This window comes from Microcebus murinus, chromosome 7 (genome assembly GCF_040939455.1).
Source record: "Microcebus murinus isolate Inina chromosome 7, M.murinus_Inina_mat1.0, whole genome shotgun sequence".
Lineage (NCBI taxonomy): Eukaryota > Metazoa > Chordata > Mammalia > Primates > Cheirogaleidae > Microcebus > Microcebus murinus.
The window spans coordinates 12,251,286-12,323,374 of record NC_134110.1 but is presented as its reverse complement, the minus strand read 5'-3'; positions in this window follow the sequence as shown (position 1 = coordinate 12,323,374).

The following is a 72,089-nucleotide window of genomic DNA, read 5'->3' as shown; positions in this document are numbered from 1 at the left end:
GATATAATCTCTTTATTTTAAAAACCAGATGATTAGCCATTGTAATTCCATCTGCAACTTTAATTTCTTTTTTTTTTTTTTTTTTTTTGAGACAAGGTCTTGCTCTGTCACCTGGGCTAGAGTGCAGTGGTGTCATCATAGCTCACTGCAACCTCAAACTCCTGGCCTCATGCAATCCTCCCACCTTGGCCCCCCAGAGTGGTAGGATTACTGAGCCACTGTGCCCAGTTCCTTAATTCCCTTTTGCCACATAAGCTAATGCATTCACTGGTTCCAGGGATTAGGACAGACACATATATTGGGAGGTCATTATTCTGCCTACAACAATGATACTTTTGCACTGTGCAAATAACTTATTCTGTTTCCTGACTACATTTCACTTAGTAGCTTTGACTTCACTTGATAAACATTAGTTGCATTAGTAATTGGGTGATGCAAGCACTGGGGATGTACATTGGTGATTCTAATCATATTATTCCTTCTACAGTTATTAGGTAGCATTGTTCTCTAATGAAAACCTCTACATTATCTCCTCTCCCTTACATATTTTTCAGTATCACTATGGGCTCTTGTGTTTTTGAAATATTACAATAAATTATAATATATTATCACCATTTTTGGATTTGAGATACCACATTTGGCCAGTGGGAGTCCTTTAAATCTGGATCTTATGTCCATTTAACATATATCATTGTTTTCTGTCACAAGCACATGCTATAGGCTCACCTTGTACTGTCTCTGAACACAATCTGAAATCACCTATTTCTCTAGGAAGACTCTCCTTTACCCCTTTGTTCAAAGACAGAAGAAGTACTAAGAAATCAAGATCTGAGTATTAGGTATGCTCGCTGCTACTGGGTATCATTGCTTCTCAACTAGGAATAGATAGGTAGATAAAAACATGGTCATGTGTAAATCATGAGTTTATATGGATATTTCCAATTAAAATTTAATATTGTAGGCTTTTACTTAATCTAAAACAAATTTCTAACTTTTTCCTGACAGTGAAAATCTGTTCCTAGTTCCATAATATATAGAGAAAAAAAGAGATTCAAAATTACTACTGACAATAATAATCCTGTGTAAATTTAAGATTTATTTTCAGTTCTTTCTGTTCTCAGAACACATTCCACTAAAAATCTAGTGGATAGTCAGAATAACATTCAAAAGTTACTTGAAATAAGCATTGCTTCTGTGTTGTTATGTTATCAGTTTTAAAATGCTAGTTTCATTTCTTTCTGTTTTATTAAATGTTAGGGTGAATTTTTTCATTTCAATTTGATGTCATTCTTTGATGATGTAAAATAGTTACATCATTCAGAAATCAAACCTACAGAAAGGTGTCCTCAGTAAACTTTCTCCCCATCCCTTTTCCCTCCAATCTGTTCCCCTTAAGCTCTCAGTTGAGAACCTTCCTATTTAGTTGCTGATTATCTTTTAAATGTTTTTCTTTAGAAAAATAAGTACACACATGTCCTTCTATTTTTTACATTAGAGGAGTGTGCTACTCTTATATCCTTTATTATTTTTACCGAGAAATATATCATAGAAATCATAGAGTAGATTCTGTGTCATGACCCGACACAGATGGTATAATTTCTGTGGGGTAGATACTATCACTATCAGCATTTTGCACATGAGAAAACTGAGGCACATAGGAAATGAGTAACTTGCTGAAAGCCATTCAGTTTGTAGGTGGGTAGGATGTGAATTTAAGTAGTCTGCTTTCTTAATCTTTCAACCACACTCTGCAAGCATCCATGTACACACATATATCCTTTTATCTTCCCCTGCAGCAACATTACTGATGCTGACAAGGTTTCTTCTTTTTCTCTTTTTCTTTCCTTCCCCTTCCTTTCCTTTGCCTTCAGTTTCTTCCTTCCTTTTTTATTTTGTGTTGTTCTAACATTGACTTTTAACAGCAATTGGGTCTAGACTGCCTAATTATTATTAGAAGTTTATGAAAATAGGTCAATTATTTTACTTCATTAACACATATATCAGAGTGATAATACATTGATTGTCAGAGCTAGAGAGGATATTTGAAATGACCTAATCCACCATCTCCCTTTTATAGGTTCAGAGTGCTGAACATAGAGGTAAAAAAAATTGATCCAAGGTCAGATATTTAGAGGTAGAATAACACCTAGAGCTCTTGAGCTCCTAAGTACTCATCTGAAGTTATTTTTCACTATAATACAAGTTTCAATGGGTAATACATGAGCAGGAACAGATATCGAAAGTCTATAATAATGCAGAGCTCAAGAAAAATGGGCACCATCACTATTTGTTTAAAGCCTTTGACTAATGAATCCGATAATCCAAAATGTCAGCTCAATCTTCTCTCATTCTTAGCTCAACAGTAAACAGTTGACAGCCTTCCACTGAGTACAGTGAAACCTCCTCGTGTCATATCTACTCATCACATATAAAGAATTAAAGAACACTGAGTTGTTAGAAAGCACAGCACAAACCTGAATGGCAGTTTAGCAGTTACATTGCAAACATAGTCAAGCTAGGGATACACTCCCAAGAGCATGCCTCTGAAGTGCTAGCCTGTGATGATTTGGAAGGAAACACATTTTTTCACTACCATGGAATGTGTACATCGTGTTATCTGTGGGTGCGTTAGTAGGTCTCTCTCACCAACGTCCCAAGAGCAGAGTGTTCACAGTGCATAAAAATGTCTGGGGCAGCTGATATGGTGTCTCACATCTCCAGAATGGAACCAGAGCAGTTCCTGGGAGATTAGAATCAAGAATTTGACAGCTGTTGTAAGATTGCACTTTACTCTTACCACTGTGAGTTAAAACAAATATCAGGTCAAGCATTATTGTGAGATGAAACCACTGGCTCAGTTCTGGATTATTAACCCAGCAGGCAGTTCTCTTTTGGAAGGCTTTCCTGCTCCGGTGGAAAGTCTGGATTCTAATAGGGCTTTGTTTGTTTGTGCTTTTCCTATAATCAATTGTCTCCTTTTTCCCTCAATTTTTCGTCAAAAACAAAAACAAAAATAAAAAATACAATAGGGCAGGCAGGTTCACAGTGGTCGATGTTTGAATTTGCTGTTGGTTTATTTTTTTTTAGTTGTGTCTGTTGATTCACTTTTCTAAATGTTTAAAATAGCATGACAATGTTCTGGGAGTGGGATCACATGCCTGCTATCAGAGGTCTTAGGTTCAGGAGGTGCTCTGATGGGCCACAGAACAGTCGCAAGGATGGCGAAATTGAGTGTTTTCTCTGCCCCTGTTCCTTCTTTCTCTCATTTCTAGCCCTTCCTCTGACTTGTACCAACCAAGGTGGGCTGCTAGTGGCTGCTGGTTGAAATCAGGTGCCTGTAAGGTTCTCCTGGGCTCTGTTTCTGGTATTCGTGCAGATGGAGTCATTAGTGCTGTTAACACAATGTAACTATGATAAACAAGACTAGGAAATAGCTCTTGGGTCCCACAGAGGAATTGTCCAAGTAACAGGAACTGAGGAAAGGAGTTGAGACTGGCCTTGGTTCCTTGATTGATTGATTTTTTCTGATAAGTTTTTTTGATAAGAAATAAAATTAAAATTTCCTGTCATTCTGGGTTTAGGAAACTCCACAAACCCAAGTTCTGAAGAAGCTAAGAGTCAACGAGATGAAGCTCACCCTCCCTAATTAAACAGGGGCCATAACCAATCACGTCATGGAACATAATGCCAACGTAAAGTATGCCTGCCTTCGTATGATAGTAAAGATAATTAATGTTATATACATTAATGAACAGGAATCATAACCAATCACATCACAGTAACCTCAACAGATAAAGCAATAGTCTACATAATACTAAAGGTTGCTACCATCAAAGACCATTAGAATTCTAGAGGCCCAGAGAGCTTCAAACACAAATAAACTGAATTTAGAGAGGAGATACAATATTCTTAGGATTCTAAAGAGAAATCTGGAAATGTTTGCTAATCTCAGTGTATTGAAACATTTAAATCTGAATTTTAAAAATATCAGTTAAGTTATGGTTTAGATTTCTGACTAAAATATCAATTCACTCCTTTTTAAATGCATATTTCTTTGGTATCCTCTAGTGTGTGTGTGTGTGTGTGTGTGTGTGTGTGTGTGTGTTTATGTACAGTTGTCCCCTGGTATCCATGGGGTGTTGATTTCAGGACCTCCCTTGTATACCATAATCTGTGGAAGTTCAAGTAGCTTTTATAAACTGGTGTATTATTTGCATATAACTTATGTACATACTCTCAGATACTTTAAATCATCTCTAGATTACTTATAGTACAATGTAAATGTTATGTAGATAGTTGTTATACTATATTGTTAAGGAAATAATGATAAGTAAAAATGTCTGTACATGTTTGGTACAGATGCAATGATTTTTTCTGGTATTTTGCAGGTATGGCTGGACAAGTCCACAGATGTAGAACTGATGGATATGAAGAACCTACTGGATATATTTTTGCAAGAAGAAAAGCAGTAACACATAAAACAATTCTATTCTCCCATTTTATTGATTAAAAAATGCTTATCTAGTTTTTACTTGGTGCCAGGCACTGTCCTAAGTGCTTTACAAAAATTGACTCAATTGACTTTCACACCTTAATAAGTTAGATACTATTATTATCCCTAGGTTAGACAGGAGGAACCTGAGTCACAAGAAAGCTAGGTAACCTACCCAAGTTCACAGTGCTAGTTATATATTTTTCCAAGAGAGTTTTGACATAGAGGAAAATTCCTCGAGTTCTTCTCTTGACCTCATCATATCTAGCAACAAGAGTTGTCGTGTCAGTTCCCTCTATTTAGGCCTGGGGAAGAAGGTCGCACTTCCTGTCAGGCTGCCTTCATTCTGCTCAATGGTAGTTTCTAAAAGCTTGTGTTTCCTGTGTAGCCCCAGTTCCTCATTGTGGAGATAGTCTCATGAGTTTTTCAGGTTTGCTAACATGCAAACAATCATACATATAAGAAAGGAGACTCAGTTACAGAACATCTGATAAAAACATGATTGTGGCAGAGAGAGAAAAGGAAAACAGAAATTATAAACAATTATCTCAGGGAGTAACAAGTTCTTAGAATAACTCATTCCTCTCTCTTTCTGACTCGTTAAATTTTATGGAATCTCTGGATGCAATAATGCATTGGCTTTGAATTCAGAGGCCTCAACTTCTATCACAAGTGTAACTGAGCCATGAAGAGTGCAGAACTCTGGTCTCAGATCTGGCCAGCACACGCTCACACCCTCACATGCCATTAGATGTAGCGTTAAGTCCATTTGGTCACCTCTACACAAGAAAACTCCAGGCTATTCAGTGTGGAATATTCATGGAAGAATCAGCAGTTTCACTTCATACTAATAACGATGACATCAGAATGGTAATAATAACGCCAAGTTACTGAGTGTTTACCATGTTCCAGGCACTGTGATGTGATTGGTTATGTTACTGTTGATGTGATTGTTACTGTGATGTGATTGGTTATGATTCCTGTTCATTAATGTATATAACATTAATTATCTTTACTATCATACGAAGGCAGGCATACTTTATGTTGGCATTATCTTCCATGACGTGATTGGTTATGGCCCCTGTTTAATTAGGGAGGGTGAGCTTCATCTCGTTGACTCTTAGCTTCTTTATAGTTGCATAGATTACCTCATTTAATTCCTACCCTAATTGCACCTGAAGTATTGTTGCGGCAAGCGTATAGGTTAGTGTTACAGCTCTTGACCGGGAACGAACCCAGCAGGAGACAAAGAGTCAGAGAACAGTCTTTATTCTGGCAGGCTCAACCCAGCAAGTGTTACAGCTCTCTTCGCCTCTTCCAATCTCCTGACTCCCCCTTCCTTGTTCTCCTCCTGCTTTTATACCCTTGGTAGGACTCCAAAAGCATCCAATCAACAACCAGATTTAACATCCAATCAGCATCAAGCTTTAACATCCAATCAGCAACAGTGGGATTCAAAAATTATCCAATCAGGATCATGCAAGCAGCGCAGCCCAAGGACAGGAGGCTGCCCAGCACCAAGCGCAGCCCGGATAGTGGACGTCAGTGCGCAGGGCCCAGAAGTTCGTGGCCCTGGGGGCATTCCAGCAGGCAGGAAACCGGGTGGCTCTACCTCCAGGGCCGGCCCCAGCAGCGTGTTTTCCAACCGGCAGGCACAGCGCAGGCCTGTGGGTGTGCGGGAGCAGCAGGGAGGAGGCAAGGTGGTGTCCTGGTGCCTAACATTTTCCGCGTCAGTATCACAATTACATTTAACTGCATTTATGATTTCAGGAAATCAAAGCCCAAAGAGTTAAATGAACTCGCCAAGTCACACAGCTATGTAAGTGGTAGAGCTGTATACAGTTCTCTCAGGCACCAAGCTCATATGCACTAGATATTCTTAGATATTGCCTAATAAAATGCGTACCTCTAAGGAAGTATACACACGCCATCTGAAGACCTCACTTTAACAATCAATGGATCATCATTTGTTTGTGCTCTGTTGGACACCTTTTGATTCTTACTTTCATATCAGTAAATTACTACTCACCAGAAAATGCAAATCCAAGGGAAAGAAATTAGATTTTCATGCTCCCCCAATTTGTGCCTGATTTGTTGTATATACTCACCTCATCCCAACTAAGAGCCACATATTAAAGCCCAGTGGTAAAAACAATTAAATTCTGACTTAGAAATGTAATGTAAAATCTTTTGTTTCTGAATATTTTGTGTTCCACACATTGGTTTGTCCAAGTCATTTGTTGGTATGAACCAACAGTGGAATAATGCAAAAGAAGGATGTGGTTATTACAAAATAAGTACTCCCCTGGTAATTTGAAACACTTGGGGATCTGTTGTTCCTTATGTTCTCCCAGGGGATGATTATATGTCTCTGATGGGATTGGAAATTCACTGAGAAAACTCACACATCCCTTTGCAAACTGGAACCACATTCTACTAGAGGAAGCTAATCTGCACGGCTTTCCAGCTAATCACCCTGGCATCTGCCTGCTTGTGTGGTACCTGGCACTTCTGGTGGAATAGGTGAAGCTGTGCAAATACACTGGGTCTCTCAGAAATAGATAAGTCTGCTAAGCAGGGACTGCAAAACTCAGAGCTCCTAAAAAAGATCAAAACATGCCCTTTGCTTTATTCACTTGGAACTGATTTGAACGGGCAACAGGAAAACAACACAAACCGGTATCCAGTATATTTGGCAGGGTTTATTGCCAACTGGAATTAACGGAACACTATCTGATATCCTGTTATTCACACCACCACCACCATTAGTAACATTTACCAAGCACAAATTTTACCTGGCACTTGGTTGTCACATACAAATTAGCCATTATCTTCTGAGAATTTATTCACTTTCTTGTCCAAAGCTTAACACAACCGTTACTGATAATTTAATATATGAATGCAAATTATTATTTATGTTCATAATTCGAGCCCATTCCATCTCATAAGAGATAAGTGCTACAAAATGCTGATGTGCAACAATTGTTTTCTCAGAAACTCTTCTTAGCAGGTTGACTATATCCAGAGGCCTGAATCTACACTGATTCAGCATTTTACATGATGACCCATATATAATATTCAGAAAGCAGTATTCACTTCAGGAGCTAATGAGAAAACTCACCTTGAAAGAGTACAGTTTAAACCAGGGATCCTCAAACTATGGCTCGCAGGCCACATGCAGGCTACCTAGCACATTTATCCTGCCCTCCTGGTGTTTTTGTCGCTGCTGCCTGTCCTGCTTAGCAGCCAACTCGTCCCGGGCCCACAGTGTGCACTCTCCAATGGTCTGAGGGACAGTGAACTGGCCCTCTGTTTAAAAAGTTTGAGGACCCCTGGTTTAAACTGTGTATCATTGGGTAGGATATATACAGAATCAATATCATTCTGAAAATGTTATATATAACACTACACAAGGATATGGCTGAGGGAAGCCAAAAATTACAAGTCTGAAGGCCAGTAATGCCTAATCAAAGCCAATAACAGAGGCATCTGGAACTTTGGTCAAGATTAAAATGAAATGATGATTTGTGATTCTCTATGTTTAAAAGGCTACATGCTCTATCAAAGCTATCTTCCTTCACTGCAAAATTGCAGCATTACCAAAAAAATGTCTGCTGTAGGAATATTTGGTGTGATCAGTTTAATATCATAGAAACAATGGCCATAAATTCATAAGACCCCAAAACTGGGGTCTGACCTGAAGGCCGAGTTCTTGACTTTATGCAGGAAAGAATTCAAGAGAGAGCCAACAGAGTAAAATCAAAAGCAAGTTTATTGAAGTGACAAAGACACAGAAGGAAGGCTTGCTCCATAGGCATAGTGGTGGCCATCTCTCAGAGCAACAGAAAGTAGTACCTTGTGTATAAGCAGGGTATAATGAGCATTGAAAGTAACTTGAAGTCATTTTTCATGGCCATCTGGGTTCTAGCTGATTTGGGCTATCTCTGCTATTTGGGTTTCTCTGCTATCTCTTGTTTTATCAGAGACATTGATTTGGGTCCTGTGAGTCCTTATTGAGCAAGACTTGCTGGTTCCCTATCTCAGCAGTCCCCAACCTTTTTGGCACCAAGGACTGGTTTCACAGAGACAATTTTTCCAAGGATGGAGGGTGGGGCCGGGGGAGGGATGGTTTAGGAATGATTCAAGCGCATTACATTTATCGCTCAGTCAAATGTCTCTGCTAATGATAATCTGTATTTGCAGATTATCATTAATCTGTATTTGCACTCCCCAGCACAAGCATCACTGCCTCAGCTCCACCTCAGATCATCAGGCATTAGATTCTCATAAAGAGCACGCAACCTAGACCCCTCACATGCACAGTTCACAGCAGGGTTCATGCTCTTGTGAGAATCTAATGCCGCAGCTGATCTGACAGGAGGCGAAGCCCAGGCAGTGATGTCAACGGTGGGAGTGGCTGTAAATACAGGTGAAGCTTCCTTGCTTGCCTGCTGCTCACCTCCTGCTGTGCAGCCCAGATCCCAACAGGCCATAGACTGGTACCAGTATGAGCCCTGTGGTTTGGGGACTGCAGCCCTATCTCACTAATAATGAGGCAAATTTCTGGCCCTCATGCCCAGGCATCAGTGCTGTTTGCATAGTCACAGCCAAGTGTCTGGAACACTGGACTCATGATTCCTTATTTGCACCATGCTACAGAGGTCACTGTCAATTTTGGAAATAATTAAAGAAGGATTGTTTGCAAGCTACTCTTGAAAGAGAAAAAGAAAGCCTGAAATAATGTTTGTTAGGATGGTGGGACTGATATGTGGTTGAGGGGGTCACAGAGCAGGATGGTGGTTGGTGGAGAGTGGATGGTGGTTTTGCAGTACTCTGGGAAGGAGTTACTGGGAACAGAATTAAAAGTATATAATCCTGTGTTGCAGAAGAGTTTGAGAGAAAACCCTGCAATCGATGGAGAATTCTCCTTAAATATGCCTGTCCAGTTATAGATCAAACATTATTATTTTTTTTAATTATTGTTTTCCTTATCTAAATCACTAAGAAGATTCTGTCTCCAGAGCCACAACTCTTTATAAAGGAAGACATCAACAATATCCTTCTCCTCCCCTGATACCCTGCCCAACAGTCTTGAGCTTCTTCAGGAATGTGTTGGGACTTCTAGAATGATGGCACCAAAATGAACAGATCCGGACCTCGATTATTCTCTCTGCCTCAGGCTTTGGAATGATGCCACCTTACTGCCCACCTGGGCACAGTGCTCTGATCGGGACCACAGACCCTGTCACTGATGTTTATAGTCTACAAGGAGAGATTAAACGTCATTATCTTCCCCAAATGCAACGTCCAAATAAAGATGACTTTCATTTGGGACCAAACCTTAAGAAAATCCAGAACTGCTCAGAGCCATCACTAATTGTTTCTATTTTTCATCAAGAGAGCTTGGCAGGTCCGTGACATTATAGCAAAAGTCTTCCCACCAGGACCTTGCCAATTTCAGCTTTAATTCCATCAGTAAACAACTTTGACTGTGTTGGGGAAATTCCATTAATCATTCATGTTCTGCAAAGAATGATACACAAAGGAGCTGTCAGCACCAGGCTGCAACTTTCCATTTGTTTGGTAATTAAGAACTCCAGGCCGTCTAATGGTCCTGAGATGCAGATTCATTGCCTGATTGGAGCCACTGAAGGAGCTGAAAAGGATTTGCTTGCACTTAAACCTGGAATGTCAGATGATTTGATGGATTTTTCCTGCTCCTCTTAAGTGAATAGCAAGCACATCGCTTCAAGCTAAAATGGTAAACACTGAAAAAGCCTGTGCTTCTCTTAAGAACATAGCAACTGTTTAGGACACGTGCTTTTTACACCTGAATTATGTTTTGGTGATACAAATATATAAATGCACATTTTCATTGAGTCCAACTTTTACATCACCCAAATATAATGAATTATATTTTGATTTAAAAATGTGAATGGAATTTTATTTTTCTCCATATGAACACTATCATTCAGGGAAACAGAGACCCAGAAAACTTTAGCACTGAGAATCTTCCATGCAGCAGGTCAACAGGTAGCATTTTTCAGTCTGAGTTGTGCACTACTGCTTCTATTTTGAAATCCCAGAGACAATTCCATGTTTAGAACTTACCAGGAATTTAGCCCCAGCATTAGGAGAGGCTGTGAAACTAATCCTCTGGTAGGCCAGAGATTGCTAGCTGGTTCCCCTACTGGTTTCTTATATCATTAGAAAAGTTTAACCACCGTGTTAGGAATCCAGATGGCATTCAAGTGCTCTGGGGCCTGTCACCATTTTCTCTTCTTCACTCCCTTCTACACCAATCGTCAAAATGTCTCGGTGAAAAGTTTATGTTCCACAGGAAGCTACTGGGAGAGTCCAGCCAGGTGCAACTGACATATTTATGCAATAAAAAAGGACATTTTTCAGTGACCCTTTCTCAACTACACACTGTGCTCTTGCCTCTCGGTTCCTTGTTCTTCAAAAAGCCTCTCCTCCGGCTGAGAAAAAATGCACTGCGACAGAATTCCAGGAGTTTTATTTTTATAAATGCTTTCAACTTTAAGCTTCTATATATTTGGATTCCAAGTGAGACTTCTGGTGTCTCTTTAAGTAAAATGTTTTTGTCTACAGATGAATGTGTACTGTAAAATGTAAATTGTAATTGTGGCCTGACAGGAGGCATTGCTTTTTAAAAATGTAAAAGTGTAAGGAAATTTTAGTTCCTTAATATTGATTTTTTTTCTTATAGTTATGCAGTAAGCAGTCTGCCTTGTATTTAATCCTCTTTTTCAGATACTTCTTCCCGGCATCTTGTTTCCCTGTCCACAAGAAAATATCCTGAAAGAGTCATGCTAAAATAACTTCTTCTCAGTGGACTATTCTCTAGTTAGAGACACTGTTATTATGTGATACTAATCAATTATGCCTAAAACAAATTTAATACAAAACATAACCAGAGAAAATAATATTGCCCTATACTCTCACCTCCTTTTCCACACAAAAGGTGTTTATCTGAATGCATGATATTCCATTAGACAGTTTAAATAATTTAAAAGCATTTTTCTGTCTTCTTAAATGCACAGGCTACATTGACTATGCATGTTTAAATTTCCATTTTGCCTTTAGAGATTAAAAAAAAAAGGTCACACAAACAACAAATTGTTGCATTGATGGGTCTCTAATACACATTTGTGATTTCTTTTAAAAAATGCATATATATATATATAGCAGTTCTGTGATGTTTTAGCTCCAGGGGAAGTTTTCACATGTTCAACTCACACAAATTGATCACGTGCGTACGTACATTTTGGGAGCTGTGTGAGATTGTTGGGAATAGTGATGCTATTAAGTTAAAACACAGTGATTCCATCTTTCCCTGGACTCCACAGTGATCTGGGTGAGAGCTGTGTGGGGTCCAGGAGGAGAGTAAAGAAGGTGTGAGGAAGCCAAGCCTCCAGGGAGCCCCTACTTCACTGCCCTAAACATAGAATTATTTGCCTTTTATTCCACTTCAGCCTCTTGTACCACAGCCACAAAAAATGTCAGACATTACAATCTTAGATCACAACGTCTATCTTTTCAGCCTTTTCCCCTCCCATGCTCTGTCACCCGTTTTCCAACTTCACTGAGACTTCAAGTGTGTGATTCCTGCAATCCTATTAGAACATTCCTGGCATCTCTTTCTTTCTGTGCTCAATCTAGAACCCAATGGATATATCCCAAATATCATCCAACCAGCACTATCCACTGCTTTAGTCCCTCCACAGGTTCATGGTTCTGGGACCAGTACATTCACAAGAGCCACATGTTCAGAAGGTGGCCCCCTATTTGGGGATTATTGTTCTTCAATTGCCATCTTGAAATATTTTATAACTACCTTTGCATTTACATTTTATAGTTGAAGTCCTGTGGGTCAGTGAAGCATGTGTCAGTGGCTTAGAGCACCTGCTCATGCATGGACCTACCTGCTACCTACTGCCTGTGTCTTGGGATAGCCCCTACCTGTTTCCTCACCCCTGCCTAGCAACCACTACTGCCCTCCACCCCCATTTGGGTCCTAGGGCACAGAAGGGGCAGGGTTGGGTATTTGCACCCAAGTCATGGGGTAGGGACCTGGGGGACTGTGAATGTCAACACCAACCCCATAAGTGCCTGGGAGCCATAAGGAGCATCACACCATTAAATAGCCAATAAAAGAATACCATGACAGGTCAAGAGGCTCAAATTAAAAAGCTTCTGCACAGCCAGAGAAACTGTCAAGAGAGCAAACAGACAACTCACAGAATGGGAGAAAATTTTTGCAAGCTACACATCTGATAAAGGGCTGATAACAAGAATCTATTTAGAACTCAGGAAAATCAGCAAGAAAAAATCAAATAACCCTATCAAAAAATGGGAAAAAGGACATGAATAGACACTTTTCAAAAGAAGACAGAATAATGGCCAACAAACATATGAAAAAATGTTCAACATCTCTAATCATCAGGGAAATGCAAATCAAAACCACAATGAGATATCACTTAACTCCAGTGAGAATGGCCTTTATCAAAAAGTCCCCAAACAACAAATGCTGGCGTGGATGCAGAGAGAGGAGCACTCCTATACTGCTGGTGGGACTGCAAACTAGTTCAACCTCTGTGGAAAGCAATATGGAGATACCTTAAAGTGATACAAGTAGATCTACCATTTGATCCAGCAATTCCACTACTGGGCATCTATCCAAAAGATCAAAAGTCACTTTATGAAAAAGATACATGCACTCGAATGTTTATAGCAGCAACAATTCACAATTGCAAAGCTGTGGAAACAACCCAAGTGCCCATCAATTCATGAGTGGATTAATAAAATGTGGTAAATGTATATCATATAATACTACTCAGCTTTAAGAAACAACGGTGATATAGCACCTCTTGTATATTCCTGGATAGAGCTGGAATCCATTCCACTAAGTGAAGTATCTCAAGAATGGAAGAACAAACACCACATGTACTCACCAGCAAATTGGTATTAACAGATCAACACCTAAGTGGACATATAGGAGTAACATTTATCGGCTGTCGGGAGGGTGGGGGGGGAGGAACGAGTAAGATGTGCAACGTTTGGGGGATGGTCACTCTTGGAGCTCTTACTCGAGGGGGGAGGGGGGCATGGGCAAAATATGTAACCTTAATACTTGTACCCCCATAATATGCTAAAATAAAAAAAAGGACTATCAAAGAAAGAAAAGGGCTATTTTCCTGCTTTTTGAACAAGGAGCTCCATATATTCCTTTGTACCAGGTCCTGCAAATTAGGTGGTCAGCCCTGGCCTCAGCCTTCCAGCAGGAGGCCAGTGTGGTTTAATCTCAGTCTTTACACGGAGCTTCCCCTGCTGCTGATGTCCACGGTGAACACGTCACACATTGTTTCATCCGGGCCTCAGTGTCATTTGTTAGTTCTCTTTCATGTTAACCTCAGCAAATATTTAAAAACAACCCTACCTTCTTCAAAAGCCTCTACCTATTTTCTCTTTCTCAGTCTCATGCAGAATATTAAGGCCATGAACATTGAGTTACTGCAATCCCTAGGCTTTCCCAGACTACCTGTGGCTATTTCTATACCCATCTTGCTCTGTTTCCCTTCCATTGAAAAATTGTCAGCCCCAATCTTGACCCCAGACATGATTCCTCACACACTGTCCTTGCCTTCCACGTCTGTATGTCTGTACCACCCATTCCCCGACCAACCACCACAATCTGGCCTCTGACCTCACCTCTCAGGCACAGTTTGCCACTGAGTCCTCTTAGGTAAAGCCAGAGGTCACCTTTCCATTTTTACCTTTCTGCTACTGTCTATTTGTCCTTGATTGCTGTTAGCAGTGAAATTGTGCCCCTTCCCCCAAAGCATACATTAAAGTCCTCCCATCCGGAACCTGTGAATATGACCTAATTTGGAAAGAGGGTTTTTGCAGAGGTGATTAAGTTAAAATGAGTTCACACTGGATTAGAGCAAACCCTGATCCAGTGCCTGGTGTCTTTATGAGAAAAGGGGAATGTGGACACAGACACACAGGGGAGAAGACCAGGTGAAGACAGGCATAGAGCACAGTGATGTCACTGCAAGCCAAGGAAAGCCAAAGATTCCAGGCAACTACTAGAAGCTAAGAAGAGGCAAGGAAAGAAAGAATACTCCCCTAGAAACTTCATGGAGAATATGGCCATGGCAACACCTTGATTTCAGATTTCTAGTCTCCAGAACAGTAATAGAAGACACTTCTGTTGTTTAAATCATCCTGTTTATAGTACTTCGTTATAGTTGCCTTGGAAAACTGACAATCATCCACTCCTTCTTACCATTCTTGATCTTGTGGGCTTATGTACTACAATGTGCTCTTTATCCCCCTCTTGCATCTTGGATCATTCTCACTCTCTTTCTCTGCTTGCCCATTGGGAGCCGTGTTTCTCCAGGGCTCTCCCCCAGGCCCACTGCTGCTCTTGCTGTCTCTCCAATCTCTTCCATGCTCATCTGAGCCAACCTCAACCTTCGTGCCCCACGTTTGCCTTGCTTCACTTCTGAGACCCCAGTGACCTCATACTCTCCAGGATGTCTCATGTCCTCAGACTCTGCCAAGAGCCCATCCTCTGCACCTCATGGCAGCCTGTGCATATAGCTCCCAGCACTTACCATTTTGAAATGGGACCTTGTCTGTGTAGATAACTCTGTCCCCGAATAGACGGTGTGGTAGGCAGGATTCTAAGATGGTCCCCAAGATGCCCAGCCCCTTCTGGTCATGCTTCATCTTGTTTTCTCTCCTTGAGTGTGAATGAAACCATTGCCTTTGATGGGACATCACTGTGATTATATGACCTTACCTAGCAAAAGGGATGTAGCAAATATAATTTAGGTCACTAATCAATTGGCTTTGACTTCATCAGCAGGGAGATCGTCTGCTGGGCCTGACTAATCAGAGGAGCCCTGAAAAGGGGAAGGGCCTTTCTGAAACAAGAGAGATTGCACAGGAGTGATGGTGATTCTCCTTCGTTGTTTCTGGCTTTGAAAACGGAGGCATCTGCATGGCAAGAACTTGGGAGCAGCCTGCCGGAGCTGAGATCAGTCCCTGGTCAAAAAATCAGGACCTCAGGCCTATAGGCTCAAGGAGATGAATTCTGTTAACGACAAGTGAGCCTGGAGGAGGCCCCTGAGCCAGGATTAGAACCACAGCTCTAGCCCACACCTTTGTAAGACACTGAGCAGAGGACCTAGTTGATTTCTGCCTAAAACTTTGAGTGATACAACTGTGAGATAATAAATTTGTGTTGCTGCTGTATATGCGGTGATTTATTACACAGCAATATAAAACTAATGCAGATGGGAAGCTCTTCAATGTCAGAAACTGTTTTTCCTCATGTTATACCCCAGCCTCATTCACAGCTCCCAATACATAACAAGTGTTCAGTGCTTGCTTGTTTGCACACTCTTTGAACCTTTAATTTATTCAAGGATGGTAATAATTTTTAAATGCCATTATAAATAGCATTAGTATTATTATATAATTTTTATAAACTCCATCTCAAGAGGCCAAAGGAAAGCTTTCCTTTCTGCTCGTCTTTCCCTCACACCTCACCCACACAACCAATGCCTACACACAGATAAGGTTTCATTTTGACTTTCCCTCACACCTTTTGAGATGAAGCTAATGCTCTCTTCTTAGAAAAAGCAATTTTGGCTTCCAGAAGCTTACATCTCAGGAAATTGTTATTCATAAAGTGCTTTGAAATCTTCAGCACACACAAAAAAATACAAAGAGTAAAGTGTGTGCTGATGTACACATATTAAAAACATATGCTGTAATATAAACCCAAATATCTCAGACCCACAAATAATGTAGGAGGCAGCATTTAATTTCCTGGTGAAAAGGCTTCCTATTATTTTCTTTCTCTAACTCCGAGTTCCATTAAAGTGAAGAATAAACACAATTGTCCTACACAAGCAAAATATAGGGAGCTAAAGCCATTATACTAGACTATTTGGAGTCTAAATGTAGATAAATGTATAAATGTATAGGAACTTTGGAATAATGATTGACTGTGGTTAAGAATTGATGTGGCTGATTGTTAGAAAAGTGCTTAGAGTAGTAAAGAGACAAGCTCATGGCAGATCCCTCCAATAAATCTGGTCAACAATGTTTAAAATACTTTTTTAAAATTTTAGTAAAATATACATAACATAAAAGTACCATTTTAACCATTTATAAGTGTGCAGTTCAGCAATGTTAAGTATGTTACATTGTAGTACAATCAATTTCCAGAACTTTTTCATCTTGGAAAATCGAAACTCTACACTCATTAAACAGTGAATTCCATTTCTGTTTCCTCCCCTGTTCCCCCAACTGTCATTCTCCTTTCTGTCTATATGAATTCAACTACTATAGATACCTCATAAAAATGGAATCATATAGTATTTATCTTTTTGTGACTTAGCATAATGTCCTCAAGTTTCATCCATGTAGCATGTGTCAGAATTTTCTTCCTAAGGCTGCATAATATTTCAATTTATATTTACGTACCAAATTTTGTTTATCCATTCCTCTGTCAATGGATATTTGGGTTGTTTCCATCTTCTGGCTATTGTGAATAATACTGCTACGAACATGAGTGTACTGATAACCTCTTTGGGACCCTGCTTTTAATTCTTTTGGGTGTATACCCAGCAGTAGAAATGCTGGATCCTATGGTAACTCTAGTCTTGATTTTTTGAGGAACTGCTGTCCTGCCTTCCATAGTGACTGCGCCATTTTATATTCCTGCTGTATCAGTTGAGTCAGTCTGCCATGACGAGTAACAGAAACTGGGTGGATTAAACAACCAGAAATGTATTTTCTCACAGTTCTAGAGGCTGAGAAGTCCAACATCAAGACACTCACTGGCTCTTTTTCTGGTGAGAGCTCTCTTCCTGGCTTGGACATAGCCATCTGCTCACTGTGTCATCACATGGTGCAGAGAAAGAGAGAGAGAGAGTTCAGTCTCTCTTCTTCTACTTCATAATCACCAATCCTATATGGAATTAGGGCCCCACCCTATGATTTTATTTAGCATTAATAATCTCCTAAAATCCTTACCTCCAAATCAGAATACAGTCACATTTGGGGTTAAGGCTTATACATATAAATTTGAGGGGCAACACGATTCAGTCCATAGCACCCACCAACAGTGCCCAGGAGTTCCAATTTCTCTACACCCACACTAACAATTCCCGTTTTCTGGTTTCCTTGATAGTAGACTTTCTAATGAGTGGGACCATTCTAAATCTGGTCAAATTCTAAAATGTACTCAATAACTTCCTACTGCTGCATTTACTTGATAATAATTATAAATATATATGCCCATATACATTTATAGAGATTAATTGTTCTTTTTTGTGAATTATGAGGAATTGATATTTGATATCCCAGACTGTACTCCTCTTTAAAATTACAGGTTAATTTAACATAGTTCTTTTTTAAAAAACAAAAAGGAGAAGGAAAGCTTATTAACATGATTGACAATAAGCTCAAATTCTTAAAAAATGAAGGTAATATTTTAAAATGGGTTAGATTGTTGTACTTTATTGCATTTCTTGCCATAATACACACTTGCCATAATACACATAATCTGTTTAGTAAGAACAGTGAAATATTTAAAACATTACTCCTACATATAACAAAGTAAGGGAAATAAAAGAATCATCTCATAGCTATAAAAAGATTTTGCTTTATAAACTATAGCTGGTTCGACTATCCTTTGTTTATCACTTTATCTTCCTTTCTCTTTCTTTGTACCAAATTAGAAAATATTTTAAGTCACAATTATAGATTCTCAGTAATGGCAGCAACAATTTGGTGGCATCTGTCAAATAATTCTGGATATCTGGATTTAATACATGCCCTGAATTATGAAAACATTACTCACTGCAGACTCATTTTAGTACATCAACAGACGCCAGGTCCAGTCTTACCTGACATTCAAAAGCTGGAATTTGAGATGGCTGCATTGGTTCTTAATTCTCTCTTGGTTGCACTCAGCCCTGGAAAATGTTTCTTCATGTGTAGTACAGATTTGAAAAGTATTTTCTTTTAATAGCTTCAATAATATCCCATCAGTTCATTTTTGTCAAAACTGAAAAATATCAAGTTCCTTTAAGAAATTCTAATATTTTATTTTTATTTTCAAAATTATTAATCATGATATTAACATCTCATAATTAGGTTCAGGCTATTCAAAATAATGAATAACTAAGATTTATCATTTGAACATATTTAAAATCATACAAAGTCTTTTCTGGCTTTATCAGCATCATGAAAAAAGTATTTTTTATATAATTTCTCAACTAATAAATCCAAGTAGAAAAGCTTCATTTGCACAGATAGAATATTGTTTTCTTTGGAAAATTAGATTCTTGGCCTGGCTAATAATTTCTTCCTTCAGGATGTTGAAGAGACTAGCCTCAATATTGCCACTGTAACAACTGTCTGTAGCACTCTTCAACACTGTATCCAGATTGGGGGTAAAATCATTGACCAACTTTCTCTGGTTTTCTCCTCCAATCTATTGTATTCTCATAGCAATGATCTTTATTGATGCACATTTAGAGGGTGGTCTGTTGTTCTTGGATTCAATGTGACTTTTCTAATCTTACTTCACCTCTTGCAAAATGATCAATAATTAATTAAATAGCCATATCTTCTGTGGCACAAGTTCTCAATGGCAAACATAATTTCATCAAGCACTCTTCATTCACATGAGTACTATATGTAACAGGTTATTAAAATGAAGTTATTTCTGTCTCAGTTTTTGCTAAGCCTCACCTCCCCTGCACCAAGAATAGCACTGAACAAATCTACATTCCAAAAAATGACATTAGGCTATCTTTTCAGGATTTGCAAAGGGAATGTGTAAAAACTGGTTTTGCAACCTTCTCACATCCCTCCAGACTATAAAATGCAAGATTGAAATTGAAGAATTTCTTGGAGAAATTTTTTAAATACTATATATAGTCTTGTATTTTTACTCCTCTTCCTATAAAGGACAAAGGGATGGAATGTGTTCCTCTTTATCTTATGCCCAGTGAGATAGCCTTCAAAGAGATCACTGAAAGAGTTTGGTATATGATTCTCAGAATTTGGGGTTTGAGGTGGGACACAGTGTACTAAATTTAAAAATAGGTAGAATGTTAACCAAGTGGAAAATCTAAAGGGGAGAGTATATCATTACTGGCCAAAGAAGAAAGAAGGGAAAATGGCTCACATTAGGAGCCTGTTGTACTTAAACTCCTGAAGGTGCAGGGGTGAGAGAGCATTTTCTTGTAGAATAGACAGGGCAGGGTTAGAGAGACAGAGCCAGACTGGAGATGCTAATTTTTCTCAGATGAACTGCCTGGAGGAAATATTGGACCAACATAAGATGAAACACAGAATGGCTGATAGACACCTAAGTCACTATTTGGGTGAAACCAACATGTCCCCATGATGAAAAGTAGAGTCTAACATCTAGTTTGGTTTTGAAGTAGAATCCTAATTCAGCCCCTAAACAAGTAGTTGGCTTTAACTACCATCAAAAACAACAAAAAAAAGTTAGCTCAAAATATCCACCATGGCCAGAGGAAACCAATGCCAAATCACATTGCACTAGTTAAGAGAAAGATACAACTTTGGCTTGCAATTATGAGAGAGATACAAGGAAATAAATATGGTGGTGGCCACTTATATCATCTGTTCTAATGACACTCCCAAAGCTGGCTCCAATGGAGGCAGAAAAGAAGCTTACATGAAATGTACTTTTGTTCATTGACTAGACCAGGCTCATTAATTCTTGAACAAAGATTATTTGAATCTTAGAGATTATAGGATGTTTTTCAAGTATGAAAATGGCAAGACCCAAATGACCTTTCAATTCAGAGGCTGGGAAATAGCAAGCCCCACTGAGTGGGTTTGGACAGGTGATGAGTGGTTAGGAGAAGGTGTGAGAGAATAAAGTTATTTTGTTCTTATTGGCTGCCTGTAAATTCATGTCCATGCCAGAGTTGCAAGAACACCCATGACATAGAACTGCATCTCTCATATTGCAATCAATGTTGCCTGACACACAACAATATTCAAAGAATTTTTGTCAATTGATAGTATTGTTTATCCTCCAAGAATAATTTTTTTTACACGTGACTGATTTCACAAGTCTCCCGTATGACCAGTAGCTATTTAAGGTGAAAGTTGTATAACTTTGAAAGACCCCTCAGTAATTCCAGTCTGTTCTCTATTTTTACTAAAAAGCAATACAGGAATTTTGTGCTTGTTTGGAGGGAAAAAACAAAGCAAAACAGATCCATTGGCTTATCAGAAAGATGATAGATTATGTTTTTTACAAGAACACAAAGATTGTCATTCTTTGATTGACCCTGATAACTAGTCAAATCACTGGAGACTGATATAAGTTTAGTTTGTGCAATAAAATTCAATTTTCAGATATTCATTATCATACTTCTAAGTACACTTTTCTTTTTGACCACCAGACCAAATTCACCTGTAACAGCACATGTAGATTGACAATATGTATCCACACTGGAGATCTTATAATGATACTCTAGATTGTAACCTTTTACTAATTTTTACATCTCAATGAACTAGCCAATTAGATGAACTATTTTGGTGAGTTGAAGACATAAGGCAACATAGTAGTGATGAAAAAAACATAAAAACAACCACGTGTAAAAAATAAAACTCTAAATGATCTGAAAAATATTAGCAGGGATGAATTGTACTCTTTTAAATCAATATTAGTAAAAATCTTCTGACTGATTCAGTTCTTGTTTGATAACTATAATCTTTAAGAAATTGCTGATTATTAATAAGGCAACACAATTTCTATATAATAACAACAAAGCTTACACTTTAAACTTTAAAACATATGTTAACAGAATTATCTTATTGATATATTTTTTTTTTTATCCTTTGAAACATTCAAATTGCCTGTGGACCACTCTCAAGCCCTGGTACCATTGTGGCATATCAACCTCATCTTCTGCAGCATAACATGATAACCTGCAGGACGCTCTCTTGTAGACTACCCTTTCTGAGACAGGCATTGACCTAGGCACTTGGGACACCATGAAGAGGACAATTGTGAAGTGTACCCCCCATGAGATTACACTCTAGCAGAGGAGTCAGATAATGAAGCCAATAATTAAAATAGTATCAGGAATACTTAGTCTAATAGAGAAGGAGTAGATGTTCTGAAAGGCATAACCTGAGCCCTGAGATATAAGTGAGGGGTAATTACTTAAAGGAGGCATGGTAGAATGTCAAGGGTGTGTCTATCTCTGTGTGTGTGTGTGTGTGTGTGTGTGTGTGTGTGTGTGTTCACGCGCGTTGATTGAAAGTGTGGAGTGAGGTTCTAAGCAAAGCAAACTAAGCAGGGGAGTACAATACCATAGAGAATCAAAAGTAATTCATCAAAGATAAGAGACTTTTTTAAAAAAGTATCTAAGACTTGAAAGACCAACCAGCAAAATGGGAAATGTCTCTACCAGAGACAAGTGGAGGTACTCAGAGGAACGAGAATAAAGCTAATCATTGAACGTACATACACAGGAATTCCTCAACAAGATTATGGGATCTTCATGCATATTTTGTATTTTTGCCTCCTTTAAGAAACTCCTGATAATCAAAGAATAACAATAATAATACTCCTTTAAAAAGAAAAAAAAAAAAAACAACTTTTACTCTGGACCAGGCATGATAACTAACACTTAACATATACAGAGGATCATATATTTAAAAACTGCAAAATCAATCAGTTCTATATGCCAAGCTCTGCCTCAGAGCAACAGCTTTCCATGCCTGGCAACCACTCACATGTAGCACGAGCAACTTTATTTGGAGCAACTGTGCTCTCTAGTTATACCATGTGCATTGTATTTGTGCTTAGATTTGAAGCATTTCATCAGCATTATTAAGCTTATCACGTGGGATAAGTACAAAAGCCCTGAGAATGATGAAACTGCTGGTAAGAGAAACCATACTCTTATATTGGGAAAAAAGACTTTTTAATTAAACTCCTAAAAATGTTTTTCAAATACAAGTAGACTTAAGTGCAGTTTTAAGATGTAAGAAGGAATAAGGAGAAATCTCTTGCACCCTTTACACTTTCCCTCCAATAATAACATTGGAAAATATAGTGTCATATCACAACCAGGATAATATTGAAACAGTAAAAATATAGAAAGCATTCCTGTCAACACAAGGGTCTACACATGTAGTTGCCTCCTCTTAACCTCCTCTTTAATCCCTGCCAACCACTCATCTGTTTTACATTTCTATAATTTTGTCCTTTCAAGAATGTTGTGTAAATGAAATCATACACTATGTAACTTTTTAGGATTGTTTTGTTTTTTTCACTCCACATAATTCTCTGAAGATTCAACCACATTGTTGAGTGTATCAATAATTCATTTCTTTTATTGCTCAGTAATATTCCATTGTATGTATGTACCACAATTAGGTTAAAACAATCTGGGCATTTTCAGTTTGGGGCTCTTGCAAATCAAGCTGCCACAAACACTCATGCATAGGTTTTGTGTCAACTTAAGCCTCCCTATGTCTGGTATAAATACCTAGACAGGCTGGACCACATGTCAATAGCATGTTTAGTTTTTAAAGACACTTCCAAACTGTTTTCCAGAATGGCTGTAACATTTGACACTCTCACTGGCAATGTATGAGTGATCCAGTTTCTCTGTGTCATTGCCAGTATTTGTTTTTGACAACATACAGGGTGTACACATATATGTATACTGTGTGTATATATACTTTTTATTTTAGCCATTCGTTAAGTGTGTAGTGACAATCTTGTGATTTTAATTTTCACTTTCCCAAAGAATAATGATGTTGAGCATTTTTTATGTGCTTATTTGCCATCTGTCCTCTTGGGTGAAATGTCTCTTTTTGTATTTTTTTCCCATTTTCTAAATGAATTATTATTATATACTGTTGAATTTTGAAAGTAGTTATATTTTAAATATATTTGTCAGTTTGCAAATATTTTCTCCTATTTTGAAGCTTGTTTTTCCATTCCCTTAACAAAGTGCTTTATAGACCAAAAGTTTTTAATTTTGGTGAGGTCCAATTTATTAATTTTTTTCTTCTATGAAACTTGCTTTCAGTGTCAAGTCTAAGAACTCTTTCCCTAGCCTTAGATCTCAAAGGTCTTCTGGGTTTTTTTCCATAAATTTTTATAGTTTTGCATTTTACATTTAAATCCTTGATACATTTTGAGCTAATTTTTATGTAAGGTGTGAGAATTATATATAAATTCAATTTTTGCTTTGCTTTTGTCTGCTATTTGCCCCAGCATTTATTGAATTCCTTCTGCACCTTTGCCAAAAATCAACCGGGCATATTTGTGTGAGTCTATTTCTGGTTCTCTGCTTTGTACCCTTGATCTAAGTATCTATCCTTTCATCAATACCACACATTCTCAACTTCTGTAGCTATAAAATATATCTTGAAATTGGGTAGATTGATTTCTTCCACTTTATTTTTATTTTTCAAAATTCTTTTGGCTCTACTAGTTCCATTGATTTTGATATAAATTTAGAACACTTTTATCCTTGTTTCCAAAAATCTTGCTGTGGTTTTGATATAAATTATGATCAACTGTATATCAATTTGGGAGAATTGACATCTTTGCTAAGTTTTCTAATCCATGCATATGGTATGTTTCTTCATTTGTTCAGCTCTTGACTTATTTCTACAGCCTCTGCAGTTTTTAGCATGTAAGTCTTGCACATGTTTTCTTAGATTTTCATTGAATTATTTCATTTTTGAGGCATTATAAATGGTATTTTACTTTTAACTTACATGACTATATACCCATTGCTAGTGCATATAAATACAATGGATTTTTGTATGCTTATATTGAGTTCTGCAATCATGCTGAACACACTTAATAATTTTAGGAGGGTTTTGTTGTTCTTGATGTTGTTTTTGGTAGAGTCCTTGAGATTTTCTACATAGATAATCATGCCATCTGCAAATATGGGCCATTTCATTTTTCCTTCACAATCTGTATGCCTTTTATATATGTTTTTTGCCTTAATGAACTGGCTAGAACTTCCATCATGTTTATTCAGTGTGATGAGAGTTAATCTGATCTTAGGGAAAAAGCACTGGTCTTTATCATGAAGTATAATGTTAGCTGTAGATTTCATTGTGTAGATGATGTTGACTAAGTTTAGGGATCTCCCCTTTATTTCTATCTATCTGAGAGTTGTCTGTTTGTTTTAATCATGAGAGGGTGCTAAATTTTGTAAAATGTTTATTTTTGCATCTATTGACATGATTGTGTACTATTTTCTTCTTTAGATTGTAAATATGGTGGCTCACATTGATTGCTATATACCCAAATATTGAACCATTCTGCATTTCTGGATGCAGCTTTGCCACTTGGTACATATTGTTATATCTTCTTGTACTACTTCCTTCTGGTATCCATGGTTTCTGATGAGAAATTCAATATCATTTGAGTTCTTTTCCCCTATAGGTAAGATATTGTTTTTCACTCACTGCTTTCAAATTCTTTTCTTTTTATTTACTTTCAGAAGTTTAATTATGATCAGTCTTGCCATGGATTTCTTTAGGTTTATACTGTTTGTGGTTCTCTCAATTTTTTGAATCTGTAGGTTTGTATCTGTTGATGAATTTGGGAAATTTGGGTTTGTTTTTGTTTTTCCTTTTTAACATTTAATGCTGTTTTTATTCATTGTTTTAATTGATAGAATAAGATTGAAAGAGTTAGAATAGCTCTCATAGGATGGTCTCCCTCAAGAGAGCAGAGAACCACTTTTCTTTTGCCAAAGGGATCAGACCTGAGTCTCATCGAGCCTCCAGATCCATCTGACAATTTTCAGAAAATTCAGCGGACATAGGGACATGACCAACTGTACTGTATGTAATCTGCAAAACAAGACTGTGGGAAACTATAAGTCTTCAGTAGTTTACTACAAGAATAAGAAAGGGGTAGACCCCCATAATATGCCAAAATAAAAATAAAAAAGAAAGAAAGGGATAGAGAATCTGTAGACCAAATGAAGTGTAAAAGACATCATATTTAAAAAGGGATTAAACTGTAGTATATAGGAATGCCCACATGGATGATAGAACTATAAAAAATGCAAAGAAGTGACCGTTATCCATCAGAACGATGACGTTGCAGTACATGGGAGGAAGGCTGTGGTTGGGAGTGGATACGTGGAAGGAGTTTTGGTGTGGTTGACAACAGTTTTATCTCTTGACCAGGATGATAAATACAAGGCTGTTGATCTTATGACTATTTATTAAGCTATACATTTGTTTTGTGTAGTTTCCCTTCTTTGTATTTGTTTGAATTATTATAATAGTAATAATTATTTTTATTTTATTTTATAATACAAGGGAGATAATATACTAATTTCAGAAGTTATGTAACAGAGTGGAACTCTCCAAGCATATATACGGTCATGTGGTCATGGGTGCAACTCAGGCTATGTTTTGGGACCATGGGCATGTCATTTAACTCCCCTCAAGTCTCTATTTCCTCATCTTCACAATAAAGATACTTTGCAGCACTGCACTTATGATTAAATGAGATAAATTGTGTCAAATGGCATGGTGTCTGGCATGGTGTTTTGCATTTGGGAAATACCTATTGCATGGTAAATATAACTATCCACTCAGTGGTAAAATTCAAGGGCAAGGTGGAGACTCTGTTCAGAAGGAAGCACATAACATGAGAGTAAATGAGAATTGAGAGTAATAGAAAAATTGAGCAAAAAGAGTAAAGTATCAGTGATAAAAAGGAATATAGAAATGTCCTAAGAGCAGAATGGGAGAGACAATGAAGACAGGTGGAGTGTTGGAGTCTGTTATCCCACATGATGATACAGTATAGAATTTTCTTTGGAATATTCATGGGAGTCGGAGTGTTGCAAATGGATGGATCTTGAGTGTTCCCAAGAGAGACTTTGTCTACATAACCATGCCGCTTGCAGCTGACCCTCATCTGTATTCTTCAGGTCCCTAAGGCTGCACAGGTGGCAGCGACAAAGTAAGGTCTAGTGATCTGGTATTTTTCAAGTGAAGAGATGTTACATGCCACTAGCTCTTAGCCAAATTAATCTCTGCCCTTCCTTAGACATTTGCAGTGGCTCTTTCTGGTACTATTATTTTCTGTTTGGGTTGACTCCCCTTCAATTAGTTGGATTAATTATGCATTTAAATATAAAAAGCATGCATTCCAGGGAAGGTTGACAGATTCTCCACTTTTCTCATTCTTATTAGTCATGTTGTCACTATCTAAAAATTCATTATTCTGGGGCTTTAGTCTTACTATTGCAAAAAATGACATTCAATAGCTTTTGTGAGTATCACAGAATCAGATAAGAACACTTTCTGAAATGAAACTTAGTAAAGTTTAAGCTGTCTTTAAACACTTTACCTAGTGGATTTCTGTAGAAAGATAGTTGAACTGTATGCTTCAGATACCCTTTTCTCAAAAGCACAATGCTCAAGGTCAAATAAGCCATTTGCTCTAGTTTAACACGGGTGACTATGGAGATGAACAGATTTGACATATTTAAATAAAACATTCTAATAGCATGTTCTGGTCTTGGAGGCCTCAGGCAGCATGCGATGTATTTGTTAGACACCATGGCTTAATTACTCTCATAAATGAATTATACCAATTTCAATTTAAAACCATAAGTGTTACAGTTGAACTAGGGTCAAATTAAACTTTCTGTCAATTATGCAGATTACTTAAGCAATTATGTAAATTGTTAATAAATTCTTAAGTGATGTGGAATTTTTCTTGAGAAAATATCTGTTTTATGCTATTGGACTCAAATAGTTGGAGAGCATGTATACTCAGGAAAAATGAAATGTCGCTCTAAATGTCTGTCTTGGGAGTTCTCCTGGGAGCACTTGTTGTGACAAAGTTAGCCCGTCGGATCACTCAAGGCTGGAAAGTAACAAGTTTTCTTCTACTCAAAAACCTAACGATTTTGTATTATGAAGACTCACATTCTTTAGTGTACAAGATAGCGATGGAGTTTTGACAGTTGGGGATGGGGAGGGAACAGTGTTGATAATATAATGCAGATCTGCTTTAGTCAGTTTTATTATTGCCCTGCAATTCTTTACAGACAATGCTCCCCCTTTCTCCCTATTCCTCAGGCAGAGCTTGCTCATTGCTCACCAGCAAGATCAGGGACTAAAAACATCACTGGCCTGCCTCCCATATTCAGTGTTCATTACAATTGTCATGAATCTGCTTCTATTTTCTTGTACCTCAATAGCCTTCCGTCTTAACTTGTGGGGCTACACCCTCCATCAAACCTGCTCGTCCAAACAAGGAAAGTGATTCTGCTTTTACTAAAGAAAAAAATAAATAAATAAATAAACTTTAGGTAAAAAGCCAACTTCCTTAAATAATTTTTGATTTCCAGGTTATAAAAAAAATAATAATCATTTGAAATAGTTCACAGTTGACATCTCTTCCAGTGAGCATATATACCCTATTCTCTTTAAAGCCTTTAAAGACAAGTATTTGTCTATTTCCCTTTGATTTCTGGGTTGCTTTTAAAGTTGAAAAATACTCTTTCATATTAATATATGAAATATATTAATATATATGAATGTGTGCTGTTGTACAAGGTTGGCTTGCTCAGGCTGCAAAGAGAAAACAGCTGAGGACTTGACAGATCATGGGGTTTTATATCTGCCAGGGAAGTCAGGCTGAGCAGTCAGTCAGTCAGGTCTTGGGGAATTGTGGACTGTGCTCTGATGCCACAGCCTTTTTGGTGCCCAGCAACAATCTCAGTAGTCTCTGCTTCCCTGTGGTTCAGTGTCTTCCTGTCTCTCCTCTTTGCTCTGCTTTTTCGTGTTGACAGACAACTCTTTCTAGATATCTAACATTCACCTTCCTTCAAGAGAGTGGATTCAGTTGAGTGGCTCAGTGGCTCCACGAAACAGTTTTAACATGGGGCAAAATTCTTAGGTCATGGCATTTCATGGGCTGTTGATCAGTATGGGCCAGAATAGAGGGATCACAGGGTGCAAAGCATAGTGAACCATGAGAAGAAAGTCGACTTGGGCCAACTTTCTTCAGAATGAGGCTAAAAAGTTGCCTGACATGGATAGACATCTTCAGGAGGAAGAGGGAAAGTAATGTCATACTAGTGTCTATGAGTGAAAAATTCAGTTCCCTCCCTCTCTCTTCAGAACTATCTATGCGCCTAATATTTGTTATAACTGGAGCATGGAAATCATCGTATTTTACCTACTTTTTCCCCTTTCCAAGTGTGTTAATGGAGGACATTTACAAGTCCCAGAAAAGAAATGGCAATGTACACTTGGGTTCGGAAGGGGGTGTTCCACTGTTGTATTGACTCACCCGTGAAGAAGCCAGTGTTTGAATCCAGTGGAGACATTCTAGAATTCACCTGTGACTAATTGAAACCCTAATAAAGGCAAAACCTGTGACCTTGGTTCTCTGGGTTCCCTACCTTGTGTAAATTAACATTTGAACATAAGTTATGAAACGTGTGACATATCAAAAAGGAACGCACCTGATACTGTGCAATATGCATATTGATGAGAGGAATAAGAATTCAATGAATGCAAAATTACGGGTCTACAGAGGGCTACCTCTGTTAAAAATCGACACGTCCCTCTCTGTAAATTCAAAAGCACAGGGGCAACTGTACCTGGAAAACCTTCCTTTTTTTTTGGTAATTCTTTGTGAGATGGAGGAAAGACTTTCTAAAATATTAGATGAAAAGACCCTTTTCAAAGTGCCTTTACTTTGTAGTGACTCCCTTTCTGGCTCTTCTACATACTTAAAAGTCATCACTACCTGGAGTAGATTGCTTGCTTTTAAAAAGACATTGCACCTTCCCCAGTTCTGACACAGAGCTACCGGGCCTGCATTTTGAAATGTCGTATTGTCATCACCGTAAGCATTTCTGTGAAGGCAAGCAAAGCCAAACAAAGCCAAAAAAACATTTCTTTTTTCTAATCTGCCCAACAACAATGCATTGTGGGCACTCTCCACGGCCCCGGATTCAGGGATACATATGACTGTAGACAGAAAGCTATTTCAAGCATTGAAAACAGCCTTATTACCCTGCCATTTTTGCACAGGTTTTTTTTTTTTTTTTTTTTTTTTCCCTTCCCCGTGACATTAGAGAGTCCGAAGTGACATACATTTTTTATAGCTTCATAAAGTCGTCTCCTGACCGGGTCACCCTTCTCATAACTAGGGAGCAGAACGCTTGAAAAAACCCATTCATCAACGTGAAAGCAGCCTCTGTCTGCGGGTTCCAATATGCACAGTCTGGCGAGATCCAGCTCAGTGCAAATGCTAACTTACTCCTTTGCTAATGCCAAATGACCCACTCACTTCTATCAGCACACCGAGGACAAGAAGGGCACGGTGGCTGTCCGCATCTGCAGAAGTGCTTCTCAAGACACGGCCCAGCACCGAGCCTTCCTGCTAAATGTACTGAACACATTCAAAAATTAGTTTTATGTTTACACTAATTAAATATTCAATTAAACAAAGATAAAATTATGGAGGGAAATTTGTTCTTGGCTAATGGACTATAGCCCATTTATTATTTTTCCCACAGATGATACCATTAAAGTTCTCGTGAAAAACTGCTGGAATTGTTACCCTTATTTCTGTATCGTCAAATGTTTTTTCCTCTGTGCTTTGTTCAGACATTCAGACTTAGAATGGCCTATCCTGGCATGACAGGTAGGTGAAAGAAGGTAGGGAAGGTGAAGAAGCAGGAGAAATGGTTACCCCTTCAGCTTCTTGCAATAGAAATTCCCTCCATTATAGCAGAAGCCCATTCAAGAGGATCTTTTCTGTGAAATTTAATGGTGTGATTCAGGCTTTGGGATTTGAAAGCTACATGCTTGTCATGGATGTTAGCTCTGTTAAAATTGAGGGCTTCTGACAGGTGCAACCAGCCTCCAGGTCAGAATGAAAAGAACATTCCACACCTACCCCTGCACGTGACACACTGGGTTCCTGTACTGAGCCTTTTGGTTTTAGAAACCTGGATTCAAAGTTGAATTAATATATCACCAATGAATAAAAAATGACAAGTCATACTCCGGGAATGTTTTTTTATTTGAAATTATAGCTTTCATGGAATTGAATAGATTGTATGCATATGTACATAATACAAAGATATATAGTATGTATACACATGCATAACTTTATAAATAAAAACTATATGCACACATATATGTATAATTTCACAAACAGCTCAGAAGTAATTGAAGTACAACTCAGAGGACAAAGCAAAAAGATTGCTATAAAATTATTTGTTGTACATTGAAGATCACAAAGCTTAAAACACCCTTGCTTCTATAGTCTCCATTTTTAGACAGGTGTCAGATTGGCAGATCTGGAAAATGAGACTGTATACATTTTTCTAGATATGCCACCAACAACACAGTGCCTATCTGATGTGAATCTCTTCCCTCATCCCCTACTGCATGGGTCGGGGCTAGCACATAGAAGGGGTCGCCTCTGTGAACAAAATGGCGCCCTCTCTCCACCATGGTGTCCTTTCTAGGCTGGGCCTGCCTGTGGAAGACTATAGCCCTTCTGCCTTTGAAAAGCTCAACCCATATTAATATCACAACAGAGGTTCTGAGTGGGTGAGGAAGAACACTATGAAATAAAACATATCTTGCATTTAATTACTCTGAGGAGTAGCTACAAGACTACTGGGAACTTTTCCACCTACATCCATAATTTTTCTTTCTATTAAAGTGGACAATATTCTGAAAATGCTTCAAAAACAGCTTTGGAAAACTAAAAGGATTCATCTTTTTAAAGTGGCCATTGAAAATATCCGAGTGTACCTCTTATTTTTGAAACAACAGATGGTAATGCAATGACATCTCATTTGATTTTAAGACCCAATTATAAATTCAGGTATAAAATAAAATATTGGGATTAATAAAGATCACATCTGTGAGCTTCCTCAGAACCTTCAGCTGTAAATATGAACTATTCAGTCCCTAAGGCCCAGCTCCCTCTCCTCAACCTTCCCTAGAACTGATTATTTGCACATCATTTCATTCACCCAGAAAACCCTACGTCACCAATCAAGTTGCCTAATTGTTTGCTGTTAACAGACTTAGCAATTTTAATTTATTTTCAAGAAAGTTTAGTATCTTTTTTTTTTAAGTCATGTTAAGAAAATAAATGGTAAATGTCTTTAGGGGAAAAATTAAGATTTAGACTCATTCTTATTCAGCTTAATACAATGAAATGCAGGTCAATAATCCCCTGATAATGTAATATACTTCTTTAATAATTAAAAGATATCATTTCACCGTCTGTATTTTCAAAATCCATGGTGTATTTGACATAAGAAATTAGATAACAACAAAATATTTCATAAGGTACTTGAATACGGCTATGTTCATTAAAGAGTAGATAGAATGAATTTGCTTTTACTGTTTTATTAATGTTTGTTAGTTTTCAGATTTTGTTCAAACTGATTTTGAATATCATACCAGTTTTGGATGATGACCTTACTGTTAAGAAACCATTTATTTGATGGAATCTTGTAAAATGAAAACTTCCAGCAATACCATACCTAGAAATACAATGTCAACCAACATTTGTTTTGTCTATTTGTAATTTTATAAAGTTAAGACTTAATTTTTTTGTCTGTTATTCTAAGTACTTTAATAAAGTCACAACAGTGAGTAAATGCTTACAAGGTATGCTATGACCTTAAATTAGTATTCCCTGTTCAATCCTATTCCAAATATAATCTGTGATTACATTTGATTTCTCCAAAGTTCCCTTGCAGTTTTCAGGACAGATGGTACATGTAGCTCGCCTTCCCTTTCCTGACTGCTGATCATTCGGCTATGTCAATTACAGAACAAACCGTACTTTCGGACTCTTTAGGAAGGCTGGACTAGAAATTCCATTTCTAGGGAGCGGAGGCAGGGGACCACATTATTAAATCCCCAGCACTAGTTCAGTTGCTTCCTGGCACATAGTAGGTGCTCAATAAATTTTTGTTGAATAAATGAGTTATTACGACTATATAAATAAACGGGAGCCTTCCTGCTAATAAAAGCTTGATAAAACACTGGAGGAATTAAGAATAGTTAGAATGGAGAAAGAGTGACACTTTTCTCCATTACTTTACAAGTGAATGAGATCAAAGAGAATGTGCTGGGAGAAAATATTGGGGAAAAGAGGATATATGAGTTTTTAATAAATAACCAAGACACCCTGGAGACTACTGCCCTAATACCTAATGTAAATGAGTTCAACTGGTAAATTGACAGCTTTGCCCTGTCTCTAAATTAAAGAAAACTTTGTGGAAATACACATGATCCAAGATCTGCTTTTAGATCTTGTTTCTTTGAACAATTGTTCTTTATATGTCTTACAGAATGAAATACACCTATGATACCTTTGCGACCCTCAAGAAAAATTAAGTTTTTCTAATTAAAATTCTAATTTTCTAATTAAAATCCAGATAGAGTAACCAAATTCCAGCCACCCGAAATTGCGAGCAGACTGGAGTCAACAGTGAAGTACATAAAGTAGATTTTCCCTTTAATTTAATTTAGGAGTGTGGATTCTAAAGCTGCAAACAATCTGCTAACCCTAAATCCAAGGATAGTTGGAAAGCTAATGGCTTAAGGACATTTTTTATTTAAGTTTTTTCTTTTTTTCTGAATAAGAAGGATGAAGTCTAGAAATGACATTGGACAGTCTTTATTTCACCAATAAGAAATCTGAATCCTTCAGAAATATATTTCCTCAAGATCACTCACCCTATAAAGTTTTATTTGAATTTAAGTTTCCTACAAACTTTTGGCTTATCACACCAAAACAGACTACTGACAAAGTAAAAATTATCAGCACAATAGTTGCCTCCCACTCTCTTCTTCGCCTCTGTTCTCTCAAAGAAGAACTTATTCATAGCCAACTATGGGAAACACAAATAGAAATTGGTGGCATGTATTTGTACTCAATTACCTTTTTTCTAGGAAAGATCAAACTTTTGTGCTTCTAGAATCCCATATCCAGCCCACTGTTTCATGGGCTTTCACTCCTTCTGTGTTGGACATACATCTCAAACTTAAAATGACCCAACTTACTTTTATCATCTCTTCAACTTCCCAACATCCTCATCCATAATCTGTGTTAGAGAAGAGCACCTGGGACGGAAACTCTCCGTTCCTCCCTCTCCCTTACACTCCCTTGAGATCCAACATCCAATTTGTTCCCTCTTCTGCATCCTTTCTTACAATTGTTGTGGTCCACACTCTCATCACATTGCATCTCACCCTTGCATTAGTGCAAGGGTGAACCTCTCTCTGCTCTTGTCCTACATTTGAACGGCTTACTTTCCCATTTGTCCCTTCACTTAGATTGGCAATTCCTTCAGGGCAAAGACTGTCTTTAGATCACAGCACAGCTCGGTTCTCATAGCTGGGAGTTCCCAGTAAAAGCAGAGTGTCTGACATGTAGTTGGCACTCAGCAAATGTTTACTATTATAGGTTATCAAGTGAGTGGAACTAGGACAATCTCAGGGTACATCGTGAGCATTCAGTAAATGTTAAGTAATAAATATCTCTATCATTGGTATCTTAATATACCAATAGAAATAGATGAAAAGGTATAGAAAAAAAATGGCAATATCCAACTCTAAATATCTTTTGAGAGTAATTTAATTGAAAGAATAGAAAGGTTCTCTGTGCTTTTATTCCATGTATGAGTAGAACAAATGCTGCAAAAATTGAATTTGTTTAAATTACCCATTCTATGTCAAATCTGCATTCACCAAAAACCTCTAAAATTCCTAGATAAGGTCAAGGCCCAAAGACACTGTCATTCCATTTGTGAATAATACTTGTCCTAATGGAGAACTTAATTTGTTTTTTTTTTGTTTCTCGAGCTTATTTATTTATATTTGTTAATATAATATGAACTTTTCTTACTTGCACTTAACTACTGAGTCAAGCTCTGGTTATGTGTCTCATTTTTTCAAGAGGATTTACAGGCCAAAAAGACTTCAAATGATTCACTCAAGGTCACACAGAGTGTCAACAATTCCACCAAGATTGGCCTCTCTGCCCGAGGACAGGCTGTTCTGCCCTATGGCTGCCATACAGGTATTTATTTACCTGCTGTCCTAATGGAAATAGCAGGCAATTCAGCTGAAGCCTGTTGATGAAAAGAAATTAGCTTTGAAGATAAAAAAATAATAGTGTTTGGACTCTGATATTTACTGAGCAGAAAGAAGAAAAAAAATAAGTCACATATTTCTAAAATTGAGAATTATTCATTCTGCTTGTTTTGCTGAAAACTTCTGCAAGAGCTTGTAATGTAAGAAAATGCCATGAGTCAGATGTGCTAATGAATGACCAATATAGATTGTGTTTGTTGTGTTCTGCTGGGCAAAAACTACTGTGATGGATATATTTGGTATATTAGTTCAGTAATTTACTTTTCTTATATTATAAAAGCATGTTCACTATAGGAAATATCATTAAAAATAAACAAAAGTGAAAAGAAATAAAGAAAGAAAATATAATTTTACCTACCCAGCGACAGCTACTTTTAACCCTTCCAACTCTCTGACTCATACACACGGACACAAATGGAATCATATCATACATATTTTCTAACCTGCTTTTTGATGGAACAATGCACCAAGAACATCTTTTCATATCATCAAAGATAAACTAGATTATTCTGTGGCCACAATCGAAATCATATTATTAGAAACAAAAACCAACAAAACTTTACTTCTGGTTCATGCTTCATGATTATAATGGGAGAAAAATTTCATTGTAGCTACCCAAATACACAAATTTGTACCATACAGAAAATAAAGTTCTACAGGTTCTTTTTGTTCATTGGCACATTATAATTATACATATTTATGGGGTAAAAGTTGACATTTCATATATATGTATTGTGGAATGACATATCATTGTATAATGAACAAATCAGGGTAGTTAGCATATCCATTGCCTCATGCATTTATTATTTCTGGGTAGTGAGAATATTCAAAAGCCCCTTTTCTAGCTGCTTTGTAATATACAATACCTTATTGTTAAGCATCACCACCTTACTGAGTGATAGAACACCAGAAAATTCCTCTTATTAATTAATTAAGTTAATTTTAACTTAGTACCCATCAACCAACCTGTTTCAATACTTCCACCCTCCTCCACAAACAGTCTCTAGTAACCACTGTTCTACTATAGGCTTCTATGATAGCAACTAATTTATTTTAGATTCCACATCAGAGTGAGATCATGTGGTATTTATCTTTCAGTGTCTGGCTTATTTCACTTAACATGATGTCCTCCAGGTTCATCTACGTTTCTGCAAATGATAGATTTCATTCTTTGTTTATGATCGAGTAGATTTTCATTCTGTATATATAACACATTTTCTTTATCCATTCATTTGTTGTTATGCATAGGTTGAGTACCTGTCTTGGCTATTGTAAATAGTGCTACAATAAACATGGGAGTGATGTTATCTCTTCAAAATACTGATTTCCTTTGGACATATATCCAATAGTGGGATTGCTAGATCACATGGTTATTCTATATTTAATTTTTTGAGGAAATTCTATATTGCTTTTCATCATGCATATACTGGTTTACAATCTCATCAACAGCATATAAGTGTTTCCTTTTCGCTACACTTTCACCAACATTTGTTTTCTTTTTCCTTTTTTCTTTTTTTTTTTCTTTTTGATAGTAGCCATTCTAACCAGAGTAAGGCTATATCTCATTCTGGCTTTGATTCGCATTTCCCTGATTATTAGTGATATTGATCAACTATTATATACTCATTGGGCATTTATACGTATTCTTATTAGAAATGTCTAGTAGGAACTTTTGCTCGTTTTTTAATCAGGTTATTTGGTTTGTTTGCTATTGAGATGTTTAAGTTCCTTATATGTTCTGGATATTAACCATTTGTCAGACTATAGTTTACAAATATTTTTTTTTCCATTCTGTAGACTGTGTCTTCACTCTGTTAATTATTTTGTTGTGCAAAAGGCTTTTAGTTTCTAGTAATCTCATTTGTCTGTTATTGCTTTTGTTACCTGTGCTTATTTTTAAAAACCTTGCCTAGCCCAGTCTCATAAAACATTTTCTCTATTTAATTTATTTATTCTATTAATATTTTATGATATCTATATTTTTGTTGAACTTCTCATTCAGATCATGAATGGTCTTTCTGATTTCATTGAATTCTTTGTTGTAATCTTTTATGCTTTTGTTAAGTTTCCATAATATTCTTATTTTGAATGCCTTTCTAAGGCACTTTATAAATATCCTTTTCTTTGGGGTCTATTGCTAGAGATTTATTGAGCTCCTTCGAGAATGTCATGTTTCCTTGCTTTCCATGTTTCTTATATTCCTACAATGATATCTGTGCACATTTGGTGGAACAGTTATTTTTCCCAACTTATGGAATAACTTATAGGTAGAGACTTTTTCCTCTATATGGGTCCTGGCATGTTACTTGAATTTGGCGTATTGACTTTGGTTCTGTTGGATCCAATAGTGTGGTCTTTGTGTAGTTTCTTCAGCTTGCACCTGCTCCCCTATATTTGAGTTTAGAAACTGCAGTGGTTCCGGCTAGTAGCATGAGAAGAAATGGTGGCTATCACTTATGGCCCAGAGCATAGCAAAGTGGGAAGAAGTTCTCCATGTCCCTCTTTTCCTGCCAGTTGGCAGTGATGTTCCAGATGATGAAACCTCTGGCAATATGGGAACTCTAGCAGCCTTCTCTTAGATAAACTAGTATAAGCTTTTGCTATGTTAAAGCACTGAGATGTGAGAGTTAATCAACTATTTTGGAATAATGTAGCCAATGCTCAGTAAAGATACCATCTATGTAAAGTGTAAAACATATAAAATTTAGCACTATATCATTTAGCAATAAATATATATGTGAAAAAGTATTTCAACAAAGGGACTTTGGGGCCAAGGTTGAATAACAGGGACTGACCTACCCTCTTGCCTGAACCTGCTAAAACTGGAAAATAGATCTAAACCAACAGTTTTTTAGGACATTGAATAGGAGATCATAAAGGACAGCATCTCTGTAAGAAGGAAAACAAACACTGAGCCCTACAAAAGCTCCCACTTACAGCCCATGGAGAGCCTCTAGGCTGTGGCACAGGTAAGAGGAACACAGAGGCAGTCATCCTAAGTTGAAAAATAAATCTAGGAGTCCACTGAGACTACATCAGATATAATTCACAGTATAGAGTACTAGGTAGATGATATATAGTCAAGTAAAAACTTCCGATATCAGATGCAGAGAGTCTTTCTTGAAACCTCAACTGAGTACTAATAAGAAAATGTATGCGAGAAAATGACTCAAAGCCAAGGAAAAATACTACCTAAAAGAGATACAAGAAACAACTCCCAGAACTCACAAAGGTCCAGCAACAGTGTCCAGTCCTAGCAGCCAGAGTGGAGAAATTCCTAATCCACAGGGCACTGAGAAGAGTACTCAGTAGGGTTTTGCATTAGTAGTGGAGAAAAATTAGCCATAGACTAACTGATACTCTAGTACCTCTCAATAAAAGTTAAAAGCGGAACTCAGAAGTATCAAACTGTTTCCAGAACGAAGCTCACTAACATTTATACAAATAGAAAAGACCTAACACAATTTATTTAACTATTTAAGACGTGACATAATTATTTTCAGATTAAAAATTATTTGTCAATTAAAAATTAGCAGGCATATGAATGAATAAGCAGAGAAATATAACCATGATAAGAAAACATATCCATCAATTGAAACTGTCCCAGAAAATGACAGAAAATAGAATTACATTATTGAATTATAGATCCTATCACCTCTCTTAAAATAATTGGTAAAACAAGTAGATAGAAAATTACCTATCATATGGAAAACTTAAACAAAAATAACAAATAATTTGATCTAAATGACTTTTATAGAACACTCTAACCAAAAGAAACAGAATGTGTTACTCCTTTAAAGTATATGAAGAATATTTATCAAAATAGACCATATCTGTGGTCATAAAACAAGTCAATAATCTAAAATGATTCAAATCATGCACAAATTATATTTTTTGACCATAAAGTAATTAAATTATAAATCGAAAGCAGAAAGATATCAGGAAAATCTGCAAATATTTGAAAATTAAATAAAACATTTACCAGTGGCGCATGGATAAAAATAAAAGAAAGTATTTAGAATTGTATAAAAATAAAAACACAACATATAAAAATTTGTGGAATATAGCTAAAGCAGTACTTAGAGGGTAATTCACAGGACTAAATGAATATATTAGAAAAGAAATGTCTCAAACCAATGACTTCTTTTTCCATCTTAAGGAAATAGAAAATGAAAAGTAAATTTACACGCTGTAAGAAGAAAGGAGATAATAGAGTTCAGAGTGGAAGCCAAGAAAAGAGAAATCAGGGAAAAGAAAATAGAGAAAACCAAGGAAACCAAAAAGTTATTCTTGGAGAAGAATCCATGCAAGCGATAATTGTCTTTCCAGACCAATGAGGGGAAAAAAATAGATAAGATAGACTTATTCCTCCTAACTTGAATCTGAGCAAATTTCCCCTTTACCCAGGGTGGCAGCCACTGCCACCCTCCTCAGCTTCTGATAGTTAAAATTAATAATAATATATTGTATATTTCTAAATTATGAGAATAGATTTTAAATATTTTCATCACAAAAAAATGATAAGTATGTGAGGTGAAAGTGATGTTAATTTACCCTGATTTGATCATTCCACAATGTATACATGTATTGAAACATCACATTGTACCCTACAAATATGTACATAATTATTTGTCAATTAAAAATAAAATAAAGTAAAAAAATAAAATAAAAGTGGAAAAAGAGAGATGATAGAATAACCAATGTTAAAATAAGAGAAGCAATATTACTATACATTCTACCAATAATAAAAGAATAAAAAGTGAATATCATGACTCACCCTAGTCCAATAATTTGGCAACTTAAAATGAATGGAAAAAAATCCATAATCTATCAGAATTCACTCATAAATAAGTTTCTACAAATAAAATTCCAGGCCTAGACAGCTTCACTTGAGAATTCTACCAACTATTTAATGAACAAATAATAATTCTTCAGTTTCTCCCTAAAGGTGGAGGGACTACATACTGACTTACTGTATAATGCCAGCATTGATCTGATTCCAGCAAGAGTCAAAGACATTATAGGGAAAAAAATATAAAAGCAAATGTTCCTCATGAACATAGATGCAAATATTCTTAATATTTTTGTAAATAGAATAAAATTTACTAAAAGAATAATATATCATAAACAAGTGAGATTTATCCCAGAAATGAAAGTTTGGTTTAATTTTTATAAATCAATCAATCAATGTAATTCAAAGTACTAACAGACTAAAGAAAAAATATAATCACCTGAATTGATTCAGAGAAAACATTTGACAAAATCTAACATTTGATCTAGTTAAAATGAAAAAAAAAAAACTTGTCATCAAACTTGGAAAGTAAGGGATCTTCTTTAAGCTGGTAAAAGGCATTTGTGAAAAATCTATAGGTCATATCATATTTAATCTTAAACACAGAATGTTTTTCCCATAATATCAAGAATGTTTGCTCTCATCATTTCCAATTTACATTATACCAGAGAATCTAGCTAGAGCATCAGGATATAAAAAGAAAAAGAATTCAGACCATAAGGGAAAAAGTAAACTTCTCTTGATTCATAGATGGTATAGTTGCCTACTTAAAAAATTCAATGAATCTATAAAAATAGACTAATTAGTTATATTATCAAATTTGAAAGATTCAAGATGAATATATAAAAATATATTAGATTTCTATATGTCAGTAAAAAACAATGTGAGATTAAAACAACAATATTATTTATAGTAACATAAAATACAAAATACTCACGGATAAATCTGACAGAAGATAGACAAAACTCATATAATACAAACCACAAGACTTTGTTGAGAACAATTAAAGAAAATATAAAGAAGAGAACAGATACATGATGTTTGTGTATTAGATGATTCAATATTGTTAAGGTATTATATCTCCACAAGTTGATCTATAGATTTAACCCAATTCCAATTAAAATCTAAAGTCTTTTCTTTGTAGGAATTGATTACCTACTTCTAAAGTTTATATGAAAATGCAAATTGTCTAAAATAGATAAAGCTTTGGAAAAGAACAAAGTTGGAGGACTTACACTTCTTGAGCTCAATATTTACTATATGTTAATAATGAAGACAGTGTGGTACCGGTATAAAAAGAGACAACTAAATAAATGGAACAAAATAGTCTAGAAATATATGCATGCATTTATGGTCAATTGATGTTTTATAAAAGTATAAAGACAATTCAGTAGTGAAGGAAAAATTCTTTCAAAAATTTTTGTTGGAAAAATTGGATACTAATATGCAGAAAAGATAAATATGATAAAAATTCAATGCAATATGGATCACTGATCTAAACCTAAAACCATAAAACTTCTAGAAGAAAACATAGAATTGTTGCAATATTAACTTACAGAAAGATTTCTTATATATAGTGCAAAAAAGTTTAATATGCACCTATCAAAGGCCCCAACACTCTCACATCTAAGTATTTACCCAAGAACAATGAAAATATATGTCCACACAAAGATATGTACATGAATGTTCATTGCAGCTTTATTCATAATAGCTCCAAAGTGAAAACATCCCAAATATTCACAAACTTGAGAGTGGATAAACAAATTGAGGCACATGTATCTTACAGACTCAACAATAAAAAAGAGTATAAAAACATGGATCTTTCTCAAAATTATTATGCTAAGGCTACATGATTGTGATCTTCCATTTATATGACATTTTATTAAAGGAAAATCTCCAAGAACAGAAATCAGATTAGTGGTTGCCAGGACCTGGGGTGGAAGGAAAAGATAGACTACAAACAGAAATGAGGGAACTTTTCAGGATGATGGATAGAGTCTATGTCTTGAATATTTTAGTGATTACATAACTGTATACATTTTTCAAAGTTCACAGAACTTTACACTTTATAAGGGTGAATTTTGTTGCATGTAGATTATACTTTATTTTACCTGTCTTTAAAAATTTTTTTAAAAAGCAGACAATGAAGCCTAATAAGACTCTTAATACCTAAATATAATTAGGTTATCTCAGAAGGGAAGAACCTAAGAAATAAATTGTACTTGTGGATCACATGTGCATAGTTGGAAGAGAACCTGTGTGAGACAACAAAGGTGGGGGGCGGGAGAGGGGAGAATATAATAGAAAGAAAGAATGGCTTGAATTACCTAGAGAATGCCATTTCTGGCATTACTGGTGTCTTGGTAATTCACCTGGTCACAGATTTCCTCTAACTAAGATGGTAGAAAAAGCAAATGGCAGTAGATTAATAAATACATGTGATGTAGAAAATTGTTAATATACTTAAGTTTTAACATTTCTATAGTGAATATAAGTAAGCACACTTGAAATTTATGAGATGGATTAATGACTTCCATGATTTTTGCAGAGATCTTTTGCTTTGGGCTTACAATCTAACTCTACCAATTATGCAAACAACACATATAAATTGTGCAAAAGTATATTGCAATAAGTAAGTTTGCATAAAGTTTTATTATATAGTTTTAAAGAGTAAATACATATGCTATAAAACTTAACCAAGTCTATTAAAATATTTGATAAGGTTAAATATTTGATAAGATTGAATATTGGTTATATACTAGGAAAAAGGTTAAAATGTGCAAATAAATTGGATTTGTAGAAAAAAGAATAGTCTAACATAATCTAAGCCCCCAATTTAAGTTTAACATAAACACAAATCTTAAACAGATGATTCCAAAAATTCATTTGATATACTGAATTTTGTTTGCCTAAATTCAAATAGAAGGGAAATATAGGAAAATAACAAAAAAATACGGCTTAATATTTTTTCTCAGAATAAGAAAATACAGAAAACCTGAAAAAATTTCCCATACTAGATACCTCATTGAAGTAATTAAGATAAGAATTTGAACTTTGAAGAGATTATCTAAACCAAATCTGTGAACTACTGAAGTTCACCTGCTACTATACTGTTTCTATTTTCTGCTATTCAGAAAGATTTTTCTCTTTGGCAATTCCATTTCCTCAACCATTGCTGAGTCAGGACTATAATTCTTTCCAAGAAAAGTATATTAGATGCCTATACATTTTGATATTTAACCAGACGAATGTATCTTAACTCAGTTTACTTTTTTGCCCCCAAGAAATATCATAAGATCCTAAATAGCAATTAATAATAAGCACAATATTTCCATGTCAGAGAATACATGATTTCTCACAAGCTAAAGGTTTTGTTTCATTTATTTTGCTTTTCCTGGAAGTTTTATCTTGGAGGTGAAGAGTTAGTTATCATGCAATTGGAAGAAAAATAGTCTGTTAAACTGAGCAAGAAGAACTACCCTCATGGAGAAGAAATTCTAAATCTAAATCCATCTAATCCAGCTGTTCTAAATTCATCTGAGATACTTCTTTGAAGAATAGTGTTCTGCAAACAGTGTCCCTTAGTTTTTAGCGGAAGTCAGAATGCTAGGACACCAGAATGACTTCTCAGGTTATTTGATTCATTGTGACTATGTATCTATATCTATATATGTATATGTATATACATATAGTTATTTGTAACATGTCATTAAGTGATGTAGTTGCTGTATGAACATCATAGAGTGAGTGTACTTACTCAAACCTAGATGGTATAGCCAACTACACACCTGGGTGATATGATATATCCTAGAACTCTTAGGCTACAAACCTGTACAGTATGTTACTATACTGAAAACGCTAGGCAATTGTAACACAGTGGTCGGTATTTGTGTATCTTAACATATCTAAACATTGAAAAGGTATGGTAAAAATGCAATAGTAAAATCTTAGGGGACCACCATCATATATGTGCTCTGTCATTAACCAAAACTTTGATATATGGCACATGACTGCATATGTATTTATATACATATATAGATATATAAAATTTAACTATCTCTAATTCCCCTACAAAAATAATAATAATGGTATAACTATTAAGACCAAAGATTATCCTTCACATGCTAAATTAGGCACATATTGCAGTTAGATAGTATCTACTACTACTACAAATGAAGTTTTTCAGATAACTTACTTCATTTCTTGGTTTACAATCAATTATAATATTTTAACATGGCTATCAGTTGAAAGTCTAGTTATTAGCTTTGTAGCCATGACAATTCAAGTTTTGTAGCATGCTCAGGGGTGTTTGGGCTCCAGGATACTAAGCTACAGCAAACAAATGCATAAAAGACTGATGCATAAAACCAGAACACCAATTTGTTGATTTCCAGAAAGACTCAAACTATTAAATATAATTAGAATATTCTCTCTCAAGGATAGATTTAAACAAGAAGCTTTTAATCAGAGGATTACTGCTTAGAGATCATGGGGTTAGAATAAGAGGAGTTAGCTGCTTGATCACAATGGCCAATGTCATATGATTGAATATTCTGGTCCCTATATATTGACACTTGTTATTAAGAGCCCGGGTACCCTCACTTCTATACTGCCTTGAGACAACAGCCAATGATGGCTTCCCTAACTTGCTTTTTTCCTTCGCTTTCAGGTCTAAAAACATCCTAAACAAAAGATTTTTTTTTTAGATAGGTTAATACTAACAGTCAATTTCCCATAAAGTCTTCACCTAGGAAACATTCTTACTATTTAAAAGTAACTAAGTTAAGAGCTTACCACTCACTACCTAGTCTAACATACAGTAACTGACTAATGAAACAACATTCAGCATCTTATATATTTTCTGACAAGGACCAGATGTGTTCTAGAAAATCCACATCCACTACTTCAATTCTCTCTTATTTATTTCCCTTCCATTTTGAATCCAGAGGGGAAAAAATTTTATCTTTAAGCCTTATAGGAAGACATAGCTAGATGGATTGCCATGAAATTCAAGTAAACACTTTAAAATCTGTATGCATTCTGATAATTAAGATGTTAAGTTAGTGATATAGTTCCCTAATATGTGCTAAACAGATCTATATAAACCCTCATTAGCAGGCAATGGCCAGTCAAAGTTACTTGAGGAGAAGACATTAGAAGTCATTTTTTAAAAAGTTCCACAAATTGCTCTCAGGCACATATAATAAGACACAAAGTAGAAGTCCTCCTGAGCTTTGATAATGCAAACATTGATAAGTAGGTGTCCAGTAAGTGTCCACTGAAATGATTTCTGATTATTATTTGGCCATATATAGTTAAATAAATGTTTTCATTTTAAAATAATATTTAAATAGCCGATTTTATATCAACTATTTTTAAAGTAGTACACGTATAGATTCTGTACCATGATAATATTCTTAGAATTTCTCAAAGCTTCTTAAAACCATATGATATTTGGTAAATGACTTTCAAACTGAAGTTTTGAGAAAGTTTTCTCAAAAGTTAGGTGAAAACATACTATTGCCTGTTTATTGTAAGACCGATGATTTTTATACCTTAGTTACCTGAGCGGTTATCTCCAAGATAAAGTTCTCTTATCTGAAGACACAATAAGAAGTACATGTTAGATCTATCATCCTGGCTTAAGTACAAATGTCAAGTTTGGTCACGTGCCATCTCAAAAATATTAGTCAAAATGCCTTGTTAGCTCTTCTGCTTTTCCCATGGTGCACCTGACTTCATAGAGAATAGACTTATGCTTGAGACTTTCCCTGAAGTCACTTCCTTCTCTTCTGTGAAAGCCATTGCATAAGGCTTGCAAAATTTGAGTTGCAGTCTTTACCCAGAACTTTAAATAGAACTTCCTAGAAATACAGAGCTTTACTTGTAGCATGTTTTCTTCAGAAATTAGGAAATGAACTCTATTAACAGTTGATATTTATTATGTAGTTTACTATATATCTTCAAGTGCTGAACACTGTGTGTGTGTATATATATATATATCTTATTTTATTTTCACAACAAACAGATGAGATAAGTGATATCACTCCCCATCTTACAGGATGTGAGACTCAGAGATTCACCAGCTTGCACTGCTAAAATTAGAAGAGCTGGGAATTGACCCAGACAAAGTGAGGTCAGAGATTACACTCTTAATGATGAGAATACATCATCTTTTGTTGTAAAACGTGGATTGCTGATACGCCATTTTCCAAAAAGATTGGAAAACTAACTCATGTTTTCTAGCCATGAGGAATGCCAACAGTTCCGATTCTGCACACAAAATTATGCCTGTTTTACCAATACAGAGTAGAAATTTGATTCCCAAAGGTAGACCTGCTATTTCATGCAACAGGTTCACTAAAGCAATTTATTTGGACTTATGGGTTAGACAGATAGAACTATAGATATCAAGCTGTATTAATAGAAGTCCAAATGTTGGTTGGCACTAACCCTGCCAACCAGCAAGCGAAATGAGGAAATTATGAGTTCAGTAGGACTATGTGCTCAATGACAAATGATGAGAGCCCCTTGAACCCTTATAACTTCTGTCATAAAAAAAAGTTTAGGGAAATTCTTGTTTCTCCATTTCAGGAAATATACAACATAAATAATTATCTTAGAATACAAATACATATCTGAAAATAAACCAAAAAAGAAAAATATATATTTTTATCACCATGCTTATCAAGAAAACATTGCTAATTATAGTTAAGTCCAATGGAGAATTACCAATCTTAAAAGGCCAGTCATCTCTTACTAAATACCTTTTGTGCCCAAAGAGATCCAGAGAGTATAATTTTGATTTCCCTTTCCCACAAATACATAACGATAGAAGTTACTTAAAACTCAACTTATTATGGAAATTGGTAAAGATGTTGGGATAAAGTCATTAAGAAAAATAATAATGCCTAGTCCACTAATGTTCTCCACATGTGGCTGAATGAACATTCATTGATGATCTCACATACTCCTAACACTCGGCTATGTTATTAGAATTTGAGTATGTCTTATTAGGGCAGGTTCAGATCTAAGGTGATAACTGAGGATTTGCACATTCTCATCTGACCACGCACCTGGACAGCTCTTGCAGAATCAAGGAAACAGGCTACAAATGTGATGCTCCTCCCCGGTCAATCATTTCCTGAATTTCTAGCTCTGCCACCTCCTTCTCTCTCTACTGCTTCTCCTACCACCTCTCAGTATAGTTGAACTTTAAGAGGCCCAGGAGAAAGAAGAAATAAGACTTTAAATAATTTATTTGGAGAAACAGTCAGTGAAGAGGAACAAATCATGTTTCGCTAAAAGAACCGGGACCTTTGACACTCCCCTTTTCGCTCCAGTACCTGGAGCTCTAGCCGGATTGCATTAGTGAAATTTTCATTTGATGGCATTTTAATATTCTGCCTTGATGACTTTTTAGCAACATTTACTTTCAGAGGTCTCGAGTGTTCCCTCGGAGGAAATGAAACATGTCAGAGCCCATTACAAAAATCAAAATTTAAATACCTCAACCACGTTAGGGCTTACACACAATCCCATCAGCGCTTAAGCTGGAACTCACAACTATTCATTCTCTTGCTCAATCAGTAATGAGTACATTTGATGAAGCATCCCAGGCTCAGGGAGCACAAGTTAGTGGTTAGTGATTGAACTTAACCCATTGATTGCCTGGCCACAAAGGACCAGAGCAGAACTTGGTTAAATTGTAATAAGAAAAGAGTTTCCAGCAGCATCAAAGGAAACTTTTTTTTTTTTTGGTTCTTTTTTTTAATATAAAAATAATTGCAATTTCCATAAAAGATGAGAATAAGTTGTAGATTGGATTCCATACTTAGGAAATTACTATATGACTATCTATCCCATAAATCTACCTATTTAATTTTCATCCAACTATGGGCATAGTTACTCTATTAAAAGTGTTGTATATTGTAATTAGAGAGTCACTGACAGCATTATTTTTGTTTGTGCAACACCATAACCTTCTCATAATCCCCAGATTCCCACAAGATACTTCACCATATTTCTCGTTAAGCAGCATCCCCAGGTTATGATCTGTCTACAGCATATTACATCCTCTTTGGCAACAGGGGGCTGGCCCCAGAGTGTCTGGGACATTGATTATGTGTGCAAAAGCAATGTAAGTCACACATATTGCTGTTTGACATCACAGTGAAAGCTTTAAAAACCCAATTCAGTCTACAAATGATTGCTATTTTTGATGGGAGAGATTCTCTCTCTCTCTTTCACTCTCTCCCTCTTTCAACTCCCCTCTCCCTTATTTTCTTTTCTCCACTTAAACTGAGCAATGCATATCATCAAGTAGGCAAATGCACTGAGTACAGCACTATGGTGCTGTGAGCTTCAGGAAAGCTCGTGCTGCTCCTGAGGGCTCGGCCTGTAGTCGATAGGCCAATGTTGATGCTTCACCTATTCCTCAGGATTTCAGACAGTGCCCTTCACTGTGATTCCATCAGGGAATGGATGATCTCTGCCCTGTCTTCACACTTCAAGGGAGTTAAGGAATCTCCCTTTCAAGAGAAAATTAAAGGCAACCAGGAGCCCCAGGGAAAACTGTGGCATGATCTTGCCTGGGCCCAACGTCTTCTAGCTCGCTTAGTTAGTATGTTCCCTACAGAGCCGCTGCAGTGCTATGGTGAATGGCCTGGCACAGGGTGCCAGCAGTTGAGGTCACAGTGTTCTTGTGCTCTCCTTAGGGATAGCCACTGGCCCCTTACATGGTCCAGGCAGGGATGGGGGACCTCAGCCCTTTATGTGAAATGTGGTCTTCCAGGTCTTTACGTGCAGCCTTTGGACTAAGTCCATATTTTCTAGAACAAATCCTTTTATTAAAAGAGGTGCAGCAGAGAAAGACAAAGCTTTTCTTGCCTCCTTTGGTGCTTAGAAAAGAACAATCTTGAAATTGGAAGGCTGCAGGTTCCCCACTCTGCAGGAAGACCAACCTGATGGCCCTTACCAATACTTTTCACTGCCAAGGTTAAGGGAATAGCTGTAGGGTAACTCAATGACTTCTAAGATTTACGTATTGTCTTTCCTTTGCCTTGAGGGAGGCCTCAGTTAAGATAAGAGATGCATTTCTATTACTAAAAGTAGCCTTCATTGCTCCTCCTTGTTCTGCTGCTTCTGGGTGGCCAGAGGTGAGCAATTTGATTACTGTTTGGAAAACAAAACCATCAAGGAGCAGTAAAAGACATTTAAAAAATCCAGGCTGCCTAGCAGAATGCCAGAAAAGTAAGAGTGAATTTGGAGAACAATTTAGGAGGTAGTCAAGAGAGCAGGGAAAATTTCCCTTTCACCCTCAGAAGTTTCGCTGAAAAATCAACTCACAATAAAGTAGATTAATAAGAGAAAAGCTATGCAAGTTTATTTTTTATTTTTATATGTATACGTGGGAGAGATTCAACTCCTCAATGAGGTATAGAGGTTTTTAAAGAAAGACAGCAGAAAATCTGGCTTTGGGAGGTAGAAAGCAAGAGGCATGAGTAGCCAGCAAAGGTGGTCTTATTACATAAATGAAGCCTTACAGGTAGCACCCCTCAAAGAGAATCAGTGGTAAATGTTTCTTTTTAGACCATTAAAGGTGTCAGATTCTCAGTTAATCTTTTCTAGAACAGGAAAGGGTAGATCTGGCTGTGTTATCTACAGAAGTAAATCTTCTCCCACAAAAGACAGCTTTGCAGTGTTCCTTCTGTCTGTGAGACTCATGGCGATTATCTCAAAATATGTCAAAGAAATATATTTTGGGGTAAAATGTTTCTAATTTCCTTCACCCAGCAGCAAGACACTAAAACATTTCTTTTAATTAACCCTTTCCTTACTATCTTACCTTGAACCTGGTGCAGCATGATAAAGCCAGTGGCTTTTGGCCAGTTTCCAGCCCTGCCAACCATGAGTTAGGAAAAGACCCATTTGAATGGTTTAAATTAAAGGTGCATGATGAAGAGAGGAAGCCAGGAAGCATTCTTAATGATGTACAGTAGTCCCAATCTTAACTGGTGTATAATAGTCCAAATCTTAAGCAAATTTAATTTCTCATAGGAATTTAGAAATTGAAGGAATACTTATTCTCCATTTAACCATATCGACCCTACTCAGACTTATAAAAAGGACTGCAGAAATAGCCAAGTTTAGGTAAAAATCTTGATAATGCTAAATTGATTCCAATTGAAATTTTAGTAAAGCTAGGCAAGATTCATACTAAATTTGTTCTAGCTCACCCTTTGCCTTTAACTACCTGGCACGTGCACACAAACACACACACATACAGACAAATACACTGCAATTCAAATTGAAAAACTATATTATGCATAGTTTAAGTCTCTATTGCTTATTTTCTATTTAGGTTCAAATCAGAGTGACTTAAGTTTCTTTTACTATTTAGGTCTTTTGGCTAAGACTGCTATTTTTAGAACCTTTTTTATTTTTTGCCAGAAATCAATGAAAAACTCATGTTGAATATTTAAACTTCTTAAAAACTCACCCCAGATGGATGAACCTTATCCTTCACCTTGAAGCCAATCCCACCTTTTTTCTGCATAGCTTCCCCTTTACCTTAGAAGCTTATCTTCATGGACAACTTATCTTTCTTCTTGCTTAGTTATCCTTTTCTGCTTACAGTCAGAGAAGTGAAGATTTAAATGTGGTCTAGAATTGTGATTTAGATTTCCTTATCCATGATTACAGATAAGTGGAAATGAGGAAACAGCATAAGATGTTAGTGAGAAATGTTTCTTAAACTTTTTGTTGTTGTTGTTTCATCATCCAAATATTCAGGATAATAAATTGCAGGGATTTGACTAACATACGTAGCACACGTATAGACCGTAGCAAAGTGGGTTTGTCCTATTGCTGTCTCTTATTAGTACTAGCTACAGTCATCATCATGAATATGGCTGCAATTATTTTCTGTTAAAATCATTTGCTTAAGCCATTGTTGTATTCAATGGATGCAACATTTTTCCCTCCTTGCTCTGTCGACTCACATTGACTTTCTCTCTCACATATTTGGCTTTGGCCTCACTGGTCTTCCATTCCTATTACACTTCCTTTCACACCCATGTTCTAACCCAAGAAACAAAACATTGATGAGAACTTTTAGTGATGGTGTTTCCAGGAGAATAGATATTTTGCAAAGATATTAACTATCAGCCAAAGGGATAGAGCTCAGGCAGCAATGTGAGATGCTGGCTGGCCAAGAGAAAAGAAAGAGCTGGGACATATTAGGGTCAAATTATTGCTAGTTTTGTTTTCTCTTAGGAAAAATGTACATATTGACATTTTTTAAAAAACTGTACAAGCATCATATTCTTATTGTTTCGAGTCTAAGAAAATTACAACTAAATAATTTCTCAGAAGATTCCTAATTCAAAAAAATTAGGGGCAGTGGAAATCAAAGGGCATTGATTAAAATAGATTGAGACTCAACTGAAATAAAATTTTCTACCATGATCATGGATAATAACTGTTTTATTCTGTTTCTGAAGGTGTTTTCATTTTCCAGATCTATGAAAACATTCCTAAAGGACAAAATTATTCATTATGCCATGTAAACTAGAAAACCAAAACATCTACAAAAAAGGAGTTCCTACAGATAATTCAGAAAATTTTATAAGTGGGCTTTGATTACAGCCAAGAGAGAGGACTTTATGGCCTCTTTTGTTGAAAGGTAGAGCTTCAGAAGAATATATTTATAACTACTGTGTTTGGTGTAAGTTTGCTTGATAGCCAATTGTATAATAATTTGTTTGGCATGATGTGCCATGAAAAGCAAAGCATATCAAGATATAACTATCTCTAGAATTATTGAGGTATGTGCATTTCCCCCTAAAACTTAACTAAATATTATATATTTCTGTCTGTGAAAGTGATTCATCATTAGCATAATGATTGTTGGTATCAAGAGAAGCCAATTTCAAATAGCAGAAGTAGATATTTTTCATGCTGAACCCACTGGAAGCTACAGGAGATTTCCCTGCTATAGGTCCCTTCACTTGACATGTCTATGTAATAAAGTTTCAGGCAATAACATCATTCAAAAATAATGTAGTTATAATTTGCAGTGGTTTTATCATCCTGATCTAGGACCTGTGTATGGATTCTCTGACCCACTTCCTTTTCCTATTGATCTTCATCCTGCCCCTCATATACATTATAAATCCACCAAGTGGCATGCCGCTCTGCTCTTCTGTAACATGAATTTATGCTAATGGCTGTCTGCATATGCTTATATCACATATCTATATTAAGCTTAATCGTCTGTTACATTGCTTCTTAACCCTGTGTCCACACATGATTAACTTTCCTGATTTCTTTCAAAACCGTTATTAGCACAGTGTAGCATTTCACTCAACATGCCACTAAGTTTCTCTGCCTAGTGCTAGAGTAGGGGATATTATAAAACCCCTCAGATTTTGCAAGTAAAAGAGCATGTAAAAAACTTAGGATGCATGAAGATAGTCTCATTTTTGTATGTTTGTACAACTTGAAGCCTGCAAAAGCCTAAAACCTAATCCATAAACAAACTCCAAACGATCTTCTAAAAGTTAACAAAACAGGGTAAACTGAGAATGGTTGTAAAAACTCACTGGGAAATATAGTACTCAGATGGTGCAGACCAGCATGTCATGGGCCAGACTATACTGAAAGTTCTTTGAGGAATCTGAAAATTTGTAATTAATATATTTGAAATGGTCCACTAAGCCTACTAGTTGATTATGAACAAATAATTCTAAAGGTTTTGGAAACTTCATCCTTATTATTATAGATTTAGAACAAATGAATGAGAATATCCAAGCTACCTAAAATTCTCAGGGGAAAAATAATCTTTGAAGTGTATATCAAGAAATATTCTAGGTGCATTCTCTTCATTCAATAAGGTTATAGAATCTTATTAAACAGAGCTTGAAAATCCCGAAATGGTAAAAATTTGAAGCTAATTATGAAGCCCCAAAGCCCTGCAATTATTCAGAAATCAGAATTTTTGCAAATGAAGCATAGTAGAAATTTGCTATGCAACAATTAATCTATGGGCTATGATTTAAGTTAAATGCCCTTATGTTGTATGCACACTTTGTCCCCAATAGTCAATAGAATTTGAGCTGAAAAATTTTATGTAATACCTGTATGAATAGTGAAAAGACAAAAAAATCACTATTCAAAAATTATTTGTGTGTGTGTGCATACTCTATAAATACTAAAAGGGTATTTTAAAGAAACAAAACTTATGGAATAACTAATTTGTATTTTTACATTTTCTTCATTCACATGCATATGCAGTTATTTCTATTACTTGAGACATTATATATATATATGTACACATATATAATTAGAATAATTCCAAACATTGATCCCACCTAAAGATAATTTTGAAATGCTCAAAACAAAATGATGAAATTGAGATACAGGTCTCCATTACTGAGTCTCTTTTTGATGTCTAGTTCAACTACCTCTTGCATTTGCACATAGATGACATAGTGATCATTATAAGGTATGCTTTATGAATAAAATATGAAAGATATCAAGCACATGAGCAGCTAGATCTGGGTGTGAATCCAGTCTCTGCCATGTGCTGGCTAGGTGACCTTGGGCAGACACAACATTTTTGGCCTTTGTTTTCCTCATCTACAAAATGGGACTTGACTCTCTTAATCTTGAATGCCAAGTACCTCCACAATATTGTAAGCATAGCATTTACTCAATAAATGGAAGGGCCGCATAAGCCTCTGACCATGGGAGTGCCCACTCCAAGCACCATCAAGTTCTGATCCAGGTGAGGATCACACTGCACCTGTGTCTGTGCTCTCGCTGTTGGCTTTGATCATTTTGTGACCCTGCTCCTCTTTATGGAGGTACAGCTCCTTTCTCTTCATTCTCACAACACATCACCGTCAAAAGGCTCGTCCGTATGAAGGGTTTACTGAGTTATAAAAAAATGACGGAGGAATATTTTGGCATAATACAGACCCAGAGGCAAGTTCAATTTGCAAATTAAATCTCTCCAAGATTCCCCAAGGCAGTCCCTGCTCAGAGAATTCATCACGGGCTTGTTTTCTCCTTAGGTTCTATCTACCTGTCTCTGGCCCTGCAGAAACCTTTCTCCATATACCTTAAAGCTACTATCCTAATACTCCAAATTTGTCTTACCTTAATGAAAGGTCCATTCAACCAGCCTCTAAACTAGGCTGGGCAAAATTCAAAAGCCCAAATTTAGTAATTTATTGTTTTTATTAATGTATTACTTTGTTTCCTTCCCATTAGAAGAGCTGTTGTTAACGACAGTCCTCAGGTTAGCACAGAGAGCCAAATGATGCCACAAATCAGGCATTTATCTTTATTAGGCAAATACAGACCACAGCCCATATTCAATTTCCCAGGAGAAGACCATAAATTGTATTCATTCCATAAATACCCATGTAACATTTATTTAATGTTTTTTCTAGTTCTTTTTTTCCTTTCTCAAGTATAACAGGGTGAACTTGGTCCAGGCACTGTAGACACACGTTTACAGGGTCAGATAGGTAACACGCAAGAGCACGGTGAGATGAGGAGCCATTGTTGCCATGCCTGTTATCCCCAAAGGTACTGATTTCTTCAAGAAAACCTGAAATTATTTCTATATGAAATATTCTAATTTTTAAAATTGACATTATACAGGCAAAACCAAAATAAAAGCTGGTTGGACACTAGCTTCAGCTCAAGGGCTGTCTGTTTGCGAGCCTCGGCATAGGCTCTCCGCCTACCATTGTCTAATGAAATCCCAAGGTCCTCATTGGCTGCTATTTGCAGAAGACCTCGTGGGTCCCTCTGATCCGCAGTAGACTTAATTTGAGGTTAAATCCTATGGCAATATGGAGTCTGAAGATAAAGAAGATCTAATCGTTGAGCTTCTTCAAATATTTGAGGGAGTAGATGAGCTGCTGAAGGTCCCAGAGAGCCTCAAACAGCCTGAGGACCATTATTGGACTGCCTGCCACATTTTGTCCAGTGTGGAAAATACAGCTCTTTCCACTCTTCCTCCTATGATGATTTATATCATCAAACTTCTACTACGTTTCATTTTACACTAATAAATGGTCTGTACTAACGTTTTTTGTTCTTAAGATATTCATATCTTAAACTCTGAGATTGCTGATTGCTGAATATCGAGGCTTATCTATTCATTAAACATATCATACTACCTGTTACAAGTATCAGAATCTACCCTCCAAAGCAAAAGTGTGACAATTCAAAGAGTCTATGAATTTGTTCTTTAAAAAAAAAAATTACACACTAGCCTTCATTGATATCAGTTACACACAATATAAGACAGAGCTCAAGATGTATTTCATACTAAAGTAGTATAATATGCTTCCCATGTGTTTAAAATGTAGTCATCTAATGCACAACACAGTACATATTAAATATGTCTAGTTGGACAGTTTTTATTTTGTTATGCACTGATATTTATATCAAAAGCATATGTGATGCACATGCTAAATAAATAAGAGAAAACTTGTTTGCTATCAGATCAAAAATATCTGTGGTAATGAGACATGCTTTCATTTTAATAAAGAGATTTTATTAGATTTCAGAACTAAATAAATGATTCATAATGCTTGGACCCTGAGACAGCTTCCGGCAAACAAGTTGGCTTGATTTCACTTCTCCTTTTGTCTCTGCAAAATCCATGTGTGCATTGCATGATTTTATGTGAGACAAAACGCTTGGAAGAGTCTTTTCACACCACGTTGCATTAATGGGACCATAAGGTTTTTTTAAACCAAGTTTTCAAATGACTGCCTGCTAATTTTAAATTGTCTTTCATATTGGCCGTTTTTCTCATTTGTGACTCTGCTGCAGATACACAGAATAAGAATAGCAGTAACAACCACAACAAGAATTTTAATGGCCCAGTAGTAAGCTCACTCAATTCTAGCAGGTATTGGGCAATTTCAAATATAAACTCTTAGTTATCATATGAGAAAATTTTTTCAGAATCTGGTAGATTCTTTTTATTTATTAGCCAACATAAACTCTTGATGTTTCAAGGACATTTTTCTACACTTTTAATAACTAAATACATTTTACTTATTAACAATTATTCCAATAAACATGATATTAACCAGAATATTCATTTTCATGCCTCTAATGATAAGGTTAAGAGAATACATAGATTTTGATTACCAGAACACTGAAGATCAAGATTTGCAAAATATTTTCAAGCAAGTTATCAATTAAAATATAGTAGAGCATTGTTAGGCATCTACTCAAAAGAGGCTAAGACATGCTATTGTAAAGACATCTGCACCGAATGTTTGTGGCAGCACAATTCACTATTGCAAGGACATGGAAACAACCCAAGTGCCCGTCAAATTGGTACTGACCGATTAAAACTATGGTGTTCAATGGTGGTAGTGTTCACCGGGGATTGGGGGAGAGGGCTAGACCCACATCTTAGGGATGTGGTAAATATTGTGGAGGGGACGGCCATACCTCTAACCCTTCCTAGGGAGAGGCAAAGATATAAAATGTAACCAAAATGTCAAAAAAAAAAAAAGAAAGAAAGAAACATTTATTGGGTGTGGGGGGGGAGAGGGGAGGAGGAGATGGGTGTATACTTATGTAATGAGTGTGATGCGCACCACATGGAGGATGGGTCGCTCTGACTCGGTGGGGGGGCGAGGGGAGGGGAGAGGCAGAGACAATATACATAACCTTAAAAATATTTGTACCACCATAATATGATGAAATAAAAATAAAGAAAAAATATAGTAGAGACACTGACACTATATATTAACAAAATAGAACAATTCTTTGTATCAAATAATCTCTAAGCCCTTGGAATATTATACCTGATAAAAGTATATTTTATATACTTGAGGGCTTGGGCCATGCTGTTTTATGGTGAGCCTCTGTTTTTGTGTGCCTCAGGTCTTGGACCATGCAGTATCCGTTTGATCCAATACATTTACTCTAACAGTGTGACTTATGGTGAACTTTTAATTCTTAGAGGAATCTCCATACTGCTTTCCACGGTGGTTGTACAAGTTTACATTTCTACCAATAGTATAAAAGTGTTCCCTTATATACTGTTGACCACAATTGTGCACATTGCTTTTGTAACCTGAGACATGGCGGAATTTACTTATCAATTCCAGAAGTCATTTGGTGGAGTTTTTAGGGTTTTCTAGGTATAATATATGTCATTATTGGAAAGGGATAGTTTGACCTTCTCATTTTCCATTTGGATACCCTTTATGTCTTTCTCTTCCCTGACTGCTTTGGCTAGAACTTCCAGTACTGCGTTGACAAAATTTTGCAAAAATACCTAAAAGTTAAAGCTCATAACTCTCATAAGACAGTTACACAAGGAAGAAAACATAGCAACTAGGTATCATTTAACATGGTGAACTGAACAATGTCTCACATATCAGTACTAACATTGATCGCTGTGGTCCATATAGAGAGCACTCTTAATATTTCCAGTAGGACAAGTCTAGTGATGACAAATTCCTTTAGTGTCTGCTTTTCTGGGAAAGATTTTATTTCTCCTTCATTTATGAAACTTAGTTTTGTAGGATACAAAATTCTTGGCTGACAGTTATTCTGTGTAAGACGACTAAAATTAAGACCCCAATTCCTTGTGGTTTGAAAGATTTCTGCTGGGAAGTGTGTTGTTAGTCTGATGAGTTTTCCTTTATAAGTAACTTGTTTCACTTGTCTTGTAGCTTGTATGATTTTCTCCTTCATTTTGACTTTGGTCAAACTGATGGCTATATGTCTTGGTGATATTTTATTTGCTATGAATCTCCCAGGTGTTTGGTGACCATCTCGTATCTGGATATCTAAATTGCTAGTGACACGAGGAAAGTTTGCCTCTATTTTTCTCTAAAATAGGTTTTATATGCTTATTGACTTTTCTTCTCCTTCAGAGTTATCTATAATTCTTACATTAGTTCATTTTGCATAACCCCATATTTCTCTCAGTGATTGCTCATTCTTCTTTGTTCTTTTTCATATGTTCTTTTACTTATGGGGTTACTTCAAAATCCTTGTCTTCTAGGTCTGAAATTCTTTCTTCTGCTGGGTCTAGTCTGATGTTAAAAGTTTTCTCTTATATGTTAAAATTCTCTGAATGATTCTTTCATTTCTTTTCTAATGTTAGCTATCTCTTTAGTGAATTTTTCCTTCATGTCCTGTATTATTTCTTTGTTTTTTTTTGATGATTTTCTACCATTTCCTCAATTCCATTAATCTTACTTGCCACCCAAAATATGAATTCCACATTTGTCCTTTCAACAATGTCCTTTTGGTTGGACTTCATTACTATAGAGTTTTTGTGATTTTTTGGGGGGTGTTAAGAGAGATTGTGTTTTCATGTTGATAGAATTTTTACACTGGTTCATTCTTATCTTCTTCTCTCAGCTCAAAACAGATAGCAGATACAGTATACCTGTTCTCCTCTGCCAGGGCCACTGTTGCTTGGTGAAGGTAGATAGGTGTGGTGAAGATGGGTGCCTGGATGGTGTGTTTGAGACCTACTCTGGAAGCTTAACCAGGCAGGAGAAGAGCAGATGCACTGTTAGCCTTTAATACTGCTGTCCTGCTGTGTCTCCCCTGTTTCACTGTGCTGCTATCGCAGGGCCTGCTGCTGGTGAAAGGTGCATACGAGAGCTGGGGATGGCCAGCAGGTTGGGGCATGTGCAGGATGGAGGAGGTCTGCTAGGTGCAGTATGCAAATATGTAGACCTAGGCAGCCAAGGTGCCAGGCATATGGGTGGGGTGAGGCATGCAAGGGGTGCAGTGCATATGTAGGGTACAGTGCGTTCACAGGGTGTAGCTGGCCTGTGGGGCAGAGTAGGCTCACAGGGCAAAGTGAGCCCATGAGGCAGAACAGTCCATGAGATGACTCAGCCTCCCAGTGTGGAGCAGACCAGCAGGTCAAAGCTCATGTGCAGAGCAGAGTGAGAACCTGAAACGGAGTGGGCTCACAGGGCAGGGCCCCTGTACCAGATAAAGTAGGTCCACAGGGCATTGTGCTCAGGCATGTGGGCCAGGGTGGCCATGGTGCAGGGTGTGCTGGCAGGGAAGGGTACCTGCATAGGATGGCTCATGTCAGCAGCATACAGTCCACCCAGTTCCACAAGTAATGGCTTTCACCCCACTTGGGGCTTCCCAGGTGGCAGCAGCTTCAGGGGGCAATGGACTGCAATGGCTATGGGAGCATGCTACACCTAGGCCCTATGGGAAGTACGGTTGAACAGGATTGTCCAGGCCACAGCAGTGGCCACTACGCCCATGGTCTTCTACTCTGCCCAAGTCCCCCTGGTGGCAGTGGTGGCAGAAGTTCATGTCACTGTCACCTGCCCACAGAGCACAGGCAAGCACCTGGATTTTCCCCTCTTCACCCCACCCCTGGCAGAGGAAAGGAAGAGGCAACAGTTTCAAATCTGACCCCTGGGCAGAAGGAGCATCCTGGAATTGGGATGTTATAATGGCACCAGCCTCAGTGCCCAGGGTTTGCAACCCAGCCATCCCTTCTTTCTTGAGCAATGCAGCTGCACAGCCTCCAGGCAGGTCTTTGCACCAGTCTGGATGAGGCCTGCTGTGGTGAAGGGGCCCTCCTGCCACTCTGGTTGCAGTAACCTCAAGGAAAGCACAGAGCCCCGAGGTTCTCTCCTCTGTCCCGTTAAGGTAGACAGCTTCCCTAATTACCTCTGGTTCTGATGATCGGCTTATTCCACTTCTATCCTCTCCACTTCACTCCTGCCTCCTCTCCATGGATTCCCAGGTCTGTCACTCAGATGAACAATCCAAAGGTGGATAAATATTCGCCACTTTCAATCCTCTGCACAAAAGCGGCATCGTTTCAGGGAAAACTGCTGCTTCTATTCTGCCACCTTGGCCCCATCCTCTCCCTTTGCTGCTTTTAATTGGCATCCTTTTGCTGTAATAAATTATAACCATGAGTATAATATTTTTTTCTAAATCATTTGAGTTTCTCTAGAATGTGGTAAAGCTTTAAGGTGGTCTTGGGTACCCCTGAAAAACTTAGTTGTTAATATTCCACAGAAATGAATTTGGGGAGGGGGTCATGTTTAAGCTGTATGTAACCAAATGAACTTAAAAGCAATTTTGAAACAGTGATTATAATGCTAATATTGAATTCCCTCTGATGTGAACTTAGGAGAAAACAAAACAAAACAAAATCAGATAGTACTGATGAGCAAGCAGTCACTTGTAGCTTTGATTCTGGCTTGGGGATATTCCATTCATCAGATTAAAAGAGAGATGTCTAACACTGAATAGGCATGCATACGAATGCAACATACACATACACAGATGTGTATGTGCATAAAAACTCTTTTAACACATGATTTTTACTAATTTATGAAACAAACATAAACCAATTGAAGCCTTTAATGGTTGATATCTGAGCTACAATCTACCACTTTGGTTTAAGCTGACTGGTAAACTGGCAAAAAGTTTTTATGAACTAATTCTTCTCATTCAGAATCTGACTTAAAGAAAAGTCAAATGGTAAATTTCCAATTCTGGGAAATGTTCCCCCTATACTTGATATATATCGGTAACGTGGGAACTGAGGTATATGTCAGGTTTATTAAAAGTCAAATAGTAAGTCCATTTTTTTTTTAACTGCTCAAATAATGGTTAAACAATCAGGGGAAACTTTTATCACTCAAACCCCAAACAAGTAGGCACCCCAAAGGGATGAACTCTTTTATTGGCCATTCTCTAGGATAAAGCCAGCATTGGTGATGAAACCACATAAGAACTTAGAGAGTCAAATACAGTGGAATGTTACACTATTACTGGGATTGAGTGAATTGCATAGAAGAATAAAAAATGGAAAAAGAAATTAGACTTTTCACTAGTGGAAAAAAATGACTAGGCAACTCTGGGATATGTTACAACAAGCTCCTGAATAAAATAAATAGGAAGTATTTTGCAGGCTGTGGGGATTGAATGAATCCAATCCATCTTCTTTGTGTGGGAACTGCTTCACGCCTACCCACAAGCTCCCTCTAGTGAATTAAAATCTCACAGCAACTCAACCCATAAGCAGTAGTCAGGCTTGAGCAATGGCCACTTCACCAGGCCAACATCCTGCACATAACCCAGTCAGACCCAGGACACCGCTGCATTTTGTTATGAGCTTCTCCTGCAATAAACCATTTTTCAGCTACCTTTTCTCCATTCCCTATAGTAAGTATATTGGACATATATATGTGCCTAATCACTCTCACTCTGGCAATAAGAACATTGCATTATTTCCAATGGCAAAGCTGACCATATTTTCTTTTAGATTTTTTGTTTATGATACCTCCTAACTCTGTACAGTTATCTTTGTTTCTGGAAAATATATCTTAGTTAAATAGGGCATAAATATGATGGAGTTTGCTAAATAGGCCCAATATGGGTGGTTGGGTTTGGGGACATCTCTGCATTCTTTCCGTTTGACAAATAGATATATCTTAAGTATATGGTACATAAAAGGTGCTCCACTAGGTCATTAAGATGTGGTATTAATTGCTTTGGATCCCAATAAATGTGTAATACTGTCAGGAAGGAGCAACGTATATCATTATAATTAAAAGGCAAAACATACATGAAATCATAGACAAAAAATTATTTCTGGAAACAAAATCACATTACAAAGGACCCTTTTTCCTGCTACTGAAAAGGAAGGAAGACTCTTATATCTGAATTGACATGCTACTGGCTTTGGGCTGAGCTGTGCAATGGAAGATTTGCACAACTGCACACACCCAGAGAATTCCTATTCTCAAATGAGAAAATATGAGGGAGAGAAGATACCTAGGTGCAAAAATCAGGGAACAGAGGGAGACAAGTTGCTTCAAAGGGACAGGGAATGAGGAGGAGTGCAAAAAGATGCAGAAAGAAAAAGAGTGGGAAGGTGAGAATGATTTAGGCATTTGGCATAAAACAAAGAGTTGGAAAAAATATCCAAAAATGTTCTTAAAGGTGTTTTGCTGTGAGATGTGGTGTGAACTCCATCCACATGCTTAATAAATAATCATTAAAACCTCTACATTACTCTTCAACTGAATTGTTGGAGATTATAAAATTATTGTATCATGCATTCACTATGCCATACACAATAGGTACTGAGTAACTGTTGAATTGAATTCGTTTCTGTACCCAATTCCATGCAGAATAGTTCAGTTTCAGATCTGTTGTGCTTAGCATGGAAATGACTGTGAGGAAAAGTAATTGAGTGATATCCTTTGCTCAGCACAGGCACTGAGTGGAATTTTAATTTTGATTGGAGGAGTGATTAACCTGGTAGTAGGAAAAACCTGAGGGATATTGTAAAGTAGCAGCCAACTGGGGGGCCGCGTTCAGGATCACATGGGCTACTCACAGTAAGTGATGACTGTATGCAACCCAGCAGCGGTCATTCAGTCAAAGACATTCACTCAAGGCTTAGCAAAATGTTGGCAGTCAGAAGAATTTCTAGAAAGGTTGCTATATCAGGGATAAACAACAATTTTCTCATCATGAGAATCTCAGATTTCTTCTAGATGTTATACATTAAGCAGTGGTATGCTAACAAACCAGCTCTCTGGAAAAAAAAATAAGTTAATAATAATATTAGATAAAAAGTCCTGACTTATAGCATTTGCCAGTTTCTGGGGTGTAAATGTTTTCATCATGGCTGATTTTAAGTAGCCATGGGTTTAACAGTAAATAATAGCATTCCTGAATATTTAACAACTGGCTGTCATACACCAGCCCCAGCTCCACTACAAAAGATAAACTTTGGAGCTCTGAGTTGGGGCCAGGACCTGAGCCACATTTGAAGTTCCCTAACTTACAAGAAAGTCTATGGCTGCTCATTGAGGTCATCTTCTGTGACCAGCTCCTTTCTGGAACAGAGAGGTCCTGGCAATGAGGACATTATTGTTGGCAAATGCATCTTGCCATGATCAAGACAGAAATTTAGACAAAGCAGTAACAGGAGGGGAATATCTGTGTGTGTGTGGGGGGGGGGGATTTGTAGCCATTGTTTTTCGATACTTTGATATTTCTTAACTTTTCCACGCCTCCATGTGTCCATAGACTAAACCAAAATAAAGCTGGCTGTAAATTATAAGGCTAGCGCATTCAGCTAGACTGTTAAAAATAGCATCTTGAATCACAAAACTATATTATGGTCTGATATCTGTAAAACCAAACTGTGAATTAGGTAGAATGCTCAGACTGGGAAAGGACTAGACATTTGCACTGTCTTATCAGATAAAACAAGACTGGGTAAGGGGAAAGAAAAGTTGCTGAGGCAGCGGAGGGGGAATGGGGCCGGGAGGGAGGGCTGGAGAGGGCACTCAGACTGCAGGGCTCAACTGCAGGGCATGATTGGAGGACTCAATGGCAGCGATCAGACATTTCTGTCAAAAGATGCCTTAACTTTCCCCTTCTCTTCCCTTCTCATCTTCTTCCCCTTTCAGCTGTGAATAGTGAGAAAATGACTGAAGACAATGTGCTAGTTTACAGCATTTTACACTGGGCTCTTTTTCCTTTGCCTTTGACTCGTGAATGACTGGGAATTGTTTTATTGTAAAAAAAGTTTCGCAAAGAAAAAGGACTTTTATTTTACCTAATAATGCAAGACTGGGCAGCAGGCAAACACTCAGGGCCTTGTTTCCAGCTGCCACTCAGACGGCTGCCATTGTCAACAGGGGCTCGGGCGGGGCTGGCTGTGCCTCTCCAGCTTGCCTGGCTCTGGCTGCACTTACAGGAGGGAGAAATACTTCACACGCAGGCCACTCACTTCTTTTTAATTCCACTTTTAATTTGTCAGGGCAAAATATTAGGGCCTTTTAGCATCAAAATGAGAACCTCTTCCGAAAGCCTGATTCTCAGTGGGGTTGGAACAGAAAGAAAAAGGAAAAGTACTGCAACGTGTCCCCTTCCATAATGAAGTGCTAAAATAGAAGAAGAGAAACTGAGAGCTGGAGGGGGGGCTCCCATTGAAAGGGCAGACACTGAAACTCATTTGCACAAATGTTTTAACTGCAGATTCATACTTGATAGTTAAATGTCAGCCATTTACAACTTCATCAGCCCTTTTTAACCCTTCACTGCCAAAGGGCGCATTAAGATAAGAAATTATCTCAGCATAGATGGGAATTTGGAATGAGGAATGGGGTTAGCCATATAGGTAAACACCAATTAGGATCCTTGAAAAAGAAGAAAATGTACAAATATTGTGTCAAATGCTATAGTAACATTTGCTGTCTTCAGTGACCAAGGATACAGACTTTCCCACCAGAGTTTTCCAGCTTAAGTCACTAGAAGGAGTAAATATCCTTTAGGTCCATCTTTACAGAATTCATTTTTCCTGAATAAAAAGAAGTATTAATATTGTTCTTCGCTTAACTTTATAATGTTTCTTAGTGGATCTCATGTACAAAATATGCAGAGATTCAAGAAATACAATATATAAAAAGATAAAATTTCTGGAGTTCCATTTAATATACTAAAATGACAAAGATTTAATTTCTTTGAAAAAATGAATTAGATAAATTCTAAACCTTTTTGTTACTTTTTCTGTGTGTGTATGTGTATGTCTCTGTGTCTGTTTGCATGTATGTGTTTATTTTATTTAGGATGAGACCCTTGCATCCAGTTTCATAGGAACTTATGATTAAGCCTCCAATGAAAAAAAAATTATAAATTGACCATTTTATTAGAGAAAGGAAACAGAAATGTTATACAACCATTTAGAACAGTGTCCTGAATGTAAGGTGAGATTTTATTTTGAATATTAAGCTCATTTTCTACGTGGGAAAATATACTCATGAGAGCAAATGTAACCAGGCCTCTTTTGTTGTTACTGTTGTGTATAGAAGATGCTTATTCTCCAAAATCAAGAAAATATAAATTCAAGGAACACTCCAAAAGTATGGGCCCCTAAATAGCATTTTCTAATAGATTACATGTAGGTTTTTAAGGGTTTATACTTTTTTTTATAAGAAACCAGGCCCTAATTGGCTGGCACTATAAATAGGCAGAGGCTAGAGCAAGGGATGGGATCAGATAATGGAGACAGAAGAGAGTCCAGGTGAAATGTCACTAGATTTGACCATCTTACCTGGAGGCAATACTGAGCAGTACAATATTCAGACAAGATTGGGTGCATTCACGGTGGTATGACTGTAGACAAGATTAACTTTTCAGTTGTGAAATACAGTATGCAGTCAGCCTTTTTATATTATTTTTTCAGAAGCAGAAATACTATTACCATATTTATTGTAAATAAGGGATCTTTTTCACAATATACACAAAATAGACAAATTTAAGTAAACCAGAAAATGACTACTTCTAAACTGGTCCTATTGATATACACACAGTTGGTATGGGATTCATCCTTCATTCATTCAAAAAACATTTATCAGACTCCTACTTCATGCTAGGATTGTGCCAGGTCCTGGGGAAACAGAAGTGAAAAATAAACAGTCACTGCTTATAGTCTTGGAGAAGAAACAGGTGTGTAAGAAAACCTCATGCTTTAAGTTTTATGATAAATATAGGAAGAAAATGTTATGGGAGACTGAAGGAAGGAAAAGTTGGCACTGAAAGTAGGGATTAGAAAGTCTTTGGGCACAGAAAAGGTTATATCATTGGCTCCCATAGTTCCAAACTTCAGATGAGGGGATGAAATAGGTAAGTGGAAATGACTACTATTGCATGCTATTGTACTCTACTTCCAGTAACACCAGAGTAAGCGCTTATATGCAGACTGACCCCTATGAAGAAATCGAGTAGAAAACTTTTATGTGAGAGAAAAAGCAGCAGACAGACTCTGGTGGAGAGTGTACACTCTGAGGAGGGGAATTAAATGAAGGGAGTTCCCATTTAACACAAAAACAAAAAAAACAAAACTCTGGACACGTAAGACAAAAGGGGTTCCTACTTGGTGAAACAGAAATTTCAATCCAAGGATCTATGACTACTATAGAGATTGGGAAATTCATGAAATGGAAAGAGCCAGAAATGGGACATTCAAAGTCTGTCTACTCACATCTCCAAATGACCCTAAACCATGTATCAGTAGAACAGACAGAAGGCAGTACAGATAAAATCAAAAATTTGAGCAGAGACCAGAGCTAATGCCTAAAATTATGTTTTTATTTCAAGCTCAACCAGAATAACTCCCTACCCAAATGACATTCATCAGAGAAAAATAAGGAACCTAGAATCTCCACATCTTAATACCTAGAATATCTAAAACACAATTTAAAACTATCGGGCATGTGAAGAACCAGGAAAATGGAAACTGTTTTCAAGAAAAAAAGAAAATCAACTGAAACTGACTTCAAGATGACCCAGATATTGGAACCAGCAGACAAGGATTTTAAAGCAGCATATGCAACTATTCTCACTTAAGTAAAATTATGTATACTCACCATAAGTGAAAAAATAGAAAATGACAAGAAATGGCTTCAGATATAAATAAGTGATAACAAAAACTATAGTCAAAATATAAGCTGCCTACAAGAGACACACTTCAAGTGTAAAGACACAGATAGACTAAAAGTAATTAGAACATGCAAATGATGTGAATACGAAGGCCAAAGTGATGGTATTACTATAAGAGAAAATACATTATAAGACAAAAATACTAGAGATAAGAGAGGTACTTCATAATAATAAAAGGATCAATTAATCAAGAAGACATAACAATTATAAATGTATTTGTACCTTATAATATAACTTGGAAAAAATGAAAATTAGCCAAAATTCAAAAAGTAGATAATTCTACAATCACAGTTGAAGACCTTGACATTTTATCAGCAATTGATGACACAGTTATAGGAAATCAACAAAGGAGCTGAGCAATGCTATCAACTACTTTGAATTGAATACTTATGAAATACCAAAAACCTACAGAATATACATTCTTTTTAAGGGTATGTAGTATGTTTATCAGGAAGACTGTATGATATACCACAAAACAAATCTCAATATATTAGAAAAGACTAAAATCGTACAGATTATGTTTTCAACCAAACTAGAGTTTATATTAGAAATTAATATTAATAATATAGGAGAAACACTATATATGTGAAAATTAAAGAATATAATCCCAACAATATATGAAAAAGAAGAAATTACATGATAATCTACAATTAGAGAAGAAATTATAAGAGAAATTATGAAATATTTTGAATGATTATAGTGCATTGAAATTTGAAAGATGCAGCTAATGAAGCATTTAGAGGAAATTTTATAGCTTTAAGTATTTGTATTAATAAAGAAGAAAGCTCTAAATCCAATCATCTGAGTCTTCAGTTCAAGAAATTAATAAAATAAAACAAATTAACTACAAAGTATGTAAAAAAATTACAGGAGCAAAAATCATTGAAATGGAAAGTGAAGACATAATAGAAAAGTTATGAAACCCAAAGTTGGTTCTTTAAAAAGATTAAAACACATATATTTTTTAAAAACTGATTTAAAAAGGAAAAGGGAAATAAACTTATCAAAATTAGGAATAAGAGGAGGAGCATAATTGCAGATAATGCAAATATTAAATGGATATACTATGAACAACTTTATACCAATAAATTTGACAGTCTACAAGAATTATACAATGTCTTTAAAGACAAAAGCTACCAACTGACTCAGGAAGAGATATACTAATAAAACTTGAATAACTCTATATCATTTTTTTAAGTTTAACTCTAAATTAAGAAACTTTCCCACTGCAAAGTTTGGGGGCATCCCCAACAGTACCCTCACTCTGAAACCAACTATAAGTTTGAGGGCCCCTACGCCCATGCTCAGTTTTCGTAATTTGCTAGAAGGTATCACAGAGCTCGAAGAAGGTGTTATACTCATGATAATAATTTATAACAGTAAAAGGATATAGATTAAAATCAGCCAAAGGAAGAGACCTTTGAGGGCAGAGTACAAGAACTTTCTAAGAGCAAAGCTTTAAGTTGTCCTTTGCCAGTGAAGACATGGACAGTGCTAATTTTACCCAGAAATGATGTGTGTCAATATACAGGAAATATTACCAAATCAGGGATGTTCACTAAAGCCTTATCATCCTGTGTTTCTATTAGGCTCAGTCACATAGATGTCATTAACCATGCATGTGGCTAACGTTTAGTCTCTAGCACTTACAGAGGTGGAGCTGATATCAAGTGGCTCAAAGTTCATTGGTATCAATTATATTGTATAAATTACATTGTTATAATTTATACAATATATAAATTACATTGTTAGCCTACCTGGTATGGCCCAAGGCCCTCAGAGAAATAATGACACTTATTAGGCAGAACATTCCAAGGCTTGGAATCTAAAAAAGAAACTGCTAGTAATAAAAATATATTTAGTAAAGATAAAGGATATAAGGTCTATATATAAGAGCAAACAAACAAAACCCAAAATTAAATTATATTTCTGTATGCTAGCAATGATCAACTTTAAAAAATGAAATTTTAAAAATATCTCCACTTACAATTTCATTGGAAAATTAAAATACTTAGCAATAACTTAACAAAAGGTTTGCAAGATTTGTACACAGAAAATTGTAAAACACTGCAAAAGGAAATTAATGGAGAGATATATCAAATTCATAAATCAGAAAACTTGAATTGGAACAATGAATTTTTTATAAAGATATCAAGCTATTTCAATGGGGGAAAAGATTAGTTTTTAAACAAATTATGCCAAAAAATAGTATCTTTATGGGAAAAAATTCATTTCAACACTTCTCACATCACAAATGAAAATGGATCATACATGATATAGTTAGTAGATATATAGAAGAAAAAATTTTAAAAACCCTGTGATTTTATAATAGGCCAAGATTTCTTAAACAGGACACAAAAAGCACAACCCCCAAATGAAAACAATAATAATAATAGTGATGATAATGACTTTACAATTAAAAACATTTATTCTTTGAAAAATGAAGTTAAGAAAACAAAAAGGGAAATCACAGATAGAATGCAAATATTTGCAAAACATTTGTCTGTCAGAGAACTTTTATCAAGAGTTTATAAATAACTCTCACAACTAAATATTAAAACAATCTTATTAAAAAGTAGCCCAATGATTTGTGCAAGCATTTCACAAAAGTATATAAAAATGGCAACAAACATGAAAAACACACTCAAAATCACTAGTAGTCACAGTTATACAAATTACAACTACAATAAAATACTATCACATACCCACTGGAATGGCTAAAATTCAAAAATCTGTCAATCATAAGTGATGACAAAAATATGGAGAAATTAGAACTCTCATATATTTCCATGGGAATTGCAAAATGGTACTGCCACTTGGGAAAACAATATGGCAGATCTTACAAAGTTAAACTTCCCCTTACAGGTTACAACAGTCTAACTTCTAAGTATTTACCCAGAGAAAATAATAACACAATTTCACAGAATGACTTTCATGTGTGTATTTCATGTGTATTATTCATGGACGAATCTTGAGACTATTATGCTAAGTCAAAAAATCAAACCAAACCCACACAAATAATATATGATTGCTCAGATGAAATCCTAGGAAAGGCAGAACTTTAACATCAGAAAGATGATTAGTGGTTGCCCAAGTCTAGAATTCAAGGGAGAGAATCAACTACAAAGAGCATGAAGAAACTCTAGGGTGATGGAAATGTGGATCTTGAAAGTGGTGGTAGGCACATGAGAGTACACAGTTACAAACATTAATCAAATGTATACTTAAAAACTGCAAATTTTGTTGTTTGCAAATTGTGCCTTAATGATAAAAAAGAAATTCTTAGAAATATTTTAAAAAATTATTACAGCCCATAGTGATTGCCAGAGTTTACCCACTGTCTTTTATCTGTGTGTATGGTTGCAGAGTTCAGACCCTGGTTCGGGTATCAGCCATGGGACATCACTCTGGCAGGAAGAAGAGAGGGATTTTCTTTCCAGGGTAGAGCCTACTGTCCCTGGAGTACTAAACTTCTATTCTCCTAAATTTGAATCTGAGTGCTGACTTGTATGTAAGCAACCCTCAGTTCCTTCCTAACTCCTTGTACAGGCTTTGCTTCTGGGTTCTGTTTTTAATTCTCATTTTCAGGTATATTATGGGTCCAGATTATCTCCATGACTCCTTTCTATACTGAAACAACGCCTAGGTCGAGAAACAAACACTGCTAATGAATTTGACCACTTCCTGCAGGTAAATGCAATCCACCAAATACACTTATTTCCCCATGCATTTTCATCTGTGAATCCTACCCTCTCTCCTTACCACAGAGAGCTCTTAGTTAACTATTGCTGAAATTGGAATCTCAAAAGCAATTCTGACTGAAAGAGCAACACTTCAATTAAATGAATAATCAAATTCAAAATGTTATTTGAATAATTTGAGTTCTTAAATTAAGCACGCAGATTTTTTTTTCCCGCAAGTAGGCTATAAATTACATTTTCCGCTACATTGGCAGTAAACGGGTAATTAATATCTCAACTTTTCCTTCTCAATGTTGATTTAAAAAATAAAATTAAATAAGCACAGAACATAAATCAGCGCAGCTATCCCAGATTAGTTGTGATTGCCCATCTCCTGTTTACCCTATTTTCTCTGGAGTGGGTGCTTCCGTTTTGGAGTGCAGCCTGGACCAGAGAGAGAACATTACACGCAAGACAGAAGTTTACATCATTGTGCAGGCAGAATCTGAAACTTCAGTAACATAATAACATCTACTAAATAATTAGTAGGTTTTCTTCTACTCTAAATATACAAATAATTCTAAATAAAGGTGGCATCTTACATTTGTTATATTATTTCCATTGTAACTGTCATAAGCATTGGAATAAGATAAGTTATGGAGAAACTAGAAAGTTACGCTTTAGGTTATACTTTCTAAATGGTCTATTATTTTGGAATCAAGAGCTACAAAATGTTATTTTAAAGTTATCATGGGAGGATTTTGTATGTGCCAGTCCCTGCTATAAGTGCTTTAGACATATTGATTTATTTAAGTTTTATATATAACCCTGGAAGGATGTTACTCTTACTATTTCCATTTAATAGATGCTAAAACTATGAAAATGAGGGCAACTATTTGGCTAAGCTCACTGAGCTGGCTAGTGGCTGAGCTGGCATGGAACATGGTCTGCATCTCACCAGAGACATAGATTTTAGTCACCATGCCAGACTTCCCCCAGGGTGTGCATTCACCCTTGCAAGTTTATTCTGAAGTGCTTTACTTCCAGGGTGCAATATAATCTGATGCTAACTACTGGTAGATGGGTCAACTTTCACAAGTTACAGGCAGAGAGAGCCCTTTGTAAGACTGCCCTCATTTCAGGCACCAGCCACTGTAAAAATAAACAAAGCCTAAGAGGGGTTCCCAAGATGCACACACTTCTGACCAACTGACTAAGAATTGGGGGATTTCCACTACTCCCTGAGGTCTGAAATTTCCTAGAGTGACTCACAGTGCTCAGGAAAGCACGAGACTTATGATTACAGTTTTACTGTTACAGCTACAAATCAAGAGCAGCCAAATGAAGAGACGCATACTGCGAGGTTTGGGAGGATCTCAGACACTAAGCTTGCAGGTCCTCAGGATGTATCACCCTCCCAGCCCACCAATTATCAGCCAGGGAAGCACTCCTGAGCTTTGAGAGTCAGCATCTTTATTAGGGTGTCATTACATAGGCATGCCTAATGCAATCATTAGGTACACGACTGAGCTCAGTTTCCAGCCCTGCTTCTCTCTCTGGAGTTCGGGCCATCAGGCTGATATCACGTGTCTTAAAATTACCCCAACCATTTAATGACATGGCTGGTCTTTTTGGTCTGGCCAGCCCTCATCCTAAAATACTTAGGGGCTCAAAATGTGTCACTTCATTAGCATAAACTCAGGTATGGTCTAAGGGGCCTACCGTGAATAACAAAGACATTCCAGAAGTTCCAAGAGTTTAGAGTCTCCTTCTTAGTAACTGGGACAAAGACTATGCAAATTATTATACAACAATGGGTCAATCCAATGAACACTGGCCTCCCCTTGTCTAATTGTCTCTCTTTCTAGCATTCCTTGAGGGGCCACACCCAAAAATCATTCTGTAGACTCCAGGAATATATCTTATTTCCTGCCAAACCAGGAGCATCTGTCCGACCCAAGAAATGGCTTTCAAACAGTAGTAGGTAAAATCTACCATCCTTAGGGTAACCCCAATCAAGAGATCCAGGACAGTAATCAAAATTAGCCATTTCTCTGTCTCTTGTACCTTCTGCATCTCTGCTTAGCCAAGAACTCTCCTAGGACTCTTAACACATGTCCGGGTGCTGGGACTGATGCTGCTCCCATGGACCAACCCACTGTCTTTTTCTTACTAAGCCTTGAGATTGTGTTTCGTCAACTTCTCCATAGCTCCATTCACTATTTGGTGCCACCTAACTTTAAGCTACTTTCAGCACTTACATGTCCTTTAAAATTAAGATACTATGAGTTTAAAGGAATATGCCATGACCTCTGGTATATTTACCACCAAA